This window comes from Jaculus jaculus, chromosome 9 (genome assembly GCF_020740685.1).
Source record: "Jaculus jaculus isolate mJacJac1 chromosome 9, mJacJac1.mat.Y.cur, whole genome shotgun sequence".
Lineage (NCBI taxonomy): Eukaryota > Metazoa > Chordata > Mammalia > Rodentia > Dipodidae > Jaculus > Jaculus jaculus.
Genome location: NC_059110.1, coordinates 113,007,320 through 113,078,519, shown reverse-complemented (window position 1 = coordinate 113,078,519; position 71,200 = coordinate 113,007,320). Strand labels below are relative to the sequence as shown.

Genomic DNA, 71,200 nt, shown 5'->3' with positions numbered 1-71,200 from the left:
ACATCTTTAAAGTACAAAAGGAAAAAAATCTTTAAGACTTATCATAATTTTAGGGCTGGAGAGATGGCTCAATGTTTAAGGCAATTGTCTGCGAAGCCAAAGGACTCAGGTTCGATTCCCCAGTGCCCAGGTAAAGCCCAGATGCACAAGGTGGTACATGCACCTGGAATTTGTTTGCATCGGTTAGAGTCCCTGATGAATTCATTCTCTTTATCTGCCTCCTGTGGTGGTTTAATTCAAGTGTCCCCCATAAACTTAGGTGTTCTGAATGCTAGGTTCCCAGCTAATGATGGCAATTTGGGAATTAAAGCCTCCTGAAGGAAGTGTATTGTTGGGGGAGGGCTTATGGGTGTTATAGCCAGCTTCCTCTTGCCAGTGTTTGGCACACTCTCCTGTGGCTGTCGTACATCTGATGTTGGCCAGGAGGTGATGTCCACCCTCTGCTCATACCATCGTTTTCTCTGGCCATCATGGAGCTTCCCCTCAAGTCTGTAAGCCAAGATAAACCTTTTGTTTCCCACAAGCTGCTCTTCATTAGGTGTTTTCTGCCAGCAATGCAAACCTAACTGCCACCCTTCCTCTCTCTGTTTGTGTCTCTGTCTCTCAAATAAATTAAAAAAATTAAATTAACTTTAAATAAACATCATAATTTTTAAATCCATATAAATAGACTACATGATTTATGAGTTAGTTTAGTATCAAGAAAAAAGAGCTGGGTGTAATATACATATCCATATCCATGTATGTATGTGTATATATATATATATATATATATATATATGTTTTTGTATATGTGTGTGTGTGTGTGTGTGTGTGTGTGTGTATGGACGTCTTTTTTTACACTGTACCATTCAAGTAAATTTAAAACCTGAAGGCAATAACAAATCCAAAAAGATGATTTAGTTTCCCCTGACATTTAGATATTAAACCATTTAAGAGAGATTTTTATAGATAGATGAAAGATAGATAGATGATAGATGAACGTATCATATATCTACATATATTACTAAAATATGTAATATATATTTCTTTTTTTTTTTAATTTTTATTAACATTTTCCATGATTATAAAATATATCCCATGGTAATTCCCTCCCTCCCCACCCCCACACTTTCCCGTTTGAAATTCCATTCTCAATCATATTACCTCCCCATTACAATCATTGTAATTACATATATACAATATCAACCTATTAAGTATCCTCCTCCCTTCCTTTCTCCACCCTTTATGTCTCCTTTTCAACTTACTGGCCTCTGCTACTAAGTATTTTCATTCTCACACAGAAGCCCAGTCATCTGTAGCTAGGATCCCCATATGAGGGAGAACATGTGGCGCTTGGCTTTCTGGGCCTGGGTTACCTCACTTAGTATAATACTTTCCAGGTCCATCCATTTTTCTGCAAATTTCATAACTTCGTTTTTCTTTACCGCTGAGTAGAACTCCATTGTATAAATGTACCACATCTTCATTATCCACTCATCTGTTGAGGGACATCTAGGCTGGTTCCATTTCCCAGCTATTATAAATTGAGCAGCAATAAACATGGTTGAGCATGTACTTCTAAGGAAATGAGATGAGTCCTTTGGATATATGCCTAGGAGTGCTATAGCTGGGTCATATGGTAGATCAATCTCTAGCTGCTTTAGGAACCTCCACACTGTTTTCCACAATGGCTGGACCAGATTGCATTCCCACCAGCAGTGCAGAAGGGTTCCTTTTTTTCCACATCCCCGCCAACATTTATGATCATTTGTTTTCATGATGGTGGCCAATCTGACAGGAGTGAGATGGAATCTCAATGTAGTTTTAATCTGCATTTCCCTGATGACTAGTGACGTAGAACATTTTTTTAGGTGCTTATATGCCATTCGTATTTCTTCCTTTGAGAACTCTCTATTTAGCTCCTTAGCCCATTTTTTGATTGGCCTGTTTGATTCCTTATTAGTTAACTTTTTGAGTTCTTTGTATATCCTAGATATTAATCCTTTATCAGATATATAGCTGGCGAAGATTTTTTCCCATTCTGTAGGTTGCCTCTTTGCTTTTTTCACTGTGTCCTTTGCGGTGCAAAATCTTTGTAATTTCATTAGGTCCCAGTGGTTAATCTGTGGTTTTATTGCCTGAGCAATTGGGGTTGTATTTAGAAAGTCTTTGCCAAGACCAATATGTTGGAGGGTTTCCCCTACTTTTTCCTCTAGCAGTTTCAAAGTTTCCAGTCTGATGTTAAGGTCTTTAATCCATTTGGACTTAATTCTTGTGCATGGCGAGAGAGAAGAATCTATTTTCATCCTTCTGCAGATATTTATCCAGTTTTCAAAACACCATTTGCTGAAGAGGCTGTCTCTTCTCCAATGAGTATTTTTGGCATTTTTATCGAATATCAGGTGGCTATAGCTACTTGGGCTTACATCTGGGTCCTCTATTCTGTTCCACTGATCTACATGTCTGTTTTTGTGCCAGTACCATGCTGTTTTTGTTACTATGGCTCTGTAGTATAGGTTAAAATCAGGTATGGTGATACCACCAGCCTCTTTTTTGTTGCTCAGTATTATTTTAGATATTCGAGGTTTTTTATGATTCCAAATGAATTTTTGGATTGTTTTTTCTATTTCCATGAAGAAAGCCTTTGGAATTTTGATAGGGATTGCATTAAATGTGTAGATTGCTTTAGGTAAGATTGCCATTTTCATGATATTGATTCTTCCAAGCCAGGAACAAGGGATGTTTCTCCACTTTCTAGTGTCTTCTGCAATTTCTCGCTTGAGACACAAATTAATAAAATCAGAGATGAACAAGGTAACATCACAACAGATTCCAGAGAAATTCAAAAAATTATAGGGACATACTATAAAAGCATATACTCCACAAAGTATGAAAATCTGAAAGAAATGGATGATTTCCTTGATCTATATGACCTACCTAAATTAAATCAAAATGAGATTAATCACTTAAATAGACCTATAACAAACATGGAGATCCGAGCAGTTATCAATAATCTCCCAACTAAAAAAAGCCCAGGCCCGGATGGATTCACTGCTGAATTTTACCAGACTTTTAAGGAAGAGCTAACACCATTGCTTCTTAAGCTTTTCCAGGAAATAGAAAAAGAAGGAATCCTACCAAACTCCTTCTATGAGGCCAGCATCACCCTGATACCAAAACCAGGCAAAGATAGAACAAAAAAAGAAAATTACAGACCAATCTCCCTCATGAACATAGATGCAAAAATTCTCAACAAAATATTGGCAAACAGAATACAAGAGTATATCAAAAAGATCATTCACCCTGACCAAGTAGGCTTTATCCCAGAGATGCAGGGATGGTTCAACGTACGCAAATCTATAAATGTAATACATTACATAAATGGGTTGAAGGACAAAAATCACATGATCATCTCATTAGATGCAGAGAAAGCATTTGACAAAATCCAACATCCCTTCATGATAAAAGTCCTACAGAGACTGGGAATAGAAGGAACATATCTCAATATAATAAAGGCTATTTATGACAAGCCTACAGCCAACATATTAGTAAATGGGGAAAAACTGGAAGCTTTTCCACTAAAATCAGGAACAAGACAAGGGTGTCCACTGTCTCCACTTCTATTTAATATAGTTTTGGAAGTATTAGCCATAGCAATAAGGCAAGAGACACACATAAAAGGGATACAAATTGGAAAGGAAGAAATCAAGTTATCACTATTTGCAGATGACATGATTCTATACATAAAGGACCCTAAAGACTCTACTAGCAAGCTGTTAGAGCTAATCAAAACCTACAGCAATGTAGCAGGATACAAAATAAATACACAGAAATCAGTAGCCTTCATATATGCTAACAACAAACACACAGAGGATGAAATCAGAGAATCACTCCCATTCACAATTGCATCAAAAAAAATAAAATACCTTGGAATAAACCTAACTAAGGAAGTAAAGAATCTATACAATGAGAACTTTAATATATATTTCTTAATTATGGAAATAAATTCACAAATCCCACCATTTCCCTCATCATTGTTTTCTTTTATGATTGAAATCTTTTTGCTTTCAAATTAATTATAAATCTCTCGGTCTTGAATGTTTGTGTAGATTTTTTAGAATAAACCAACTCATGAAGATGACCATGCACAAGAGATACTCCCTATTTTACACTCAGGGAAACTGGCCTTAGGAGACATAAGTCATTTGTTCTAATACAACTGTTAACTAGTTGGTGAAGGATTTAAATCTTTCTCATCTTCCCCATTATCATTCTGCCCTTCCTCCTCAATTCTCCTCATGCTAATTTCTGACTCCAGATTAGATATTTTAAATATTATTTCTAAGAATGAATCCTCCACAGAATGAATACTCTGTTTTCAGAATTTTAGGCATTTTCTGGCACCTAGCAACAACTAGTTACTAACAAAACAGAACTCTTAAACCATAAAAATGAGGTCATGGCTCACTGTGCCCTCCCCCCCAAAAAAGAGCTTGCATTCCTTTTCAATCCAACCACAAAAATATCACAGTTAATTATCATTGTAACTAATATTTATTTATTCCCAGTGGTGATTATGCTATTGCAGAATGTGTGAAAATGGACCAGTATGACTAAAAAATGGCCATGTCATGAAGTCCAGTTGCATGCCCTTTGTCCGGCAAGTTCAGATCTCTTATGTCCAGCAGGGAAGGAGCCTGCACAGCAGGGAAGCATGGAAAAGACAAAAGTCATCATAGAATTTGATGGGATGCTGGAGTTGGGGTAACATCCCATGCAGTGGTGCTTGGGCATGCCAAACGTGGCAATTTGAAAAAAGAATCAACATCAGGACCAAGCTGCGAAATAGACTGGAAATGGTATGTTTAAGACAATGGCCATACTCTTTCTCGTGCTCTCTCTCCTCTCTATCTCTCTCTGCTTGCAAATAAATAAATAATATTTTAAAGGCGATAAAGCAATGTCGTATCTGCAAATCTCCTCTCTGAAACTTTGGGTTTGATACTGATGACACTGTCTCTCCATGTCAAGTGACTTAGATCCTGTCCAGGAAAGAATGAGATGCCATTCTTACACTGTGTAACTTTGACAAGCAAAGCTTCTGAGCATCTACAATTTAGATAACAAGATGACAGAAGCCCTGGTGCTGTGTCCTTCTATTACTTAACAGAAGCAGACTGACAAACACACCTCCATCCTTGACATCTGTGTCTCTGTACGCATATAAGCTAATGAACAGTAGGCCCAACTGGAAGTTAAGCAAATTCTTATTTTATTTCACTAAATGAAATGGCATTTTCAATAACTGTTGCTACATGTTGACTGTTTTGAGTGGCTCGGAGTTGGTTAAAAAAAAAAACAAACTAATAGTCTTTCTTCAGTCCTTATACTTGAAGGAGTATAACTGTCATGCATTTATTTGTATGACTTTGGTGAAAACATTTCACTAATCGTGTCTTCCAAAATAATGTGATTAACTATGGTGGGTCATAAACCTAAAGGCCTGAAGCATAGGGTTATGACTGATGAAAGAGTGCATGAGTAATAAACAAGGGAAAGCACCTCAGAGACAAAATTGGCTTGAAACTGATCAACAACCCATGAGGAATGCACTTCTAACTCCACATTTCCCACTCTACATTTATTTCCCAGATCCTCAATTTTTAGCTGTGGCTATAAAACACAAGGCTATCCTATCACTCATCAGCTCATTTCATCCTCTTCATACATTTTTATAACCATACCTCAAATGTCAGCCATCAAAATTTTTAGCCAACAAATCACAGTGCCTACTACAAAAAGATAAATATTTATTATCAAATATTCAGTGGGTTTTGAAGAATTTAATACACAGTTCTATGCCATACCTAGAAAGCAAGAAATGTGCTGATTTGATTGGCTGCCCAATACAATCACAGAAATTCATTTAAAGAAACAGTATGGGATGGAGATATGGCTCAGAAGTTAAAAGAACTTTCTTGCAAGCCTGTAGGCTTGAGTTCAATCCTTCTCCATACCCATGGATGCAAAGTGGCTCACACATCTATAATATCTATGCTCTTATTGCAATGGGAGGTGGAATCAGAAGAGTCTGGAAGCTTGTAAGCAGCAGTGGAAAGAAAGACTCTATGTAAAAAGAAAGGTAGAAGGAGAGGAGAAACACCTGGAGGTTGTCCTCTGACCTCCACATGCTCACGGTGGCATGCGTGTGCTCCTACACACATCCCACACATGCACACATATGTACATGCACAAAAACAAAAAAGTCTAAATAAGTGCAGCATAAATAAAATTATCACTTAGTTTCATCTTATTCTCCCGTGAAGAGAATTTTCCCTTTCAAGTGCTTTATTGAATTTTATTCTGTCTGAAAAAATGATCACTAAAGAATTCAACACAAAATCAAGACTCCCAACAGGCCTGCCATGGCTCAGGAACACTGTGGAAGAGGGGGCTGACAGAATGTGAGAGCCACACACTGGGTAGGAATATCTTGAGGCATGGTTCCTCCTCCCCCCCCCGAACCTCATAGGTACTGACTGAGGCCTTCATAACCCCACAGTGAAAACCATAACCCCGCTGAGGAGGGCCCCCAGGGTAACGAGAGCTGGGGTGAGCAGATATAAGAGTATAACCTGTTATACTACAATAAAATTTGAAAAAAATACAATAGAGAGCTGGAGAGATGGCTCAGCAGTTAAGAAGCTTGCCTGCAATACCTAATGACCTGGATTCAATTCCCCAGTACCCACATAAAGCCAGATGCTCAAAGTGGCGCGTGCATCTAGAGCTCCCTTGCAGTGGTTGGAGATGCTCGACCCTCCACTTGTTCTCTCTGTTCCTCCCTTCCTCCATCCCTCACCCTTTATCTGACTCTCCTTGCAAATAAATAATTAAAACATTGTAAGATACAAGTCCTGCTCCATCTTTTCACAGCGGAACACATACATGTCTACTTCTATGATCCATACTGGCTTTACAGGAATTGCTGCTTTGTCTGGGCGCCAACGAGAAACCAGGACCTTGACTCATATACTTGTCAGCCTCACACCTCATCAGGGACTGTGAATAAGAGGAAAGTGTAGTGGTGACACGCCTGTGTCCTTCAGACTTTCAACCTGTCACACGAGCAGGCCCGGGAGGATTGGCTGACAGAGGAGCCATTTTTTTCTGATGATGTAAACCCTCAGGTATTCATTTCAAGGGAGAGAGCAGACAGGTGGGAAGCAAAGCATCCTTCTTGATGCTGGAATTCTTGGCTAGCAACTGAACCTAGGGTTCTAATTCCACTGGGCTACCACAACTCCAGGAAATGACCTTGGGTCCTGGGGGCCATCAGCACATGACCAGGTATATATAGGGCCCAGAGGGTGAGGAAGCCATCACACCTGAGAACACCCAACTTCCCTCCACTCCTCAACCCCACCACAGCCCAGACGCCACCATGACCGGCTCCTGCTGCGGCTCCTTCTCCTCCCAGAGCTGCGGAGGCTGCTGCCAGCCCTGCTGCTGCCGCGACCCCTGCTGCTGCCGCCCGGTGTCCTGCCAGACCACGGTGTGCCGCCCCGTCACCTGCGTGCCCCACTGCACGCGCCCCATCTGCGAGCCCTGCCGCCGCCCCGTCTGCTGCGACCCCTGCAGCCTGCAGCAGGGCTGCTGCCGCCCCATCACCTGCTGCCCCTCCTCCTGCACCGCCGTGGTGTGCAGGCCCTGCTGCTGGACCTCCACCAGCTGCCAGCCCATCTCCGTGCAGGCGCCCTGCTGCAGGCCACCCTGCTGCCAGCCTGCTCCCTGCCGCACCATCTGCAGGTCCTCCCCCTGCAACACATGCTGCTGAGTCACCCGAAACACAGCTTTTCCAGGGGAGCAGAACTCTTCCTACTCTTGCCGGAGCAGATGAGAGATGACCACTTTGCAACCCATTTATTCTTCAATAACTAACTCAGTAGGAACTGCCTATCAAATACTCCACATAGACGCAGTCTGACAATCTTTGGAAAAAAATTCAAGCACTTGGTCATTGAATTACTGATTTTAAAAATATGTGCTGGGCATGGTGGTGTACACCTTTCATTTCAGCACTAAGAAGGCAGAGGTAGGAAGATTGCCATGAGTTCAAGGCCATCCCAAGACTACATAGTGAATTCCAGGTCAGCCTGGGCTAGGTAGACTAAGACCCTACCTCAAAAAAAAAAAAAAAAAAAAAATCAAAGGTCATCTTGAATGAAGCTTCATCACATTGACCCATAGTTTTTCTATTTCAATGTTCTTGTGTGGGACTTCTTTTCCCCAAAATGTTATTTCTATACTGTGGTTTTTCTTTCATGGTAAAAATTAAATAAATAAAACTTTATTTGTTGAAAAGCAAAATATGTCTTTTTTATGATTTCTTAATCTCAAGAAGCTCATTGGAAGAATAAATTTTGGTGTTCAGAATAAGAAGCAAGGGTCAAAGTCGCTCAGGGCCATATTTTCATCTTTGACAGAAGAGCAGTTCAGATGCAAGGTCTGTAATTTTAAAAGCAATTCAGAGCCAGACATGGTGGCACACACCTTTAATCCCAGCACTCGGGAGGCAGAGGTAGGAGGATAGCCATGAGTTTGAGGCCAACCTGAGACTACATAATGAATTCCAGGTCAGCCTGGGCCAGAGTGAGACCTTACCTTGAAAAACCACAAAAAGAGCAAGTCAAATAAATAACTCGTATGTTTTTTTCATGAGATGGGCCTTGAAGCCACTTATTTTGTGGTGATGGGAGGAAATCTATGAGGCAGGTCTGACTACGAACTTAACTTATAGATGGTCAACATACATGATAAGAAGAAAGCCCAAGTTATAATTCTATTTGCTTCCCAACATAGGAAGCTACAGAGAGATTGGCATCAAGTGGTTCCTGAAATCTCTTTACTACTGACTGCCTTTGAGTCTGCTCTGTGGCTCCCAGCAGGGCCACCATAGCTTGCAATGGAGCCACTGGTGCTAAGGAGACAGGGAGAAATGCAGCCTTGGTTGGAACCATCCTCATTATGAACTCCTCTTACATTTTATCGTGGAAACGACTTGAGAGTGCTTAGGATACTGATAATATCAATTCTTTCATGTTAGCCATAAAGACTAACCACTGTAGTTTTCATGAGAAATAATTTTTGAGTTCTTGGCATCTCATCAAGCTGAATCTTTTAAATGTGCTGGCTGTGTGTTTAGTCTTATCTATGGCTTCTTGAAGAGAAGCTTTGTGAGGGGAGGGAGTTTTGATCAATTTTGTCCAACTCTGAATTCCTACTCATCCACACAATATTTAGCACATAGAATACAGTAAAAATCATTTGTTCGATAATAAGAATCAGGGGGTCAGAAAAGAGAAAGACGACATCATCACCACCACCCCCAGCCCAGCTCTCCTCATTTTTGACTCATGCATTCTTGTCATAACACAATAAGGCACCTTATGGTACAAGTTTCTCAACAAGAGACATTATATAGAGGCTACTCATTGGTTAGAAATTCGATATCAATCATTGCAGTTTTATGTTTTAAGTATCTATACCATAGAGTTTTCTCATTAAAAAAGGTCTGATTGTTTATCATTGGATTGAAAGTTTACCATTCCAACTTCTGTGCGTTAAGCCAGGACTCTACTAGTGAGCTACTTTCCCAGGCCTATTTTTTTCCTACATATTTTTTCCTACATATCTTGGGTCATCATTTTTAAAAGGTTCTTATATGTCTGCTTTCCACTTCTCAGAATTTTATTTCTTAGAGTTCTACAGTTTTCTTATCTTACAATGTTTTCTCAGGTGGACAATTCTTTCTTTTCTCCCAAACTCAACATTAGGAATGGGTCTTGTTGGTTTCCATGGTAATCCCATGACCCGGGCAACCACAGTGGCTGCTATCGCTCTGGATGATCCTATAAGGGACAACACAAATAACATAATAAAAGGGGGGTAAATTTGAATCTTCTACCACAGGACTGGAAGAGAACACATTGCAATGAAAGGTCAGGCACAAACAAATCAAGAGACACGGGACACAATACAGTGACATAATTTTCCCACAAAGCCTCGTAGTTTGAAACAGTTGACCCTCACAGTTGGTTCTGAAAGTCCTAGCAAACTTCATAAAGCCTAGTACCCAAGGAGGTGCTAGAGAGAGAGTAGATATGTCCAAAAGGACACCTGAGGCTACTTTCCTCTGGGACCACTACCAAATATTTTGTGACATGGGGTGACAGCACCCTGGACGTGGATGGCCTCAGGTTATCTGACTTCCTCACAATATTGGTAGCTTTGTTCGAAGTGTCCCATGACTACTAAATTATGCCCAGTTGGAATAGTATGCTCTTGGGGCATGTTTTAGAACGCTCAGAATTATGAAACTATGTGGATACAATTCTTTGAATTCCTGAGGATATTGGTAGAGATAGAGTCCCTTCAGGTGACTCTGCAAGATATCTATGTCACAAATAACAATTGTTTACAAAGTAAGTCCAAGATTAAAATTCCTGGATAAAGTAGATATTACTTAATGCCTGGGAATATGGTCCTCACTATTCGTTTTCCAGTTCTTTAGGCTCATATGCAACATTGGAATTAGTATTGGCTCTAACCCTTGCTGTGTGTATGACATTGGGCAAGTCACTTACCTTGTCTGGGACAGGTAAAAGGAGAGATACAATGATACTAACCTCTATTAATTTATTATAAAGAATAAATTAGGGCTGGAGAGATTGCTTAGTGTTTAAAGTGCTTGCCTGTGAAGCCTAAGGACCTGGGTTTGATTCCCCAGGACCCATGTAAGTCAGATGCACAAGATGGCATTTGCTTCTGGAGTTTGTTTGCAGTGGTTGGAGGCCTTGGCATGCCCATTCTGTCTCTCTTTCGCTCTCAAATAAATAAATAAATAACAAAAAAGAATAACTAATAGTCATGTTTTGTTAAGCATGAAGCTTGAAACACAGTTAGAATTCAGTTGTACTAAATGAAGATCATAAGCAACAGAATTTACCTTGGCTTGGAAAGATAAGACCCCCAAAATCCAATATGCCTGGATGTAAGACAAAAGCCTATGATATGAGTTCCAAAGAGAGATGGGAAATTTATTATTCTTAGGCAAGTCATGACTTTGAAAATACCTTGATAATCACATTTTCAACTTGTTTTGTCTAGAAAGCATAGAGGTAGAAAAGGATGCTTACAGATTGGTGAATTCACTTCCCCTGTGAGTCAGCAGTCCTACAGGTGTGTCAGCTACTTGGTGCTCTCAAAACATCATCAGCAAAAGCATCATCAAATTACGGAGATAATTGGAGGCTTTTAGTTAGGGCTATTAAGTTCATATTTGAACCATAAATAGCAAAATACAATGAATTCCCATTACATAAGGAAAACAAATCACTTTTTATTTTAGGAGTGCAGAGGACTGACTAACTTGTCAATATCATTAAAGAAGGAATACACGAAAACAAGGAAATGACCTTGTGCCCTGAGGTCATCAGCACCTGGCCAGGTATATATAGGGCCCAGAGGGTGAGGAAGCCATCACACCTGAGAACACCCAGCTTCCCTCCACTCCTCAACCCCACCACAGCCCAGACGCCACCATGACCGGCTCCTGCTGCGGCTCCTTCTCCTCCCAGAGCTGCGGAGGCTGCTGCCAGCCCTGCTGCTGCCGCGACCCCTGCTGCTGCCGCCCGGTGTCCTGCCAGACCACGGTATGCCGCCCCGTCACCTGCGTGCCCCACTGCACGCGCCCCATCTGCGAGCCCTGCCGCCGCCCCGTCTGCTGCGACCCCTGCAGCCTGCAGCAGGGCTGCTGCCGCCCCATCACCTGCTGCCCCTCCTCCTGCACCGCCGTGGTGTGCAGGCCCTGCTGCTGGACCTCCACCAGCTGCCAGCCCATCTCCGTGCAGGCGCCCTGCTGCAGGCCACCCTGCTGCCAGCCTGCTCCCTGCCGCACCGTCTGCAGGTCCTCCCCCTGCAACACTTGCTGCTGAGCTGCCCCTGATCGCTAATGGCCAGTAGATCGCCAGGTCCATTCTGCTGCCATTTGGGACATGATAGCAAAATGCACTGCTTTTTTTGTTTTTGTTTTTTGAGCAGCCCTTTCTTCATCTCTTCAACTAACTGATACCTGTGTGGAAGCACTTTCTGGATCCCCTTCTGATGGAAAACACTCTCTGCCTTGAACTCCAGTCAAATGCCTCTGTTGTGTCCGTTTTCTAATAAACTCATACCCTGAGCGCAGAAATCACGATGTGATCTTTCCTTTCATAGATTATCAAATGCCAGCAATATCTCAAGAGTGCAGTCATCGTCAATCGTTCTCAGAAATAACTTAAGACTGAATCATTTTCTTATAAGCACTGGAATTGGTGTATGCATAGCTTATGAGAATGGTGGAAACGACCATCTCTTCATCACATTCCCCAAACACCAGACACACATCAGCCACCTAAGAAACCCACCAACTAGTACTCAAGGAGGCTGCACCAAGGGGACTTTTGCATTCACAGGGTGACAATTTGTCTTGTGACACCTGCTAGCACATAGTGAAAGCCTAGAATGGCAGGTGGAAGGAACCCAAGGTGACATCTAGCTGATCATTTTTGTCTTTCCTTTTAATTTTTAAAAATGCTTTTACATGTGCATGAATGCACGTGTGCATGTGTTTATGTGCACTTTCGTGCATGTGTGTGTACCAGGTTCTCTTGCCACTGCAAATGAATGCCAGTTTGGTTTTAGGAGGGAGGCTGGGGAAATGAACCTTAGCTGTCAGGCTTTGTAAGCAAGTGCCTTTAACAACTGAGCCATCGCCCCCAGACATGATCTTTGTTTTACAAGAAGAAATGCCAGGCATGCCTTTAATCCCAGCACAGGATCACTGAGTTCGAGGCCATCCTGAGACTCCATAGTAAATTCCAGGTCAGCCTGGGCTAGAGTGAGCCCTACCTTGAGAAACAAAAAAATAAGTAAATAAATAAATAAATAATAAGTAAATAAATAAATAAAAGAAGAGGAAGAGGAGGGAGAAGAAGAAGGAGAAGAAGAAAAGGAGGAAGAAGAAGAGGAAGAAGGAGAAGGAGGAGGAGAAGAAATACCAACAACCCACTAAGTAGAGCCCTCAGTGGAATGGAGGATAGGAGATAGGGTATAAGATTATAACCTTTAAATAAATAAATGAAAATAAAATGGGAGCTGGAGAGCTGTCTCAGCAATTAAGGTGCTTGTCTGCAAACCTTAAGGGCTCTGGTTCAATTCTCCAATGCACGCATCAAGCCAGATGCACAAAGTAACACTTGCGTCTGTAGTTCAATTTCAGTGACAAGAAGCCCTGGTGTGCCCTCTCTCTCTCTCTCTCTCTCTCTCTCTCTCTCTCTCTCTCTCTCTCATAAATAAAAAATATTTTTAAAAAATACGAAAATAATAAAAAGTTTAAAAAGTCTATTGAATGATGAGTTAATTACCAATAAAGATAAAATGGAATTATTCTCACAGATGTTCAGAAATGACCCCAGAGAGTAGAAGTCTCTTGGCATTAGATCTTTAGGATAGACACTTCATCTCAGTATTGTAGAACTTGTTTATGTACCTAAAGTAGTTATGTTTATTTTTCTTTTGTGCCCACACAGAACTGTAGCTTTGGGTAACGAATCTCCTTTCATGTACTTGAGATGTGCTATTTAGAATGCTATTTACAATGCCAAAGCTCATGGATGTCAAATCAGCACTGACATTCCAAGGCTGCTGATCTCTGTGCTCAGAAAATGAACCTTAATGGCATTTTCCAAGCAAATTGATCAATTACTGTCAGTTGGCTTGTTTTCATTGAACATCTACTACAAATGGGGCACCGGGCTCCCCACTCTGAGGAAACACAAAGGAATGGGAAAGAGAGCCTGCTTCAGAGATGTTCTAACGCAGTCATGGAAAAGAAGCATAAACACGGAAAAAGTCAAATAGTACTTAATGTAAGAAACAACAAAAACAGCTGGACATGGTTGCTAATGACTATAATTCCAGCTCTTGGGAGGCTAAGGCAGGAGGATTACCATGAGTCTAAGACATGTCTAGGCTACATAGTGAGAAACGCTGTCTCAAAAAACCTAAAAGGCACACACACACACACACACACACACACAACAAAAAAAAGAAAAAAAAACCCAAATAACAAAAATAGCTTAAAGTGGTTAAAGATTATAAACCTACTAGGAAATAATATGCAATTGTCCATAGCATATGATTATATTTACAAAAAGAAGTTATACAATTTGAAACCACCTTGAAAGGAAAATTTTCTTGTATATTTATGTCTCTTTATGTCTAAAATACTTGTAATGTTACACAGCAGAATCTAATAGTAGTTGATATTTATTTTTTCATTTTTAAATTTTTCTTTGTTACATAATTTTTAATGGATGATTGTTTTTGTTTTGGCTAGAATATGGCATCTAGGGGCTAGAGAGATAACCCAGTAGATAAAGCATGAAGACTGGAGGAGTTGGGGACCCCAGGCACCCATATAAAAATGTCAGGAAGGAATAGGGATCTGCCTGTAAACCCTAGATTTAGGATGTGGAGACAGGACCTCCAAGCTGGCTAGCAAGTGAGAGATCCTCCCTCGGCAAATAAGGTGGGGAGTGATGGAGGAGGGCACCCGACATCGACCTCCGTCCTCCACATGCACATATGGACCATGCTGAGGAGCATGCCTGCACACATTCACATACACACACCACACACATGTGCCAAACATAATAAGATATAACACCTAAACGCTATGGCTCAGAGAGTAAGAGTGAGTAGTAAAATTTATAAGTCATAATAGCAGAGGGGAGAACTAATTTTTTTATATTTTTATTTTATTTATTTGAGAGAGACAGAACAAAAGACAGAGAGGGAGAGTACGGATATACCAGAGCTACTGCCATTGATTCCAGGCGCACGTACCACTCTGTGCGTGTGGCTTGACGTGTGTACTAGGGAGTCAAACCCAGGCAGTCAGGCTTTACCAGCACCTGACTAGTTGGCAATGCAGACAATGGAGCTGAGTCCTCACAGCCCTTGGCATGAATGAGCCATATGTTCTCCACCTGGAAACGATGTTAGACTAGGGAGAGGTAGTAAGTTTTCTGGAGTGAATAGACCCTGGAAGAGTTTTCTGAGCAATTCTTAGACTCTTGATCATTGTGAACTTAATAAAAGCAAGAGAAAAAAAATTCTCTTTGAGATGACTGGCTGAGAAGTATTTTTCAATAGAAAAAATAAAGAGTCCAATTAACATGTTTTCTGTGTCTTCGAAAGAGAGCTTCATTGCAAAACAAACAACAACAAAAATCATGAAGGTTCCACAGCCACTTGAAAATAAAGAATGAGACAATGTTCCCTGAAAAGAATTTAGCATGTAACTTTAAAAAAATATTTTATTTATTTGACAGAGAGGAAGAGAGAAAGAGAATGGGTGTGCCAGGGCCTTCAGCCACTGCAAATGAACTCCAGATGCATGCACCACTTTGTGCATCTGGGAATTGAACCTGGCTCCTTTGGCTTTGCAGGCAAGTGCCTTAGCCACTAAGCCATCTCTCTCCAGTCCTGGAACTTATAATCTAGGATATTACTTTGGAGAAAAAAAGAAGCTCATGTCTATGAAGTAAGGCAAGAATATGAAATGAGTGTAGAAGATCATTAATGATGAGTCTGATGGACTTATCCCTCCTCTGTCTCCCCAACTATGTTGTCCGTCAGTCCATATTTCTTTTTAAGTATTGAGAATGCTTAAAATTCCATCTGGGGAACTTTAGATCCCAGGAGCCAAGTCACACTTGTGCTTTACTATAGAAAAGATGACACTGACCCAGATGCTATCTGGCTGAGAATAAGAAGGAGAAGCTGCAAAGTAGAGAGAATGTTCCCTGGACCAGTCCTGCAGAAACTTGTCCGTCACATTTTCAGCAGGGCCACAGTGTTACAAAGGTGGTCCAGCCTTCCCACAGGCTTCCCCTGAGCAGTGTGTCTTATAATAGGTTTATTAGGAAAAAGAAGAAAAACTTCCCATGACAACTCGATATGCCATGGAAGGTAAAGTAATTAAACTGTCATTTTACTTGTCTGGGCATGTTGGTATACACCTGTAATCTCAACACTTGGGAGGCTAAGGCAGGAATATTGTGAGTTCAAGGATAGCCTGGGCTTCTTAATAGTGAAAGCCTCTCATAAACAAATAACAAAGTCAGTTTTGGAGATAAAAACCAGTACTCAACCTGAGCTGGAGAAGAGAAAACGGTGCATGACAATCTTAGAGGCTTTACTCTAATTCGTATTTGGTTTATAAAAGTAAACCTTTGATTTTTCTGTATATGAAGTGCTGCTCTATCAAAGGCTTTCACGTTCTTTCATATGAAGAGATTAAACAAATGTGTCGCCCCTCTCAAAAGAAGAAATTGTCATGGAGCGATGTGTCTAACTGTTCTGTGATGTGTAAGTAGATGCTTCCAGAGAAGAATCCAGGCAGTAGTCACACGCTCTCTATGCTCAATTGTGTGTGTGTATGTGTGTGTGTGTTAGGAGATGAGGTGTATTCACGTGTGTGCATGTACGTGTGCTCAGATGTGCTCAGCCTGTGCACGTGTGTGCTGAAGTCCGAGGAGACCAACGGGCATCCTTCTTCTATCGCTCTTCCACCTCATTCCCTTGAGACACACTCTCTCACTGAACCTGAAGCTCCCATTGTGTTTTGTTTTCACTTATTTTTTACTTGACTGGCTAACCAGCAAGCCCCAGTGACCCTTCTGTCCCTGCCCCTCTCAGCCCTGGGGTGGCAGGGGTAAGCAGCCACATGGAGCATTTTAAGTGGGTACTGGGGATCAAACTCAGGTCCTCATGCTTGACCTACAAGGGTTCTTATCCACAAGCCATCTCCCCAGCCCCTGTTTAATTATTATTAATTAAAAAAAGAACTTGAGGCTCCCTTGAGACCATTCGGTCTAGTTTTATATTACTGTTACCTGCTTGAAATGAGCCTCAGCAGCTCTTTGAGATGGGACTGGAGAGCAGCCAGGAAGCTCTCATCATACTACAAAGGTGCTTCAGCACAACCCTCTCTCAGGAAGCCCAGCGCCATGTGCGGATGTGATGCATCCTTTTACTGAGCGCTGCTTGTTAACCTTGGCACTTACATCTACGTGAACCTCCAGTTGCTTCCTAAAGGGAAAAAAAAAAAAAAAAAGACAAGAGCTGAAGGAGAGGAGGAGAGATTGGTAGAGTGGGTACAAAGTCACAGCTAAATAATAAACCTGGTGTTCTATTACACAGAGAGTGACTACAGTTGACCACATGGTACTGCATAATCAGAAAGAGAAGACAGAATTGTGCATGGTTCCATCAAAAAGAAATGATTAATGTTGGAGAGGGTAAACTGTACCCTGAATTGATAGAGACACTGTGGACATAAGTGTATAAGAACCCTCACTGTACCCCCTTAAAGATGCACAATTATCTGTCAATTACAGCTGCAGTCAACTCCAGTGGCTCTGAATTCTTGAGGTTTCCCAGTGAACAGTGGGGAGGAATTCATATTTAGAGATGCAATAACAAGTATGTAATGAGATCATGACTCAACCATGATTCAAACAGAAGTCTACTCAATTAGCCAAAAGTTAAACAAGATGCATGATCAGCACCCCACCAGGTATATAAAGGGACCCGACTCTGAGGAAGCCATCACACCTGAGAACACCCAACTTCCCTCCACTCCTCAACCCCACCACAGCCCAGACGCCACCATGACCGGCTCCTGCTGCGGCTCCTTCTCCTCCCAGAGCTGCGGAGGCTGCTGCCAGCCCTGCTGCTGCCGCGACCCCTGCTGCTGCCGCCCGGTGTCCTGCCAGACCACGGTGTGCCGCCCCGTCACCTGCGTGCCCCACTGCACGCGCCCCATCTGCGAGCCCTGCCGCCGCCCCGTCTGCTGCGACCCCTGCAGCCTGCAGCAGGGCTGCTGCCGCCCCATCACCTGCTGCCCCTCCTCCTGCACCGCCGTGGTGTGCAGGCCCTGCTGCTGGACCTCCACCAGCTGCCAGCCCATCTCCGTGCAGGCGCCCTGCTGCAGGCCACCCTGCTGCCAGCCTGCTCCCTGCCGCACCGTCTGCAGGTCCTCCCCCTGCAACACGTGCTGCTGAACAGTGAGCTGACCCCCCAATGTGAAGCCATCACTCTTCTGAATAAGTCATATTCCCATTTTCCTGCCTAACCAACTTCCTGCCCTGAGCTACCAAAGCTCCAAATCAACCAGCCTGCGAATGGACACCCAGGCTCATCTACGAAGGCCTGTGCAAGCCTCATTTCCACCTTGGCTCTAAGGACTGGGAGCATATTAATTTCCTAATAAACTCTTCTTTGGCCTTGAAAACATTACTATAGTGTTATTTACACATACTTGTTGTATATTGCCATTAAATTTCAAAACAATAAAAACTGTGGGTTGCCTGCCATCAGTAAGTCACAGATTGCCTTCAAATTGAGTTAAAAATGATGCCACCCTCTTAATCCACCATAACTGAACAGGAAGGAGGGTGTGGATAAAAGAGATAAGTGAAGTAGAATGAAAAGGGAGGTGAAATTGATGTGAAACAACAGGGAAGTTCAGGAAAAGATAGCATTCCACATGATTGAAGATTCTGTTGCCTGCTTAGATTCTCAGAAGGCACATATGTCTGGACCCATAAGCATGAGCCTGTATAATCTCAGCCTCTGTAATCTCAGCGTGGCTATGGCGTTTAATGGAGGCTGGGATGGGAGAATACCAAAGCTTCCAGGCAGCTAGCAAAAGCAGTGGTGAACAATAAGAGAGATCCTGCATCTGCACAGGGAAGAAAACAAAGACCAACACCCTGAAGCTGTCTTCTGACCTCCACACACAAGCCATGGCACATAAACACCTGAATTCACAAACATGAACATATACAAATCGCAGCATAAATAAGTAGGGCTTGAGTGATGGCTTAGTGGTTAAGATGCTTCTTTTTGTAAAGCCTAAGGACCCAGGTTTGATTCCCCTGTTTCCATGTAAGCCAGATGCACAAGGTGACACATGCATCTGGGTTCATTTTGAGTGGCTAGAGGCCCTGGTGTGTCCATTTAATTGCTCTCTCTCTCTCTCTCTCTCTCTCTCTCTCTCTCTCTCTCTCTCTTTCTATGTATAGGCCTCGCTCTCTAAAATAAATAAATAAGCAAGTAAAAAATAAAGACAGAAAAACAAAGTTTAACAGCCATTTAGAAATTCACCAGGAGGCCATTACTCTTGTCAAGTGGTATACTGTAAGAGCTGAGCTACGATAATGGTGATGGAATTAAGAACCCACAATGTATATGACTGACAGAGAAACCCAGAGGCACATTCAGTTAAATGTGGGAAACAAGAAACAATTGGGAAGTAAATGTGACTTTCAACAGTTCTGTGATGAACTATTATGGTCCCAAAACCCTTAAAATAGTTTTAACAAATTTATACTTACTGTATGTTCCAAATCACTACTCCTTAACCTATTCTGTCCACTATCTCATATTAATGTTCTTGAGCTACTAAAAGAATATTTAAATAAAGTCAAGATACAAAGAGATTTGCTAATGCTAGTTGATCCTGAAAAGCAGCTACAATAAAGTCAAATGAATTGGTCTAGGAAAGATGGATGGCAATTCAACACCCAGCTCTTCTAGCCAAAAGTGGAGGCAGAAGGTCCTTTAACTTTTTCACAATGTATCTATTTCCAGACTCTATAGTATTCTACCATGAGTTGGTACTGATGGAAAACTAAAAGTTGTCCATATCACAACACCAGCATTCTAATGTAGGGCTTTGAGGCTAAGTGGCTTTACCAGGGCCACACATGAAACAGACAAATAGGCTCTTCTTTTCTATATGACCCTCTAGTACTTTCTGTATCATGGAACTAAATAAGCTGTGCTATTTACATTTAAAACAATATGTTTCGGGCTGGAGAGATGGCTTAGCAGTTAAGTGCTTGCCTGTGAAGCCTAAGGACCCCGGTTCGAGGCTTGGTTCCCCAGGTCCCACGTTAGCCAGATGGACAAGAGGCACACGCGTCTGGAGTTCGTTTGCAGAGGCTGGAAGCCCTGGTGCGCCCGTTCTCTCTCTCTCCTTCTATCTGTCTTTCTCTCTGTGTCTGTCGCTCTCAAATAAATAAATAAATAAAAATTTAAAAAAAAAAAAAGCTGGGCGTGGTGGCGCACGCCTTTAATCCCAGCACTCGGGAGGCAGAGGTAGGAGGATCGCCATGAGTTCAAGGCCACCCTGAGATGACAGAGTTAATTCCAGGTCAGCCTGGACCAGAGTGAGCCCCTACCTAGAAAACAAAAAAAAAATATATATATATATGTTTCTATACCTATCATATTGAGTGAAAAAAGATAATTTGATGAAATGTTATAGGTAATTTTAAGTATACTATTTATTGATTACATATAATCATTTTCCAACTCCATGCCTACAGTCATGGCTACCTATGACATGTCTTTATTAAAGCTGGCATGAGTCATATTCCAGGGTAATCCTGTCACCCAGTACCTCCATCTCATAAAAAGCTAACTGTGTGCTTCTAGTCATGATTGAAAGGGAAGAATAAACATAAGTCAAGTAACAACAATATGACTTTGGCTACCAATTTTTTTCATGTGTCCTCACAGAACCCTGAACATTCAGTTGAAAATCATATCATTTTTTGTGCTGGGAGGGGGGAACAGCTATCAGGGAATCATTTGATATTTTTGTTTTCTATAATTTATATTAATGTTTTTGTATTTGTACCTACTAAATCATAACTGATTATCTCTCATGTAACCTGTCTCATAAACATTGTGATCTAGAAAAGAAAGAATTTCTTAAATCCTTTTCTTTCATTGGTTCTTCTTGGTTAGCTTGTTTGTTGGGCTCTTTAACCTCAATAACCTTTTGCAGGACACACGGAGCAATGACATAAACAGAATGTAATTCTTCCACAGACAAGTACTGCCCAAATAATCCACATAAAAATTAATTGTTCACTTTCATAAATAAGCCTAAATTTCACTGGAATATTTTGTGATTCTTGTTCAACTACTGATTATGAATTTTAGTCTCTTCTTAAAATTACATCGGATGAAAACAGGTTTCATTCCATCACCCTGTTGAGTGACAAATGTTTTCTCAAATGTGAATGCCTCAAGTTCAGAAGCAATCGCAAGAACTGGAAAGACCCTGCATCTGGAGGGATCTGTGAATTCCTACGAATATGGACTTTCTCACAATTTCCACCTGATGACTGTAAAAACTACAATGATACTAACGTAAAAAAAAATGTTAAGGTAGTCTTGCATAAAGGCCAATCATTCTTCTGTGAATATTTTAGTTTGGTGAGCAAGTCCCCCGAATCACATCATTTTAAGGGCAAGAGTCACCTTGTCAGGTGCTGAAACCACAAGCATAAAGCTGAGGCTGAGTCCTGAGTGGAAATCGTAGCACTGCTTGAAAGGAAGCAGTTTACTCCGTGTACGGAGGATGAGCCTATGGGTGAATATGAGCTGAGCAATGAGGAATTGCCCATTTGAAGAGACACTGAAGTAATTTAGCATTTGAATAATCAGAGGGCCTCAGAAAAGCTGGTTTTAAGAGTAACAAGACAAAAATGCTGTCTGTCACAGAGCAACTGTGACAGGGGTATAAAAGGCCCGTGGTAGAACAGGGAGCCATCACTCAGAAACTTCTCTTCACCACACCACTCTCAACCCAGCTCCTGGTACCATGGCCTGCTGCGCTACCAGCTTCTGTGGGTTCCCCACCTGCTCCACGGGTGGCACCTGTGGCTCCAGCTGCTGCCAGCCAAGCTGCTGCCAGTCCAGCTGCTGCCAGCCAAGCTGCTCCCAGTCCAGCTGCTGCCAGCCAAGCTGCTCCCAGTCCAGCTGCTGCCAGCCAAGCTGCTGCCAGCCAAGCTGCTGCCAGCCAAGCTGCTGCCAGTCCAGCTGTGGAACTGGCTGTGGCATTGGGGGTGGCATCGGCTACAGCCAGGATGGTGGCAGCGGAGCCGTGAGCTGCCGCATCAGATGGAGCCGCCCAGACTGCCGCGTCGAGGGCACCAGCCTGCCCCCCTGCTGCGTGGCGAGCAGCACACCCCCAACCTGCTGCCAGCTGCACCATGCCCAGGCCTCCTGCTGCCGCCCGTCCTACTGTGGGCAGTCCTGCTGCCGCCCAGCCTGCTGCTGCCAGCCCACCTGCTGCCAGACCACCTGCTGTGAGCCCAGCTGTTGAAAACCTCCTTCCTATGGGAGCCTTGAGAAGATGACACTTCAATGCAACCCAGTTAGAGTCCCACCAATCTTCTGAATTTCAACATTCGTAGCCCAGACTTCAGCCTCTTGTCTCACAGCTACATGACTTCCCAGGAGGTAAATGCATTTTCAATGGAAGACCAAAAGTTTTTTGTAGGCATGAAACATCACAAGAGAAGACCCACATTGTGAAAATGGATGTGTCGTATTACTCTAAACATTACCTGAAATTTTCGTTGGGACTTGGCTTTAATAAAATAATCATCTTTTCGATGATAAAGCTATTCTGAGAAAGTTTTCTTTGGAATTTGTGAATGATCCTGGGGTGCTGGGATTTCCCAATATCTCAATATGCACTCTGGTTTCTTTGTTTTATTCTTTGAATCGTGGTCTCTAAATGTGGATTTTCTTTGTTTTCCCACTAGTCTACTGTGCTGCAACCAAAATATGTGGTTTAAAGGATATTACATGGGCTAAGGAGATGGTTCAGCGGTTAAGAGCACTTGTCACTTAAGCAAGAGGGTCTCTCAGACCACCAAGTCAACTCGCTAAAGCCCATGTAAAAAGCTGAGTATGGTTATGCACCTGTGCAATTCCAGTTCACTGGGGGAAGGACAGAGACCAGAGAGAGTCCCTGGGGATTTCTGATGGATAGCAATTCCAGGTTGTGGGAGGGAGGCCCCTTCTCCAGAAAAGTAATACACAGATGAGTGACAAAAGAAGAATGCCCAGTGTTCTCCTCTGGCTTCTCCATACATGTGCATAGGACATGCACATGTGCATACGCCACCCGTTACACACACCACACTATACCCATACCCTATACACGCACACCCCAAAAAGGACACAACAGTAATTATGAGCTATTTCCAAGGATCCTCACCTACATAAAGTGACGAGCTCAGTGTTTCAGAACTTTACCAAAAGGAAGTTTACGTCATTCAGCTGCTTGTAATGTTGCCAAGCCAATCCAGTCATCCATATGTGAGTCTGTGTATGATTCTTTCAAACATCAGAGGGATAGCATAAAATGGAAAACACTGTAGGTACATGATGGTAAAACTATAGCATAAGATATAAAATCATCCTGGTTTCGAGGCTTAGCTTGGTAAGTAACAACCCACATCTGCTTGAGCAAGGCTGTTCACTATCTGAGCAACTATTTCTCATCTGAAAGTTGAACTACATGACTTACTATGTTCCTGAAAGACCGAGACAAGTAGATTACTTAATAGGAGACATGTTTACAATGTTCACAATGCTCCAAAGGGGGAGGGAAACTCAATACTCCAATAATGTTGTATGTTTTTTAAAAACATTTTTATTGAGCTGGAGAGATGGCTTAGCAGTTAAGCACTTGCCTGTGAAGCCTAAGGACCCCGGTTCAAGGCTTGATTCCCCAGGACCCACGTGAGCCAGATGCACAAGGTGGCACATGCGTCTGGAGTTGATTTGCAGTTTCTGGAGGCCCTGGCGTGTCCATTCTCTCTCTCCCCCTTCTGCCTCTTTCTCTGTCTGTCTGTTGCTCTCAAATAAATAAATAAAAATCAACAAAAATATTTTTATTTATTTATTTTCAGGCAGAGAGAGGGACAGAGAATGGGACAGAGAGAGAATGGGTATGCTGAGGTCTCCTGCCACTGCAAACAGACTCAAGATACATGCACCACTCTGTGCATCTGGCTTTATAGGGGTACTGGAGAGTCACACTCTGGGTGTTAGATTTTGCAGACAAGCACCCTAACTACTGAGCCATCTCTCCCGCCCATGTGGCAGGAGGCCTTGGAGTGCCGTTCTCTCTTTCTGTCTGCCTCTCAAATTATATATTTTTAAATGCAGGCATGTAGAATGTGCCTGATGTGAAGCTTGGTTTAAAGGAATGTTGTATTATCACCTTGAGGATTTATGAATCACTAGAATATTATAGGAGCCATGGTGCCCTGTGATAAAGTTATCTCTATAACGTCACTCCTAAACTGACTTAGCCAGGAACACTTCTGTTCTTATTTCACTTAACATCTGGAAGCTAATGCTTCTCAACATATTGTATGCTTTTTAAAACGAGGAAAGGAAATATCAATTGATATCCTTCTACATATACCATCCTCACAGGTATTGTGAAGCAGAAAACAAGTGTGCCTTATAGGGTTGGATTTAAAGGACCATGATGTCAGCCATGAACTATCACCTTTCTTATTCCAATCTCCAGAAAGTGTTCTGAAGTAAAACAAGAATGAAATGAAGGAACAGCATATCATATTTTATCCTTAGTAATTCCCTAAAGGCAATTGAAGTCCATACACATAAAACTTGAGTTAAATTTTGTACTGTGAGAGATGTCATGTGGTAGAAAAGTTAAAAAAAAATGGAGGTGCATTATGACGTGCTCTTATCTCCATGGCTCTTATTAATAATGCACTTCAACACCTCAATTATTACATCTTTGTGCCAATGGAGATCAGTCTTTAGAGTACAGAACATAGTAATATATATGTTATAATGCCTTAGACTATTATATATTTTTCCTCCTTAAAAATTCTTTCTTTGCTTCTTTAAACATCAGTATGTTGATAACTACACCCCTGTAATCCCAACAAGAGATGGAGGTAGAATGATCAGGAGTTGAAGGCCAGCCTCAGTTCATAGTGATTTCAAGCCCAGGCTCGCCTGGACTAAATGAGACCCTGTGTCAAAAACGCCATGTGAGAGGCTGGTGACGGTGACAGAGTGCTTACCTAGCATATGTGAAGACCCGGGTTCCATCCCAACTACCACCAAAAAAAAAAAAAAAAAAAGGCAACTTGACTTTCATCAGTTTCCTCATTCAATATATATATAAATGCTCCAACCACGTGTAGTGCAGTAGTTTCTAATACCTACACTAACCTTCTGACCACACATCAACATGCTATAAAGTATGTCATGTACTCTATGATAAAAATGCTAAATATGATTTTCATATAGTTGTGAATATTCATGGGCTGGAGAGATGGCTTAGTGGGTAAGCACTTGCCTGTGAAGCCTAAGGACCCAGGTTCAAGGCTTGATTCCCCAGGACCCATGTTAGCCAGATGCACAAGGGGGCGCATGCATCTGGAGTTTGTTTGCAGTGGCTGGAGGCCCTGGCGAGCCCATTCTCTCCCTCCCTCTCTCCCTCTCTCTCTCTCTCTTCCTCTCTTTCTCTCTCTGTCTGTCACTCTCAAATAATTAAATAAAAATAAACAAAAAAATTTAAAAATAATATTAAAATTGACCTAACCTGTAGTAAAAGATTAGGTGAAGTCACAAAACAGGTAAATTTAATTATTTGACACTTGTTCTTAAAGTGTGCTCATTCTGCTTTTAAAAAATACTTTCTTGGGCAGGAGAGATGGCTTAGGGGTTAAGCGCTTGCCTGTGAAGCCTAAGGACCCCGCTTCAAGGCTCGATTCCCCAGGACCCACATTAGCCAGATGCACAAGGGGGCGCACGCATCTGGAGTTCATTTGCAGTGGCTGGAGGCCCTGGAGCACCCATTCTCTCTCTCTCTATCTGCCTCTTTATCTGTCTGTCGCTCTCAAATAAATAAAGAAAAAGTAATAAAAAATTTTTAAAAATACTTTTTTGGTGAACCTGGTACCAGCACAAGGGTGAAGGAGACAGACACAGAGAACACTCAACTCCTACCAAACCAGAGATCCAGAGACACAGAGGCTCCCAAGACCTCATCACTGAAGTAGACCTAAAACAAACCCAACATGGCTCAAGGAAATTTGCTGAAGAGGGGGCAGGAAGATTGTAAGAGCCACGAGTTGGGGCATTATGCACAGAGACATTGCCTCTTACCCATAACTGATGGCTAACCCCACAATGCACGACCCACATTCCCCAAAGAGGAGGGTCCCTGCAGAGGGGGAAGGACAAGGAGGAGGCTAACAATGGTACCAACTTCACTGTATACACTGAGTACAAAACTAATAAAATAAAAATAAATAAATAACGAAATGTTGATGACCCCAACCTTGTCCAGGTAACAATAGCCACTGTCAGCTCACAAATGCAATGGACCATTTTGTGTCTAGGAAACAGTGTTTCAAAGCACGCCTCCCCATCCTCTGACTTACACTCTTCCCCTCCCCCTTCCATAGTGCTCTCTGACCCTTGGAGAGGATGATAGAGATGCCACATTTAGTGGTGAGCACTCAATAGTAATTTATTCTCGGCACTTTAAAAAGTTCTGAGTTTCCCCAGGAGTCAAGGTCATCTGCCAAAAGAAGCTTGCCTGGCCACCAAAGATCTGCACAATATTGGGTCCATCAAAATGTTTTTCTTGAATGATGGTGAAGAGAGAGAGAAAGATAAAGAGAGTATGAGAGAGAGGCAGGGAGGGAGGGAGGGCAAGAGAAGGAAGAAAGGAAGATATTAAAACAGAAGGATTTGCTGGGAAAAGGGATTCAAAGAAAGGGGAATGGGGCAAAAGAAAGTAATGGGAGGGGATTATAACCAAAATACATTTTGCACATGTATGAAAATTGTCAACAAAGTTAAATATAGATAAAAATCTCTAGGAAAGCCTCTAATAAACCATGTTAATACATACACTCCACTCTACCTGTTGCTCCAAGAAGAGCTTATAAGAAAATGGGCAAATTCTCATGTCTACCCTCTGGTTTTCCTTTGAGTGGCTTACATGAGAACAGAGGGAACTGACAACTGATGTTAACTGTTGAGCCTGGAGTCAGATGACTGAGGCTCAGATTGCAGATTCTCCAGTCGGTGTGATCTTGGGTAAGTTATCTAAACTGGTTTGTGTCACAGTTTGTTCACCTGTATTGTAAGAGTAGCAATGGTACCCACCCCATAGGATTGCTACAAAAAACAAAAAAGGAAAGAATTGACATGTGTGATGTATTTGGAGTTGTTCAGGTGCACAATAAATGATCCAAAATGTTATTTGGAACAATCTATCCACATTTTTTTCAGATGCAAAGAAAGTATCCCCTTCCCTAACCATCCAAATCCAGCCTCGTTTCACAGCCAAAGTGAAAATGCAAAAACTGAGAGGAAGCAACTGGCAGTATTGGAGCCATGATGTTGGGCGTCAGCGTTGAGTAATATTGGCACTCCTTAAATGGGAGCATCCTGAGCGAATTATTCTTTGTGCTATGAGATCATAACAAATACAGAAGATCCAGGATCATGTTTTCGATAATTGCTAATAACTACTTCACTATAATTAAGAGCCCTAATTGAACACCAAATAAAATAAACTTTGAAAGCCTTTTCCAGAAGGTTGAACAAATAACTCAAGAACTGACCAATTATTATTCAGAGGCAAATTATATAAACACAAGCAAGGAAGAGACTTTGAAAATTAGGAAGGTGGTAGCCAGCTAAGGATTATAAAAGGCTCAAGGGGGTGGTCACAGCCAAAACCCACAACACAACACTTCTCCAAGCAAACCAGCCTCGAAACCCGCTCCTGTCACCATGGCCTGCTGCGCTACCAGCTTCTGTGGGTTCCCCAGCTGCTCCACCAGCGGGAACTGCGGCCTTAATTGCTGCCAGCCAAGCTGCTCCCAGTCTAGCTGCTGCCAGCCAACCTGTGGCCAGACCAGCTGCTGCCAGCCAACCTGTGGCCAGACCAGCTGCTGCCAGCCAACCTGTGGCCAGACCAGCTGCTGCCAGTCAATCTGTGGCCAGACCAGCTGCTGCCAGTCCAGCTGCTGTAGGACTGGTTGTGGCCAGGAGGGAGGCAGTGGAGCCGTGAGCTGCCGCACCAGATGGAGCCGCCCAGACTGCCGCGTCGAGGGCACCTGCCTGCCCCCCTGCTGCGTGGCGAGCAGCACACCCCCAACCTGCTGCCAGCTGCACCATGCCCAGGCCTCCTGCTGCCGCCCGTCCTACTGTGGGCAGTCCTGCTGCCGCCCAGCCTGCTGCTGCCAGCCCACCTGCTGCCAGCCCACCTGCTCAGAACCCACCTGCTGCCAGCCCACCTGCTCTGAGCCCACTTGCTGCCAGCCTACCTGCTCTGAGCCTACCTGCTAAGAGAGAACTTACTGATTCCTAAACAGTTAACTTTCATCTTGGTCCCCAAACTAATTACCTCTTCAGTTGCTAAACCTCTCCTCTCCTACTCCATTATCCTGCAACTTGCACTCCTTATGAAAGAAGAAGAGTATGTCAAGGTCTAATAAATTATATATATTGGTACATCAAAAGTCTCTTCTTTTTTAATTCAATGTGCAATAATAGATATTTCTTAGAAACCACGTGGAACATTCTAAACTGTTTTTTGTTAATCTCTATTGCTCTCTTCACACCTTGTTAGGAAATGTGATGAGTTCAGTGGAGGTTGAGCCCATAAAAAGATACAGTAAATGGGCCAGAGAGATTGCTGCTTAATGGTTATAGTGTTTGCCTGCAAAGCCTTGGGACTCAGGTTTAATTCCCCATTACCCACGTAAGCCAGATGAACAAGGTGGCACATGCACCTGGAATTCATTTGCAGTGGCTAGAGGCCCTGGTATGCCCATTTGCTCTCTCTAACTGCTTCTCTCTCTCTCTCTCTCTCTCTTAAATAAATAAACAAAATATTTTGTAAAATATACAGTAAAGTCAATTTCCAAGGGTCTCAGAAATGGTGCAGAGTCTATTGCCATCTCTTGTGCCCACAGTGCTTTTATAAGCAAGCAAGCGTAGATGCCAAGATTTCTGAATCAAAAACCTAAATGTGACTCGCTTCGTCAGCTACAGGGATGCTATTTCAGACACTCTTTAAACAGTGGCAACACCTGCTAGTGATTCATACTCTTCCTTTTCCAGGGAGTCGGACAGCAGAGAACAGGAGAAGCATGAGGAATACAAACTTCTCACAAAAGAAAATGGGCTATAGTGGGAAGAAGGGTTAAGGGTGAGTAGTGTGGGGTGCATATGATCAAAACGCCATATATGGGTATGAAAATAAGTGACAAGAATTAAATAAATATTTTTGAAAAATTATGTATTCTCAATCAGAAGTTTTGTACTTCAATTTTTTTCCTAGGAAGTGAGAATAATAAAAGTTTTGCTCAATATTTATGTTTTTGGTTCAAAATGGTCACAAGAAAAATACAAATATTTATCATACATGAATATGTTTGTATGTAATGGCCATATCCAATAAATTTATTTATAAATATATTTAAATATAAATAGCAATTTCAAAATTCTATTTTTTTAAGATTTTATTTTTATTTGTTCATTTGAGACAGAAGGGGAGAGAGAGAAAGAATGGGCACACCAGGTCCTCCAGCCACTGCAAACGAACTCCAAATGCATATGCCACCATGTGCAACTGGCTTACATGGGCCCTGGAGAATTTAACCTAGGTCCTTAGGCTTCACAGGCATGTGCCTTAACCACTAAGCAATCTCTCCAGCCCAAGCATTCCATTTTTTTTTTTAATTTATTTATTGGAGAGCGACAGAGACAGAGAGAAAGACAGATAGAGGGAGAGAGAGAGAATGGGCGCGCCAGGGCTTCCAGCCTCTGCAAACGAACTCCAGACACGTGCGCCCCCTTGTGCATCTGGCTAACGTGGGACCTGGGGAACCGAGCCTCGAACCGGGGTCCTTAGGCTTCACAGGCAAGTGCTTAACCGCTAAGCCATCTCTCCAGCCCTCCTTTTTTTTTTTTTTTTTTTTAAGGACAAGGATGGCTTAGATGAGCTGGAAGGTATTGATGCTATTTTTATATAAAGAGCATTAGTTTGGCTAGAATTATAATGTTTAATGCATTCAAAGGCTAATGAAAATTAGAAGACATGAACATAGGGTAACTTGTAAGCGTCAGTCAATTTCTCTGACAGACCTGACACCTCAGGAAACACCTTCGAATGACGGGACAGAAACACAGCCACGTTCCATCCCCTTCCCTCCTTGCGTCTAACCACTGGCTGCTCCAGGCATCATCTGAACAGCTTGGTGCTTCTGCAAAAATGAATAAATAAAACTACAAGTGACCCGAGTATAGTGCAAAGTCACCTTTTCCTCATCACCGTGCACTGGGGATCCTTCCCCCACTCTTCTATTCCACAGCACTGACTGAGGGCCTATGTGCCACATGGCTCTGAGGCACTATGTAGACTACCCAGGTGAATCTGACATGGACTGACCACAGCCTTACGGAGTGGCTGATCTGGTACAGCCATCATAAAAGGCAAGTCCTTGATGGTGCCTGAGAGATCATCTCATTTTACAGATGAGCTAGTCAAGGTTCAAAGGGATCAAGTGACTTTTATGAGGTCACAGTCTCTTAGTCATGGAACCCATTTTAAAAGTTTCTTCTGTTTAATATTTCTCAGTGAAGATTTCAGTCCCCAATATCATGTGACCATCCTAATCCCCTAAAGATGAGCCCATGTAGAGTTCCTTTCAGCTTAAAAGTCTATGATCATTTTCCAATTCAAAATTACTAAAACTGGAGCCAGGGACTTGGTTCAGTGGTTAAGAACACTTGCGTGCAAAATCTGCTGGACTGGAGTTCAATTCCCCAGAGCCCACATAAAGCCCGTGGCACAAAGGGGCTCGTGTGTCTGGAGTTCATCTGCAGGGGCAAGAGCCCTGGTGAGCCTGTTCTCTAGCTCTAGCTCTCTCGTAATCCTCTCTCCCTCTCTCTCTCTCTCTCTCTCTCTCTCTCTCTCTCTCTCTCTTTCTCCCTCTTTCTCTGCTTGTGAATAGATAAATTAAAATGTTTTGAAAAATTACTAAAAATGATTAAAAAACTTCCACTATATCAGACTATTATACTATATAGCTCTTAGCTATAACTATGATATACCACAGAGTTGGATAACAAAGATATTTCTTCTTTCTAAGTAACATGTCTGTTTCCTATGAACTCACAACCTACCAAAACTTGGCCATGAAACAGTAGAAAATCCGAATAGACCTATAATTAAAAACAAGATGGAATCAGTAGTCAAAACCTTTCCAACAAAGAAAATCCATGAATTAGAAAGATCCATTAGCAGAATTAACAGCAAGCCTCAAACTCTTCCAAAATGAATTTGAAGAGAAGAAAGCACTTCCAAACTCATCTGATGAAGCCAGCATCACTCTGACAGCAAAGTCAGAGAAAGGCCCTCTCAGAAAACTACAGAAAAGCCTCCCTGATGAAGATTCATATAACAATCATCTATTAACAAACAGAATTCAATAGTACATAAAAAAGGTTTAATAAAATATCATCAAGTGAAATTGATCCTAGAATGCAAGGACTGCCTAGCATCCCAAAAAAAAAAAAAAAATAGCTGTCAATGCAATACTCTACATGAACAGAATTGATAAGGAAAAAAAATTGCCATCTCAATTACTACAGAAAAAGCATTTAACAAAATTCAAGACCTCTTCATCATTAAGAGAAAAAAAAGGGGGGGGGGCTGGAGAGATGGCTCAGTGGTTAAGCACTTGCCTGTGATGCCTAAGGACCCCAGTTCAAGACTCGATTTCCCAGGACCCATGCTAGCCAGATGCACAAGGGGACTCACATGCCTGGAGTTCGTTTGCAGTGACTGGAGGCCCTGTTGGTCCCTTTCTCTCCCTACTTCTCTGTGTGTTGCTCTTAAATTAAAAAAAAAAAAAAAACATAATAAACTAGGAAAGAAAGAAATTACCTTACTATTAAAAACTGTATATTAAAAGAATACAACAAACCTCATTCAAGAGTGCATATGTTGACTTTGGCCCATTATAAAAGCAGTACCTAGAGAAATTAGGCAAATAAAAGAAGTAAAGGTCAAACTACAAACAAAAACATAGGTTACCTCTGTTCAAAGACAACATGATCAAATATAAAGACCCCCCTGAAGACTTTATACACACACACACACACACACACACACACACACACACACAACTGTTAAAACGAAACTGAACTTAGCATAGTTACAAATACAAACCAACATGCCAAAACCTCATGAATTTCTGTAACTAACACTGAACAATATAAAGGGGGAATTAACACAACAGTCACATTTTTTAAAAGTCTCAAAAAGAATAACATATTAAGGGATAAATTCAACTGAGGAGAAAGACTTCTACATTGCAAATAACAAAATACCACTGAAGCAAATTAAAATAAGTGAAAAGACAGCCCATGTTCATCGATTGGAAGATCAATATTATTAAGACAAAAAATACTACCCACATACCCGATTTATTGCAACCTATATGCAAATCTCAATAGTACTTTTGCAGAAATTTAAAAATCCATTCAAAAATTCATATGAAATCCTAAGCTTTCCCAAATAACAAACCCAACTGTTAAGAATAACAGTGATTAAGACATATGCCTAGAAGTGCTACAGCTGGATCATATGGTGAATCTACTTTTAGCTGTCTCAAGAATCTCCATACTGATTTCCACAATGGTTGTACCAGACTACATTCCCACCAACAGTGTAGAAGGGTTCCCCTTTTTCCACATCCTCACAAACATTTATTGTCATTTGTTTTCTTTTATTTATTTATTTATTTATTTGAGAGCGACAGACACAGAGAGAAAGACAGATAGAGGGAGAGAGAGAGAATGGGCGCGCCAGGGCTTCCAGCCTCTGCAAACGAACTCCAGACGCGTGCGCCCCCTTGTGCATCTGGCTAACGTGGGACCTGGGGAACCGAGCCTCGAACTGGGGTCCTTAGGCTTCACAGGCAAGCGCTTAACCACTAAGCCATCTCTCCAGCCCGTCATTTGTTTTCTTGATGGTAGCCGTTCTGACGGTAGTGAAATGGAATCTCAAAGTAGTTTTAATTTGCATTTCCCTGATGGCTAAGGATATAGAACACTTTTTGAGATGATTATATGCCATATGTATTTCTTCCTTTGAGAACTCTCTATTTAGTTCATATATCCTAATGACTCTTTTCACTAACTTAGAGATACTTGCACAACCATGTTTATTGCTGCTCTGTTCACAATAGCTAGGAAATGGAACCAGCATATATGTCCCTCAATAGATGAATGGATAATAAAGATGCCATACATTTACACAATGGGGTTGTATTCAGCAGTAAATAAAACTGAAACTATGAAATTTGCAGGGAAATGGATGGATATGGAAAGGATTATACTAAGTGAGTAAACCCAGGCACAGAAAGCCAAACATCATATGTTCTCATATGTGGATCCTAGCTACAAATGTTTAGACTTGTGTGTGAGCTAGAATCAAAAATCAGTAGCAGAGGCCACTAAGCTATAAAAAGGCTATAAGGGAGGGTGAAAGGGAAGGACTTAAGGGGATGGATTGTATATAAGTAAGTAGAAGAACAAATTACAAATTACAGGGAGGGGAATGGCCTAAGTGAGGCCAGGGGAAGAGATGGGTGGGGGGAGGGTCAACCAAAATTCAAGATATTCTGAATAAGACATATGAATGCCTACTGTTTTGGATAATGGCACATCCAGAAGCCATAGATCAATACTAAAAAATTTTCAGTGCCAGGGATGGGATACCTTCCAATGAGTTGTTAGCCAGAGAGGTGCCTGTTGCCTCCAAACCACCACAGGCTATTGCCAAGGCCCACAAGTAACAGATGGTAAGACCCTATTGCTGAAGACTTCACATGCCCGGACAACAAGGCAACAAGGTCACTAAGAAATCAAGCTGGTGCTCGGGCTGGAGAGATGGCTTAGCGGTTAAGCGCTTGCCTGTGAAGCCTAAGGACCCCGGTTCAAGGCTCAGTTCCCCAGGTCCCACGTTAGCCAGATGCACAAGGGGGCGCACACATCTGGAGTTCGTTTGCAGAGGCTGGAAGCCCTGGCGCGCCCATTCTCTCTCTCTCCCTCTATCTGTCTTTCTCTCTGTGTCTGTCACTCTCAAATAAATAAATAAATAATTTTAAAAAAAAAGAAATCAAGCTGGTGCTGAGCTGAACATCTTCTCCCTATAGCCAAGCCAACTGAAATCTGGAAAAAGCTGTACTGCATGCAGCCCTATGGGAGACAGAAGTCATCAGTGGTGAAAACAGTGGACAGTGGAAGCCTCAAGTTCAGCCACACAGGCCAAACGACAGGTGCGATAGTGGCATGTCTGCTCTGGGGGAAAACAACTGCTCTCTAATTGGAGTGGAGGCCCACTCTATGGGAGGGAATACATACGTGCTACTGAAAACCTAATCAAAAGCCTATGGCAGGGGAGGTCATGAGCCCTAGGGATATAATGCCTGCTCTTATCTGGGTAATGCATATATTATTCTCAACAAACTGCCCTGAAAGCACTACATTTAATGTTCATATTCATATATTAATGCTACTCTCACTTTTGGTTAGAGAAGCTTCCCTTTTCAGATGGTGGTGACAACTGGGATGACCCAAAAGACTACATAGTGCTGAGAAGAAGTGACAGAGGAGTACTCAGCACTGGAACATCTCTACCACACCCTCCAAGGCTCAGGGCCCAATGCGGAAGAGGTGGTGGAAAGAATGTAAGACCCAAAGGAAGGGCACTACTCCTTACAATGCAACTGCCCAGACAGAAGTTGACCTCGATATCCATGACCTCGCAGTGCCTAGCAATACCTTCACAAGACCCTCATAATAGGAGAAGAAGATGATGACATCAAAATAAAAGAAAGACTAATGGAGAGAGGGAGAGAGGGGATATGATGGAGAGTGGAGTTGTGAAGGACAAAGTGGGGGGGGGGGAATATTATCATGGTTTATTATCTGTGAGTATAGAAGTTGTCAATGAAAAAATTGATAAAAGGAATAAGAACAAAGCCTCATATACTTCCTGATTTCAAATTTATTACAGAGCCATAGTGTGGTACTGACACAAAGATGTATGGAATAGAATGCCCAGAGATAAACTCTTATATATGATCAAAAGACTTTCAAACAGGCTGGAGAGATGGCGTAGCAGTTAAGCGCTTGCCTGTGAAGCCTAAGAACCCCGGTTTGAGGCTCGATTCCCCAGGACCCACGTTAGCAAGATGCACAAGGGGGCGTACGCGTCTGGAGTTCATTTGCAGTGGCTGGAGGCACTGGCACGTCCATTCTCTCTCTCTCTGTATCTTCCTCTTTCTCTCTCTGTCTGTCACTCTCAAATAAATAAATACATAAATAAATAAATGAACAAAGAAAAAAAATTTAAAAAGACTTTCAAACAAGAGTAATAAGAAACAATGGTTCAGATGATTAACAGAAATGTTACTATTACCAACATAAATTTTATAGTATGGGTATTTTGCCACAATTAATTTTTCATTTAAGTATATATGGAATACAAGCTTAAAGCTGAATACATATATCTTATGTGTGTGTGTGTATATATATGTGTGTGTGTGTTTATATTTGCCGAAGCAGCAATAAAGGTATCTTAGAACATGCACAAAACTGATGACGTTATCTCTGGGACACTATTTTGGGGAAAGATGTGTGTGTGTGTGCACTAAGGAGGGGAGAATATTGTTGTCTCTCTTATTTGACTTATTGCAATGTGTACCCATTACAACATGCCGCTTTAATTTAACAAAGCAGAAAACCATTTCCAGTACAAGTCATGGGAGGCCTTGGTTGGTAATACCTCCATTGGTGATTGAAAGCAAGACACTTAGAGCTTTCAGGATCCTGTACTTGCACAAAGCTGATCACAGAAAGGCAGACTTTGTTTGGATGCCGATGAATCAAATGATACCTCATGATTGGATGACTCCGCATTCGTCTTCCAAGCCTGAACAAACTGTTCATGAACTCATGTCCATGACTGTGTGAAGACCGAGGAAGAAAACGCTGTTTAGGTAAACTGTGCCTACAGGTTATCAAAGGTCAGGTGTGACAGTGAACCAGGGCAGTAGATGGCCCAACTCCAGTGTGCCATGTGACCTTTCTAAAGAGTGGTGCTGTGATTGGTTTCTATGATGACCCTCCCTTAGCGCAGAGGGAAACGAACAAACACAATGACACGTAATTGAACAGGAACAGGAACAGGCAATTGAAATGCTGCTTATCATTTTCTCAATTGCACAGGTGTTGACCAATCAAAGACTGACTTTGTGACTAGCATCAAGGAAAGATGCTAAATGTTAGGTAAACATGCGACTCTGGGGGACACATATAAAAGGGCAGGTGTAGAAGGTCCAGACAAAACTCAGAGAAACTTCTCTTTACAGCACAACTTGAACCAGACTCCAGACACCATGGCCTGCTGCGCTACCAGCTTCTGTGGGTTCCCCACCTGCTCCACGGGTGGCACTTGTGGCTCCAGCTGCTGCCAGCCAAGTTGCTGCCAGTCCAGCTGCTGCCAACCAAGCTGCTCCCAGTCCAGCTGCTGCCAGCCAAGCTGCTGCCAGTCCAGCTGCTGCCAGCCAAGCTGCTCCCAGTCCAGCTGCTGCCAGCCAAGCTGCTGCCAGTCCAGCTGCTGCCAGCCAAGCTGCTCCCAGTCCAGCTGCTGCCAGCCAAGCTGCTGCCAGTCCAGCTGCTGCCAGCCAAGCTGCTGCCAGCCAAGCTGCTGCCAGTCCAGCTGCTGCCAGCCAAGCTGCTGCCAGCCAAGCTGCTGCCAGTCCAGCTGTGGAACTGGCTGTGGCATTGGTGGTGGCATCGGCTACAGCCAGGATGGTGGCAGCGGAGCCGTGAGCTGCCGCATCAGATGGAGCCGCCCAGACTGCCGCGTCGAGGGCACCTGCCTGCCCCCCTGCTGCGTGGCGAGCAGCACACCCCCAACCTGCTGCCAGCTGCACCATGCCCAGGCCTCCTGCTGCCGCCCGTCCTACTGTGGGCAGTCCTGCTGCCGCCCAGCCTGCTGCTGCCAGCCCACCTGCTGCCAGCCCACCTGCTGTGAGCCCACCTGCTGCCAGCCCACCTGTTCAGAACCCACCTGCTGTGAGCCCACCTGTTAAAAACTAGGTTGCTGGTTAGTTTAGGATGAAAGGACGACAGAAAGCCATGCGGATCTCTAAAGAAACGTTCCCTAGATGTATCTTCAGAAATAGTGACACTCTTGGTCAGGACCTCTTTGGTGAGCTGGGTTAGCTGGCTGAAAACGTCTCAATCGCCGCGCTCTGGACATACTCTTCGCTTGGCCAGTGTACGGGGATGGGCGGTTCTTCATTCTGCCGACACGTTCATTTCTTCCCTGCCTCTCGACCCCTGCGTATCTGCGGACCTGCGTTCTACTTAACTCCCCCTCCCACACCCGTTACTTTCAAATAAAGCATTTTAATGTACAACGCCAACAGAGTTATGTCCTTTTTCCACTTCCAGCTGTCTACCTGTAGCTGGTAATAGTCTTTAGACATCAACATATATGCGCAAGCAGAGAAGTTATGTATAAATTAACTTTCCTTGGGTCTCTCCTCTAATAAAATGTTTCATGCCTTGGATAATCTCCCTGCTTCCTGAAACACACGCATGCTTTATCATGATTGTGTCAAGACCTATTTGGCTCCCTGGATATGTCTCGCTTCTGAAAAGTCTCCCCACTGACTATGTTAGGGCTTTTTTCTTCATTCATTGCCAATATAAACAAACCAAATCAATTACTAAATAGATTTCAAAATTATCTCTCCATACTATTCCAGGGGAGTTTAAGCTTCATTTCTGTGATTTAGCCTGGCTCTTCATCATGGATGCCCAAAGCGCTCAAGTTCACCTGCATTTACTGAGTGCACTGGACATTCGCCTCTGCTCTAAATGAGAGCACAGCAGATAGCTGTGGCGTGTAGCTGGCGGATCCTGCTGTCAGCTCAGACAGATGTATGAGCATCGCAAGCCACATCATCATATTTCATAACTCACAACTCCATTGAAGACTGTCTCTGCTAAGAAGTTAACACAAACCTAGAACAAAAGGAAAGAGCTTTCACCGTTTCAGGTTTAATTCTTCTTTAAGCACGTGACTGCAATATACAAAGTATTAGGCACAAATACAGATAAACCCAACTAAGCGTATTTCCCTAGTTATGACAAGTTCCCAGCACTCACCTCTCATTCCATTGGCAATGATAGTGGATCAAACTCCAGATGATGCATTCCAGAGAGGATCAAAACAGCTGGCTGTGCAGTTTTCTACAGATGATGATGCCTCGATGTTTCTCCTTGGGCCTCTGTTCAACTATGGAGTTCAGATTTAAAAAAAAAAAAAAAAAAGGCCAGCATTCCCTAGTCACTTTTTTACAGCAAATGTGGGAGGTGCTACAACTTGAAAGCACGATTTACTCATGCTTCAGTGGCTCGGGCCTGGTGAGTCATGCTTTTCCTCCACCTTCTCGATGCAAACCCACTGAATCAGATTCAATAAATGTTTATGAAGGGTTCTACACAAGCAACATGTGGTGTGGGAAACTTTCCAATATACGAAGTCATTTAGTTCATCAGAAAAGCTTTCTAGCCTGGAACACAAAAGAAATGTACGTATTTCAAATGGGTTGGACTCAAAGGAACTAAAGTGACCATTTGATAGGATGCTGGCGTAAATGAGGCAGAAGCTTTAATTACATGTGACCAAAGGTTTGCCTTTAGTTTGGTCTATCCATGGTGTTCTAAGTTTAATGGAATCTAGTCTAACCAGGAGAGAAAAATAATGCTAAAACTAAAATATTGCCCTTGCTTCTAGAGGTAAAGAGATTGTCAAGTGGAATGACAACAATTCAAAATGGGGTGTTGACAGACCTACAATGGAAGGACTCTTTGAAGATGGGAAACCACAGCTATGTTCTAAGGAGTGTAGGGCTGATACAGACAAGTCACGCTGTCCTTATAAAACAAAGTAATTTCCAAACTGCTGCCCATAATGTGCCTTAAGTATTTCAATGTAAACCAATCAGAGGACCACTGAGTGCCAAATTTGAACAAAAAACAAGAAAAATATGTTAAGAATTTTTATAAGCAGCTGCCCGCTCGGATATATAAAAGGCCCCGAGTGGAGGTCACCTCCATCACTCAGAAGAAACTCTTCCAAGCACCTCACCCTCAGCTCCGCTCAGACGCCATGGCCTGCTGCGCTACCAGCTTCTGTGGGTTCCCCAGCTGCTCCACCGGCGGGAGTTTTGGCTCCAGCTGCTGCCAGCCCAGCTGTTGTGAGACCAGCTGCTTCCAGCCACGCTGCTGCCAGCCTGGCTGGGGCATTGGGGGTGGCTTCGGCTGTGGCCAGGAGTGTGGCAGTGGAGCCGTGAGCTGCCGCGTCAGATGGTGCCGCCCAGACTGCCGCGTCGAGGGCACCTGCCTGCCCCCCTGCTGCGTGGCGAGCAGCACACCCCCAACCTGCTGCCAGCTGCACCATGCCCAGGCCTCCTGCTGCCGCCCGTCCTACTGTGGGCAGTCCTGCTGCCGCCCAGCCTGCTGCTGCTACTGCTGTGAGCCTCGCTGCTGAGAGCCAGGTTGCTGATCTCCACTTGCCCATATCTCTGGAGTTGCTCATCTCAACCATTCCGGGACCACCTGCAAGCTCTTGAAACTTTATCTCATTCTCTTATTATGGGGGATGCTAATCCATGAGCACGACAGCTCTTAGTTCATTCCGTCATGAATACCTTAACCCTCTCCTGTGGATCCAGAAATGCTGTGAACCCACTTTCTGAACCTCAAATTCTTGTGGATATACTACCTCTGATACTCTTGCAAGATTGAAAATGCTAAAACCTTGTGGAAAGTTTTCAGAAGAACCATCCACAACTCTACCCCCTGCCTTGTGACCTATTTTCAATCCTCTGGTTACCTAAAACTTCTCCAGCAGCAAAGGCACCAGAGAATACCTGAGAGACATTCCTTGGATGCCGTTAAAGGAAGCTATTGATCCAACTTCCAGCCTGTAAGGAGCAAGCTGGACCTTTCTACATTTGAACATCGCTTTGGATCCATCCCTTGTTTCTTGGAATATAATCATCTTGCTTGTTGATTATTTCAATTCTATCTATGGCATTATGTCTTCTTATATTTCTTAATAAAGTTTTTATCCTGGGCAAAAAAAATATAGTTTGTATTTCTGCTGTGTCTCGAATAGTTTATCTGCCTATAATTTGAGAAATGCTACTTAAAGGGATTCCTTTATTTCTCTTTAGGGATTGAAGTAATTTATGCATCATTCATTCATTACATTAAAATGTATTGGTTACCTCTTGTAAAGCAGGAAATGAGAAGGGTTGAGAGAGATCGAATAGGGAATGGTATTTCTTATCCCTGTGGCCCTTACTATCCAGAAAGAAAAGAAACTATGTAAAAGTACCTATATAAAATGTAATGAGATAAATAGCCTTCTCAGAACAGTTCATTTATGTCCTCTTATGAAGGTAGATGTATGTGCGGCCAGTATGTCTCGATAGGGCAAGTTGCAACAGGGTATATCCCTATGGGATACACAGCACCAAAACTCTGCAAGGATGTGAAATGCACATGGGATCAAGAGGAGTGTTTGTAATCTAGAAATGGAGCTGAGAGGGTTGACGCAGTTGGGAGGTCAGGACTTTTGCTCTATGATCTCTTCCTTTCAAGTTAGCACATACACATGACTCTTAAAATGGGTCAATATCTCCCTGAAAAGCTGGATTTTATGTCTGGGTTAAGTCAGGAGAAGACAAAAGATAGCCTGGTTGTGAAGAGAGCAAAAAAGACCACACAAAGCGACACTGAGCACGCATGCAGAAATGGTCAAGAGGCTTTGGATTGCCATTTTGGTGCCGGAAGTCAAGTCTTGGGGTTGCTGACTGCTAAATCAGTGAGCCAGAAATAGGTAGTAAAGAAGGAAGAGATGCTGCACTGGGGGAGCAGCAGGGGTTACCTGCATCAAGAAAGCGCCACAGGGAACAGAGCTTCAGACAGACTTTGAAGGCCACTCCAGGTGGAAAGAAAAGGATGAGCAAGAAGAGTCCAACCTCTGCACTTTCTAGAAGGGCTGGGTACAAAGCAACAGCAACAGCCGGTGCTGGTGAGGATGCAGCCTCTCACCCACTGCTGATGGGCACACAAGATGGTACCATCACTTGGAAACGGCTTGATACTTTACTACAAAACTGAACATTCTCTTACCATGCAATTGAGCCATTGTGCTCCTGTGTATTTACCTAAATGATCTGAAAATGTACAGCTACATAAAGGCCCTATGCATTATTATTTCTTTGAAGCAATCAAAATATTAACTTTAATAGGTGAATGGATAAACAGACAATGGGACATGGATTTAGTAAAATCAGTTATAATGCATATTGCTAACTGAAGAAAACTAGTGTGAAGCGGATACCTATTCTGTGAATCAACCACATGACATTCTGTGATGACAATAAAAAGTTAAGCAAAATGCCATGCCTACTGCCCTGTAGGTATCCATGGTCCAACATGAGAATATGAGCTTGTGAGTTTTTTAATAAAAAAATAAGTTATAGAAGTAGAGAAGCTTAGGACTGTCCAGTAGCACCTAACACACACACACACACACACACACACAATAGGTTAGGTTTCTGAGAAAGCCTTCCTCTTTAGATTAAATGAATATGCACCAGTGGTTCTCCCTCTTCTGCTTCACCCCACTTCTTCTTGCCTGAAACATGCATGGGGTTAGAACTACAGAATCCATGAATGAAGGAGGCATTGATCCTCATATAGACAGATCTGTATCAGGGCATGCCCGCAGCCAGCCTACCATTTAAAAAAAAAAAAAAAAAAAAAAAAAAAAAAAAAAAAAACAAAAAAACCACAAGCTCTATTTGATCAAGCCAATAGTGGTTGTGATCTCCAAACCTGGCTGCCTAGAGCATCCCTAACTGTTATCTGATATAATCGACTGCAGTAAGCTCTCAAAAAAATCACAACTTCTGAAAAATAATAGCTGAGAAGATTTTCAGTGTATAAATAATCAAATAAAGGTAAAAGGACCTAAATTTCAAATTCCACAGCAAAGAAGGAAGCATTTCTTTCTTTGTTCTATTATTTGTGTGGGGGTTTTGGGGCGTATATATGCATATGTTATACATGGCCCTGAGCATGAAAGGAGGTCCAAGGACAATCTAGAGGTGGAAGTCCTCTCCTTCCACTTTGAGGCCAGATCTCTCTGGTTTTTGTTGTTGTTGCTGTTATTGCTGATGATGTTTTTGCTGCTGCTGTTGTTTTGTTTTGCTTTTTCCCCTCCACTGGGAAGGTCAAACTAGCTGACCCCAGAGCTTGGGAGTTCTCCCAACCTGACCTAGGTTGTCCTAGGGGCATTAGGATTAAAGATGCTCTTCCAGCTTTATGTGGATGCTGGAAATCCAAACTCTGGTTGGCAGGCTTGTCCCTAACCACTGAACAAACCTGCCAGACCCCAGAGCATTTCTTTAATGGAAAATTATTGGTCATGGGAAGGCCAGTGGGGAAAAAAAAAAGTTATGGGGAACGTAAAAAAGTATCACAGGATGTGAGGAAGAATGTAAAGGTAGAGAAAAGAACAAACCATGAGAATACACAGTGAAAAAGTCTAGAAGACAAAAGGCAACAAAGAGAAGGGATAATGAGAAAGACATGCAGGAAGGTGTGACCTGGGAATCAATCGGCCTGGCCTTGTTCACTCCGCATCCTGTGCCATAGGTAGTGCTTAGCATCAGTACTTCATGCCAACGTCATTTCATGTGACACATCAATCTTGTGAACCAGATACAATTATCCTGGTCTGCAAATGGGGAAACTAAATCTGAAAAAGAGGTTTTGGTTGGTTTTTTTTTGTTTGTTTGTTTGTTTTAAAGAGGTCAAATGTCTTGCTTTTATCCCATAGCTCATGGGGGGAAAAAAATGTGAGTCCAACATTGACCCCAAAATTCATGAAGAGGGAATTAGAGAGCTAGAGGGAAAGCATGTCAAAGGTTCCAAGATTTGAAAATGGCTACTCTGGGCGTTATGGGCTTCAGAGTCACTGACTGGCTGCTGCTAGCTGTTAGGCTGTAGTCTCATGACTCTACATCCCCCCTTCTACACTCAGCTTTGTGAGGCCCGGGATGGCACACTGCAAACCACATCGCTGCTTCGCTAGGCTCTTTCCAAGCCAGCCAGCACTGCTCCTCGGAATCAGAATTCTGAGTCCACGGGGACCAGTCACCAAGCTCAGAAAACCAGAAATCTCAAAGAAGAGACACAGTGGTTAGCTGTTTGGGATCCTTCCTCCAAATTTATATATATGCTTAATACCTTCTGACCCTTCCCTATAGTTGCTACCTCTGTGATAACTTAGTGTTCCATCTACTTCCTAATAATTAAGCTATTAATGCCTTTAACAATTTTCACATGTGTACCTAATGTGTTTTGATCATGATCCCCTTCCATCAGTCTGTCTTGTCTTCCTTCCGGGTACCCCTTCCACTGAACCCCTTCCTCCCTCCAACCAGTCCCTCTACTACTTTGATGTCTTCCTTTTTGGCCTTCCTTCATCTTAGATCTAGTTAATAATTATTTATATTAAATTCCCTTTGTCAAAACAACTGCTTTTTTTTCTTCATAGTGTATCCTAGATAATATAAAAGTTGGTACCAAGAATGGATCTAGAAAGTAGTGCTTCAAAAACTGAATAGGGTGGTTGCTTTGCTAAAGTCCTTGAACTTGAACTCATCATTAAACTTGTTATCAACAGGAATGGGGATGCAATCGCATAATTTCTGCTTTGGTAGGTGGTGGGGAGGTGTGTGGTTTGTTGTTTCTTGAGGCAGAAGTCCGCTATGTAGCCCAGGCTGTCCTGAACTCTCTACTTCTACCTCAAGAGAGTTGGGATTATACTGTGCACCACCACACCCAGCTTGGCTGAATTTTGATGAAGTGCCTACTGAAGCAAACAGCTAGGGAATCCAAGTTGCTGCTGTCCTCAGCTCATTTGGAAATCAAGAAGATGACAAGGGATGTGGACGAGAATGTCTTCTGATGGTGCCACAGCATAGAAAGAATATCACAAACTCAAGACCTTTGCACCTCAAGTCAAGTCAGAATCAAAGATCAACAAAAGATTTAATAAAAGCTCTAACATATTCTACTTCCTGTTTCCACAGGGCTGATACTGCCCAAAACTGAATGCCACATGTAATTGTATGCGTTGCATGTTTAGCATGTTAGTTAAATAATTCTGCAAAGGTACTCTGCAAAGGTTCTTTAAACCTCTCTGCTTTGTCGTTAGGATTCACTTTTTCATGTTTCCCACATGGCTCCTCCATTTGTCAAACCTGGATGGCCAGTCAAGTCCTTTGTACACTTCACACCTTTCTAGCTTCGCCCTTGGTGGCATCTCTCTAATTTATTTTCTGCTCTCAGCTGTACCTTCTAAAGGTTTGTACTGTGATCTGTTATTTATTAAATAAAGGCTTGTTTGATAGAGTAATCCTTTTTCAATTGCACCAATATATCATTTGGAAATATCTTTAAGCCAGAAATGTTTCTTCTCAACAAATTGCTCTCAAGGAATTCTCCAAGAGGCCCAGTATGTGGGCTGTGATGGTTCCTATTGATTGTCAATTTGACAGGACTTAGAATTACCTATGAGGGATTATCTATGTTAGATTTGCCTTTGAGTCTGCCTGTAAGGTATCATCTTGATTATATTAATTGAGATGGACAGACTCACCTTAACTGAATACTAGACCATTCAGGGGCCAGGCTCCTAACTGTATAAAAAGGAGAGAGCCTGCTGAGCACCGGCATTTATCCCGCTCTGCCTCCTCACTGGGAACTGAATGTGACCAGCTGCTGCTGCTGTCCCTTTCCTGCCATGATGGACTGTGACCCGGAACTGGGAGCTGAAATAAACCCCTGCTCCCTTACACTGGTCTGAATCGGGTATTTTATCTCAGCAGTGAGAAGATAACTGACACACTGTCCAAGGCAGACACAGTGCGGCTGGGGCTGACGTCAGAAGACACTGGGCCATTGCTCTCAGCCTACCTGCATCATTTAGATGTGCTCTAAATACAGGAATCTCATCCTTCATGTTGCATTTCCACTTTATGTCACATTTACACATTTAATCACAAGAAAATCAAAATGTGTGATCATTCTGTCCCTTCCAGGAAGTAAGCCGTCCTGCCCAAAAGTAAGCCAGAAGTAGTCTGTCAGAAGGAAAGTATTTCCAGCAGAGGGTATGGATTTTTCACTAAAGCCCTATTGTAAGAAGGGTCCTGGGAAGGCCCAAAAGTGTGTCGGTGGGTTGGCCAGTCAGCTACCAGTGGATTTCTGGTACTATACTTCCTGTGAGCCAGAAACCAACATGTTAGGTAACTTCTCACACGACTGTGGCATGATCACGTTATGTAACTATGTGCTGCCTGCTGGACAACTTGGCTAGGGGGCATGTGAAGGGGAACACCCCACACAGCATGCAATGCAGAATCTGGGATAAAAGTATGGCCACTGTCACTGCTGCTTCCAGAATCTCCTTTCAATTTGCAATCTCACCTCCTCGGCACCCCTCACTGAGGAGCGTGGACACAACACCTATAGGTCTGCTCTTACTTTTACTGGCGCTCACCAGAGGCTATATACACAGCAACCGTATTTCCAGAACATGTAAGCATCCCCGGACCTGTTGGCTTGTGAGGCTCAAATGAAGTAGCAGCCTGCACTATTACTAAGATTTTTAGTTAGTGCTACCTGTTGCTGTTGCCACCATTAAAAATGAGCAGCCATGGGCTGGAGAGATGGCTTAGCGGTTAAGCGCTTGCCTGTGAAGCCTAAGGACCCCGGTTCGAGGCTCGGTTCCCCAGGTCCCACGTTAGCCAGATGCACAAGGGGGCGCACGTGTCTGGAGTTCGTTTGCAGGGGCTGGAAGCCCTGGCGCGCCCATTCTCTCCCTCTTCCTCTGTCTTTCTCTCTGTCTGTCGCTCTCAAATAAATAAATAAAAAATGACCAAGAAAATATTAAAAAATAAATAAATAAATAAATAAATAAATAAATAAAATGAGCAGCCTTTTGAGCTATCATAAGATGCACTGGACTATCACACTCAGGGTAGTAAATACAGACAACAAAATATACAAAACACATCAAGAGTTGTGCTTTGTTTCAAGCCAAGGTTACTTAAAGGTACGGCAATTTTTCTTTCATCTTGCAGAATATATCCCAACATGGCCCAGACAATTGAACTGTAAGAAACTGAAGGAGTATGGTTCTCATTTTCACATAGGTCTTTCCTTTCATACTAGAGCTCATGTATGTTTTGCTAGTACATCTCAAGTCCTTGGTACTTCCTGTTCATCAGATGTAATTGGAAGGACGTCACCCAAGAAACAGGCTGATACAGGTGGAAAGTCAAGATGGTTAGGATCTCAACCGTGTGGAGTTGGCCTATTCCTGAGGCAATGCTAGGAGTGTTTGTGTTGCAGTCAGCTTCTTACTGCTGGGATGAACAGCCAACCAGACACAGTTTATAGGAGGACAGGGTTTATTTCAAGCTTACAGATCTCAGGGCAGTTCCATCAATGGTGGAAGAAGCTGGTTGCCTTTCATACATCCAAGCAGAGAGAAACCACCAAATTGCCAGCAAACACCAAAAGCAGCAAAAAAGAACCAGCTGAGCTCAAAATGCTCTCTCCACACCTTTGGGCTTGAAGTCAGATCTGCTGCTCCCCTACCCCACAAGTAAACCTTAGGGCTGTACTCTAAGATCCACTCCCAGTGACGTGGCCCCTTATAGAAGTGATCTGCCTGCTAGGAACTCAAGTATGAAGTTTAATCAAAGATGACAAGGTCTGTGGGGCCCAATATTCAATCTATCACAGTTACTGTTGCCCACACCAGGTCAAAACTATGTCCTGACATGGAAATAAGGGTGTTTTTCTCACATCAGTAGCTGTGCACCAGATGCCAGGGGGCTGTATTAATTTGCTCTATTAAACATGCAATATCTTCAACATAAATTCTAATTGGGGTCACCACCTGAATGAGCTTAAAATAATGATATGCAATTATTCTCAAAGATTTGTCCACTTTCTCAGAACAAACAAGTAAGCTGAATGGGGAGAAGGTAAGTGCCACCATCCGGTTTGTTACAAGCCCCTGATGACAGCAGTTGTCTTCAAGATTCCCGCGTGGATGCAGGGTTATTTTGGCTTAATTGTCCTTGTATCAAGGGAAACATCTAGGGGGTTCTAGTTGGAACTTCTTACCATATGGGTTTTACTCTTCCAGTCAGATTGCTGACATGGGAGTTCTGACCGTTTATTTTGTGGCTAGGGAAATAGTTCAGTGGGTAAGATCATTTCTTATGCAAGTATGAGGATCTGAGTTTGATGTCCCGCACCCATGTAAAATTCCAGGCAATGTCCTCTACACACCTGTAACCCCAGCATTTGGGGTAAGGGAAAAAAACATGAAGATTGCTGGGGCTCCCTGGTCAAGCCAATATAGTGAAAAGTGAGGAGCTCCAGGCTCAGCGAGAGGCCCTGTCTGAAGGAAATAAGGCAGAAGAGGGTAGAGGAGGGCACCTGACATCCCCCTCTGTTATTTGCACACACACACACACACACACACACACACACACACACACACACAAATATGAGGATTTCAATGTACAAACCAAGGAAGCAGTTTGGAGACCTACCAGAACTGTTATGTTTTCAAGTGAGGACTAAGATTCTACCATTACCTGGCCACCAAAAACCACCACTTTCCTTGGTAGCCCAGTGGCATTTCTATGACGAGGAACAGGGACAAATGGCAATGCCTTGTCTAGTAAGTACTAGCCTGGCAGAATCTCAGCACCCTTGGAATCCAAGCACATGAATATATTATGCTACATGATAACGGGATGCGTCAGGTGTGATGAAAGATACTAATGAGCTGAAATCTGGATAGAAAGAGTATTCTGGATTTTCTACCCTGGCCTAAGATGAAGCTGACCTATGTTGAAGCTGATGAGACATCAGCCCTGAAGAACCGTGCTGGACGGACCTCATCTGAGTGGTCCGTCACTCCACACATTGTGTCCATCACTCTTCACATTGTGTGGACTACAAGTACAGATCCACAGTGGTTTTCATAGGGAGTCACTGGTGGCTAAAGTAAACAGACACTTGTAAGCAGGGTTCAAACACTGTGGACAAGGAGGCCTACAGATCTATGGAACAGTTTGCAAATGGCTATTGTTCATAAAGGACCTAGAGCATGAAGATGCATTTATTGTACAACTTAAAGTTTTTTAATTTAATTTACATGAGAGAGAGAGACCACCAAGGCCTCTGGCTGCTGCAAACAAACATCATACACTTGTTCTACCCTTGGCATCCATTCCTGGGCTTACATGGGCATTGGGGAATAGAACCAGGCTGGCAGGCTCTGTAAGCAGATTCCTTTAACTGTTTAGCCATCTTTCTAAACACTTGGATTTGTTTCTTTTTATAGTACTAATGACTGAAGCCATGGATTTATGCCGATTAAGCAGGCACTCTGCCAAGGAGTTATATCTTTTTTATCTAAACTTTTTATTTTGAGGCTGGCCTTGAACTCACTCTGTAGCTTAGTAAGGCCTTGAATTTGCAATTCTTCTGTCTCAGCCTCCCAAGTAGCTGGAATCACAGAATTGCACTATCAGAACCAGCTCTGAGGTGAATGTTTATAGTCCTAATGGAAGTGAACGAAATGGCATGTTCTATTTATGCTGAAACATTTTGCACAGCCATTTCAGTGCTTGCTCAATGGACTGTGTACAAAGCAGCTATGTTGGCAGTGGTGGGGCTACACATGGGTCCCACAACATAGGTGTCCCTGCTTCAGCACTGACCTGGATACCTCTGCTGGTGAGTACCTAATCTACCAAAAGCACTTTCAGCAATGAGCTGATTTGACACCCCATTCCCTGGGTGGCCCAGCTACACCACTGATCGTTAACTGATTGCACTCAATCCCTTCCATCATAGAAGGAAAGAGCTCAGACTTCTTTGGAAGAGGCACTCTGGATGTGGATATGCATCGCCTGCCCACCATTCCTGGGCTTCAAGGATTTTTTTTTTTTCTCTATCATGGTTATTTTGCATAGTGTCTATTCTGATCAAATATTTTGCTTTATGGCAAAAGAAATGCAAAGATAGGTCTTTCACTGCAGAAGTAACTAGTCTGAATATATGAATGATTATCCAAAACCTTCTAGGATAGCAAAGAGGTCCGACTGTCACCTGAAGATTGGTACAGAGCTTTCAAAAGAATGATTTTTCTTTGCAAGGGGGCAGAATGTGTCGTGAATCTGGGACCTATGCATGAGATGGTGTGCTTCCACTGCCAGAGTGAAGAATGGAGATGAGTGATGCCTCTGTGAAACCTAACGCTTCAAGAATTCTTTCCATGCTTCTTGACCCACAATTATTTTATCTTTATTTTGTTGACATTTTTCTTTTAAAAATTTTTTCATTTAAAAAATTACGTAATTACTTTCCACCACCCTTCTTTGTCCCCCCATAACCCCCACTGACCCCCCATCCTTTTCCCAACTAGTCCCTCTTCTATGTTGACGTCATCATTTTTTGCCTCCACCATAATCCATGACAACATGTGGATTGGCTCAAGATTATGTAGGTTTTGTGCAGGTAACGACAGCTGCTGGGAATGACCACTTCGCATCTGGAAGACAGCACTGCAAAACACTTCTCCCCATTCTTTGGCTCTTGCATTCTTTCTGTCACCTCTCCCACAATGGTCCCTGAGCCTTGGAGAGTGTGACAGAGATGTCTCACTTAGTGCCCAACACTCAACTGTCTTTTCTTCTCAGCACTTTGAGGAGTTTTGAGTCTCCTCAGTGGACATGGCCTTTTTTTTTTTTTTTTTTTTTTTTTTGAGGTAGGGTCTCACTCTGGTCCAGGCTAACCTGGAATTCACTATGTAGTCTCAGGGTGGCCTCGAACTCACAGAGATCCTCCTACCTCTGCCTCCCAAGTGCTGAGATTAACGGCATGAGCCACCATGCCCAGCATGTCACTGCCATCTTAAAACAGAAACTTTTCTAACCAAAAGTGAGAGTCACATTAATATATGTTGGCCCCTACAATTTTGAGCTCTGATTATTTACATATCTAAGCTGCTATGGGAAAAGATGCTTTCCCCAGAAGGTAGAACAGTGAATTAGAAGCAGAGACCACCACCTAGCTATTCTGACCTCCTTCTATCACTGAAACACAAGGAGAGAGGGGATCATGCTGCTAGCATTTTCCCCCCCTTATGTTGGCTGGAATAAAATGTCCCCACATCCACATGTGTTTTGAATATTTGGTCCTCAGCTGGTAGCAATTTTGGAGGTGGAGAATTGCCAGAGGAGGCGTATTGCTAGGGGAGGGCTTAGAGGTGTTATAGCCCACGTCTGCTTGCCAGTATAGCTTAGCTCCCATTCTTACTGCTTCCTGCCAGCTGTTGGCAAGATGTGATGTGCAGCCTCTGCTCTATCATCCTTTCCCCGCCATGATGAAGCTTCCCCTGCAGACTGTGAGCGGAAACAAACCCTTTCCTCCCCTGAACTGCTTTGGGTCAGATGTTTTGCCCCAGCAATGGGACGGTAGCTACTACAATCATTAATCCCAAGATGATGTCTAGATTGCTGTCACACAATTGGGTGGTGGGGCAGGGGAGAGAACAAAATCTGGAAGCCAGGGTGTTAAATGGATACTTGGGAAACAAACATTCATAATAAACTAACACCAGGGCTGGAAAGATGGCTTAGTAGTTGTTGAAGTCAGGTTTGCATCGCTGACAGAAATCATCTGACTAAGAGCAGCTTTTGGGAAAAGGGGTTGATTTTGGCTTATAGACTCCAGGGAAGCTCCATGACGGCAGGGGAAAACGATGGCATGAGCAGAGGGTGAAGATCACTTCCTGGTCAACATCATGTACACAACAGGAACAGAAGAATATGCCAAACACTGGCAAGGGGACACTGGCTATAATACCCATAAGCTCTCCCGCAACAATATACTGCCTCCAGGAAGACTTAATTCCCAAATCTCCATCAGCTCGGAACCTAGCATTCAGAACACCTAAGTTCCTGGGGATGGGGGTGCACCTGAATCAAACCACCACAGTGGTTAAGGTGCTTGCCTGAAAAGTCTAAGGACCCAGGTTTGACTCCTCAGAACCCACGTAAGCCAGACATACATGTGTGCACAAGGTGGCACGTGCATCTGGAGTTCAATTGCAGTGGCTAGAGGCCCTGGTGTACCAAGTCTCTCTCTCTCTCTCTCTCTCTCTCTCTCATAAAAAATAAACTAGTACCAAGGAAGAAAAAGTCTATTGTAGATTTAGACTCTTGATGAATTAAAGTTTAAGTTACCCAACCACCATGTTAAGAGCTCAACCAAAATAAAAAAAAGAACCTCAACCAGATAAACTACTAACTATAGGTAATGAAAACATTAAATGGGTGTTGGAAGAAAGCAATTATAAATACTACCTATATCCTTATAATGAGAGAAACTATAGCTATTGCCCCCTTGAATATTTTTCTTCTCCTTCCTCCTTCCTTCATTCAGTATGATGTGTTATACCACAGGCTAAATTTGTTTTAATGACATAATTTACTTAGCACTTACATCAGTCTCGTGGGATATATTCTGTGATCTTGATTTTGTAAGTGAGGAAGTAAAATTTAGATTAAATCCAACTCTGACCCCCAAACTCAGGAAGAGGCAATACAGTTAAAGACCTGCGCATGGAGGCTGAGTCAGAAGGACCGCTGCTAGTTTGAGGCCAGCCTTGGCTACAGTGTGAGACGGTGAGACCGTGTCTCAGAGAAAGAGAGGAGGAGAGGGAGGGGGGAGGATGAAGGAGGGAGGGGAAGAAAAAGAGGAACCAGACAGTGTGGAGGATTTGACATCTCTAATGATGGCTGTCTTGGAAGCTGTGTGTTTCAAAATAAGCCTGTCTTTGTGCCTATTGCTAAGTTACGGTTTCTCGGGTTCAGTCCTGTCCCTTCTGTTCTGAGCTCCCAGATGCCCTTGGTTCTGCCCAGCAAACTCAGCCGTTGTCCACTCTCCCAATAGCTCTGCTGCACCTGACCAGCAGGGGGCAAGAGAGGAAAAGGGCACAGTTGGAAGGCCGGCCAGGCTTCTGAAGCTTTCTGCTTAACCTTGTACCAGTGAGTGCCAGGACCGCCACCCTGAGAAGGTGGCTTCACTCTAGCAGGTTCAGATCCTCTTGTGGTGACTTCTGAATTCAATTTTCCGTTTTCTTGGTCCCAGTCACACCTCCATTCTGCCCTAAATTCACCAGACCAACCATCCAGCAATGCCTCTCCAAATTCTTGTTTCTGCTCTTCAAAGTGTTATTTTCTTCTCTCTTCCCTTTAAAATGAAGGCTTTACACAATTCCTAAATGTATGATATGTTAAAGTCCTCATTTAATCCTTCAGGTTATATGGCTAACAACTTAATTAAAAATTGTTCATTTACAATTAATTTAACCCAGAGATGGGGGTGGTGGCACATGCTGTTAATATCAGCACCAGGGTAACTGAGGTAGGAGTATTCCCACGAGTGTGAGGCCAAGCTGAGAACAGAGTGAGTGTCAGGTTAGCTTGGATGAGAGTTTCAAATTAATTAACTGATTAACTGAATGACTGATTGATTAAATCTAAATAATTTGTGTGGCTCATGCCTCCTGCATGGTCCCTGTGATGCTCTTTTGCCTTTGAAAATTCAGAATATTTAATGAACTATTTATTTAAACTTCTCACTTACTCCCTTAGGTTAACCATTGTTGTTGATTATTGGGAAGCTGTAAGTGTCTCTGAGTTTTGTAGATGATAAATAGAGGGTCACATTTTGGGCCACAGAGACTCTGGCTAAGAAACTATAAGATCATCAGCACCAGTGAGTTCTGGAGTAATGAAAGTTCTACCTTTTCTTTTTTAAAAATTATTTTTATTTATTTTTAGAAAGGAAGAGACAGAGAGAATGGGTGAGGAAGAGGCAGAGAGAGAGAGAGAGAGAGAAAATGGGCACACCAGGGCCTCCACTCACTGCAAACTAACTCCTGATGCATGCGCCACCTTGTGCATCTGGCTTATAGGGGTCCTGGGGAATCGAACCTAGGTCCTTAGGCTTTGCAGGCAAGTGCCTTCACTGCTAAGCCATTTCTCCAGCCCGATGTCCCACCTTTTCTAGCACAAACTTCTGATGGGAATTAGGACATGCCAGAGGGACCTTTTACTGATGACTGGCGACACCCAAACCATGATGTTCATGTCACAACCCTGCTTTCCCATCCAGATGATAAAATTCCAGTAAGCAAAATTGGTTTTAAAAGCCTAAGGACACAAAGATTTTTTTAAGTTTTTTTGTTTGTTTTTATTTATTTATTTGAGAGTGACAGACAGAGAAAGGCAGATAGAGAGAGAATGGACGCACCAGGGCCTCCAGCCACTGCAAATAAACTCCAGACACATGCACCTCCTTGTGCATCTAGCTAATGTGGGTCCTGGGGAATCAAGCCTCGAACCAGGGTCCTTAGGCTTCATAGGCAAGCACTTAACTGCTAAGCCATCTCTCCAGCCCCACAAAGATGTTTTGAAAGGAGAGTTAAGCAAACTTGTTCTCGTCAGGTTGAGAGAGACTAGTCCAAAGAAACACATATTACTCCATACAGGACCTGTTCAGTCCTAAGCTTATACTTCCCTCTTTTTCCTTCTGGGTTACAAACACCAGACATAGGAACAGGATTGATACTGTACATGACCCTAAAACCTAAAAAAAAAAAAAAATTTTTTTAATGGTGGCTTTAAATGGACTAATGTTAAAAAGTAAGACTTTTGTTTTACAAATCTTTAACACAGTGTTTATTTTTGTTGAACAGATAAGTCAAGTCTTCCTCTGCTGTCCCCCATCACCCCCCTCCCCCCACAACTAATAGGAAGACCAGAGGAACCTTGGTCCGAACAGGGTCAGAATAAAGGACTGTGTGTGTGTCATCTATAAGAGAGCATTCACTTGTTCAAAAACCAAGAGCTACTCCACACCTGAGGGGAAACATCTTAGATGAGTAACATTACTGTGGGGTGAGAAATGAGTCCTTCAGGATTTCCAAGGCAGCTGGAGTCATGGAAGGTGAGGAAGTTCGCGAAAAGTTAAAACGGACGGAGCTGAGAGCAGTGGTTGCAAATTGCTCAGAAGCAGAAAGCATTCGGAGAGGGGCGGTCAGGGAAGAGCCGACTGAGAGAGCACTGAGAGGGGCTGGAAGTAGAACTTAGAGTGACCCGGAGCTGAGACTGGGAGGAGGGAGGCCGAAGTCCAGTTCAGGGTATTAGCATGCGCTGAGCGAAACAACTAATTTGTGCTGCATTTCCAATCCGCAGGATGTGGAATGATGAAAGCGGTCCAAAGTCACAATTGAAAATGCCAAATCTACTCCCCCGCTGACTGTGACTTTATATGAACCTCGGAGATTCTCTGAGGTCTGTCTTCCTCTTCTTTTCTTTTTTCTTTCTTGTGTGTGTGTGTGTGTGTGTGTGTGTGTGTGTGTGTGTGTGTGTGTGCGCGCGCGCACGCTAAGGCAGGAGAATTACCAATTCAAGGTCAACCGGGCTTCATAGCAAGAGTGTGCTCCTGCTAAAAACAGTAACGATTCACGGCTCTCTTACTATTTGTGGTTGTTTCTTTTTTTCCTCTCTCCATATTCTTTCCTTTCTGCTCTCTTCCTTCTTCATAGTTGACCAAGAGGCCCCCGTTCCTCTCAGGAACACTGGCCAAATGGGGGTTACAAACTGTTTGACCATGTCCTGTCCTCCAACTAAACTTTCTACTTCTGTTGAAATGCTATCTCTGCACGTAAAGCACGGGAATCAGTGAAAAACACAGACTAGGAAAGACTGCAATAATCAGGACGTCAGTCACCTCGGGGGTCAGCTGGTGCTTTGTGAGGACGGTGTGTGCACACCATCCGTGCATGCGCACACACTCATGTGCGTGAATGCACACACAGATGGGCCACAGTGCATGTGTCGGGACCAGAGGGCGACTTTGCTTGTTGAGCTTCACCCTTTACCTTGTTTGAGGCAGAGTCTCTGGTTCACCACTGTGTTCACTGGGCAGTGAGCTTCCAGAGGATCCCCCATCTCTGCCTCCCATCTCCCATAGGCTGGATTCCAGACGCCTGTGCGGCAACATCTGGCTTCGACGTGGGCTCTGGGGCTCCGACCTCGGGTGCTCACACTTGTGCGTCAAGCGCTTCACCCGCTGAGCCATCTCTCTCCCCAGCCCTAAAGTTGTTTTTGATCTTATAGCAAGTGAGGCTTCCAGTCGCTTATAGTCCTGATGCTGCGAGCATCCCTTACAGAAAAATGAACAGTCACACCCGGTCCACTGGATGTGGTGTACAAATAATTTCCCTATTCTTTCTCTTTATTCAAATCTATCATTAGAAGCAGAAAATCCTTTGAACTATTGAGAGGATGACATTAGCCAAATGGGAAACAGCAGAGCCAACAAGGAAGCCAATCACTCTTGGGGACGTCTTACTCAATATGAGTGATTGCTTCTTCTTTATCTATTGACTATTAAGCATTTAACTGTTCTATACTCTTAAAACCAAAAGCAAGGGGATGGGGCGATGGCTTATGTTGGTAAAATGTTTGTTCCCCCACATGCACACACACAAGAACCAGAGTTCAGATCCTCCAGCACCCTCACAAATATTGCGTGAATGTGGCAGTCAGTCTCTGATCCCAGTGCTTAGGAAGTGAAGCGAAGGTAACCCCTGACCAAACTTCCCAGCTAGACTGGCCAAATGAATGAGCTCTGGGTCCAAGTGAGAGAACCTGACTCAGTAAAAAGGGAGTGCTAGAGGAAGACACCTGACATTGATCCCCGGCCTCCACATGCACATGCCCACACACGTACGTATGAATACCCCTACATACATAGTCGCTCAAAAAGATCAAAACGGGGCTGGGAGCTTGAGAAATGACTTAGCAGGTAAGGCGCTTGTCTGCAGAACCTAAGGAACCAGGTTTGATTCCCCAGGACCCAAGTAAGCCAGATGCACAAGCCAGATGTGCATGCTTCTGGCTGGAGTTCCTTTGCAGTGGCTAGAGGCCTTGGAGCACCATTCTCTCTCTCCTCTCTCTTTTTCTCTCACTCTCTGACTTTTTCTCCATATCTCAAATAAATAAGCAAATAAAAAGTTTAAAATTTTATGTAAAACAGCAGGGCTAGGGGGAGGCTCAGTTGGTGAAACACTGGCTCCACACACCTCAAGTAAATATCAGGTGAGAATGGTGGCTTGCCTGTAATCTTGACAAGCAGAGATAGGGGATCATGCAGACAAGTGAGCTAGCTGTGCTAGCTAAACTGGTGAAGTTTGGGTTCAGAGAGGAACCCTGTCTCAATAAATAAGGTAGAGAATGATTGAGGAAGATGTTCAACATCATCCAACCTGTGGCCTCCACACATACACAAACACATACACACATACCCATATATGCACATCCCTCCCACACATATGTGTGCTCACACATGCAACCATACACCACACACACACATCAAAACGTTCACTCAGACATGGTGGCACAGGCCTGTAATCCCAGGATTTGAGGGACTAAAACAGGAGAGTTACCAGTTCAAGGTCAACCTGGGCTTCATGGCAAGAGTATGCTCTGGCTAAAGCCAGTAACAATTCACGGCACTCTTACTATTTGTGAGATTTTTTTTCCTCACTCCATGTACTTTCCTTTCTGCTCTCTTCTTTCTTCATAGGTGACCAAGAGGCCCCAGTTTCCCTCAGGAACATTGGCCAAATGGGGGATACAAACTGTTTGATCATGTCCTATTTTCTAACTAAAATTTCTGATTATATTTAAATACTATCTCTGCACATAAAGCACGGGAATCAGTGAAAAACACAGACTAAGAAAGACTGCAATAATCAGGACGATCGTCACCTCAGGGGTCAGCTAGTGCTTTGCAAACACAGTGACCTCACACAAGCACTGCGGCTCCCTGTGGGTTCCACAGGGCTCCCACAGAGCGCAGAAAAGGGGTACCAGTCCCTCTCGAGGTGCCAGGGATCCTGCTGACATTAAAAGTTATGGTGAGAGCCAGACATGGTGACACATCCCTTTAAATCTAACACTGGGGAGGCTGAGGTTGGAGGATCACCATGAAGTTGAGACCAGCCTGGGCTACAGAGTGAGTTTCGGGTCAATCTGCACTAGAGTGAGACTCTGGTTCAATAAAAGAGTTATGATGAAGGCTATGGCAAAAGACCTTAAGCTAAAATCTGCAGTTTACCACAAGTCACTTCCTGAGGGGAAAAGAAGAACATCTGTAAATGGCAGAAAGAAAGAGCTTATTTAATAAAAACTGCCACACCTACAAGAACAATTTCCTGAGCACTTGCTATCTGCATTCACTGCGCTGACCGTGTTTTGTGTTATTTAATTTATTCCTCTAACACTCTGCTCATGAGCTAGTAACATGACTCATATTTACAAATGACAGGATTCATTCCCTGTTTTTAAGAAGACGTTTCCTTGGTTGTCAATGGTCCAGTGCCCCCTTCTGGGAGTGAACAGTCAGCATCGACCTCTAGTCTCTCAGGGTGGCTTTGAGGACGTCAATGACTGCTTCCTAAGGACAGTTTGTTCTTTCCACGGCTGGCATCAACTGCTGCCACTCTTCCACCTCCTCCTTTGCCCTGTACTTGAGTCCTGTGTCCTCCGCAAACCCCTGCCAAAGATAGGAACATTCCGGAGAATGTGCCTGTGTCTAGCTTGTCCTTGTATACCCTAGATCTCCTAGCACAGTACCAGGCAAAGGGCAGGTGCTCAGCCCTGACAGGCTGAGACAAACCAAATTATATATTTTCTTGAAAAGCATAATGACATTGTAGATTAATATAAAGCGGTTAGCAACACAGATTCTGAAGTCAGACAGTCTTGGTTCAGTCTCAGCTCCATTAGCTACCAGTTAGTGAAGTAACTTGATGAACCAGCCTATGCCTCAGTTTCCTTTATCCATAAAATAGAGGACAACTTTAATGATAGCTTTAAAAAGTTATTGTATAGTTAAATGACATAACACATGTATACAACTTAGAACCATATTTTTACATTAAAAGTTTTGTGTGACTCCACTCTTATAATATAGCCAACTGTTTAGTAAACTTACAACTAAAAATATATTGAAGTTATAATGTCAGCTAACATTTGAACATACGACATTTAAGTCCCTTGAGTTTACTACAGAATAATTGTAAGCTTCCATATCTCAGCATTAGATTTCACAGAGTAAATGCCCAGTGATTTGTTTTCTCCAGGGCCAGGTGTGCATTAGAAACTCAAAATTTATTGAAGGTCCATTGTTCCAGGCACATTGAGTTTAGTTAGCACATATATTTCTGTATTATTTAACTGATTATAATTATCTGTTACTATCTGTATTCTATAACCTACAATAATTCACTTATCTGAAAGTCTGGGGTTCTTAAGAAAAGTTGATGCAATTTCCAGACAGAAGAAGCTGGCTTAACAGCAATGTGTAAGAATATTGCATGTGCCATGCATGTAAACATTATGAGATGGGTTCTGGCATGTTGCAATGAGATCATATATGCATACGAAAGTGGGAGAAACAGTCGCATCTTTTAGGTCATATACACCTACATAACTATAAGAAATATCAGCTGCCTCAGATAGAAAATTCCACTACTTCCACTGGCTAAAAATACAACTTGAGGGTAATTTTCAGTGTGAAATAATAAAGTAGCAAGACTCATGTCAAACATGACTGTAACGACACATTAGGGGGAAAAATGTTATTCAACTAGGGGGCGGAGGAGTCCATCCTTTAACCCAGGCCCAAAGTCCTTTGCATGCATGTAGACATCCTTCAGTGAATGGCATGTGATCTAAGGAATATCAAGACCAAATGGGGCTGCAGAGATGGCTTGTCAGGTAAGAGCACTTCCTGTGCAAGCAAGGAGGCCCGAGAAACAGCACAAGTTTGATCCCCACGAACCACATGGATAGCTGGGTGTGGCCATGTGTGGTCTGTAACCCCAGTCCCATAGGGGAGAAGGGACCTGAGAATTGTCAGAGCTTGTGAAAAAAAAATGTCAACCTCCAGGATCACTATGCCCAAAGTCCTTTGCATGCATGTAGACATCCTTCAGTGAATGGCATGTGATCTAAGGAATATCAAGACCAAATGGGGCTGCAGAGATGGCTTGTCAGGTAAGAGCACTTCCTGTGCAAGCAAGGAGGCCCGAGAGACAGCACAAGTTTGATCCCCACGAACCACATGGATAGCTGGGTGTGGCCACGTGTGGTCTGTAACCCCAGTCCCATAGGGGAGAAGGGACCTGAGAATTGTCAGAGCTTGTGAAAAAAAAATGTCAACCTCCAGGATCACTATGAGACTCAAGAGAAAAAAAGAAAGAGACAAAAGAAAAAGAAAAGAGATAAAAGAACCACCTCAAGAGTGACGACAGAACACCCCACTTAAAGTTTTGTCCCAGCCACTGTCAGCAAACACACCCTGACACAAGTGAACACAGTGATTGCTGCATGGACTTACACATATGTGTACACCGCAACACACACACACACACACACACACACACACACACACACACACACGTGCGCGCACGAATGCAAGCAAGCAAGCAAAAGAACAAAACCAAATGGTTTTACTCACACACTTTTATTAGGATGACACACTTAAAAGATTCCTATATCCTGCTTGTGTGAAGGGCCAAAGTACTCCGTCTTAAGAAAGACTGAGTCGCTGGTGAGGGGGAAGCCTGCTAACACCGCTGCTGATTCAGGAGATGCTGGCCGGGTGGCAGAGTTTACCCCAGCTCAACCCGGAAGCCCACGGAATTGCTGGGAGGTGGTTGCTGGCGAGGAAAGGGAGGGAGAAGTGTGACTAAGGCATATAAAAGTTGTCACCACGTGAAGTCTCTGCCTGGAAACTCCGTAGTCAGCGCAATACCAGTGTGTATGTCAGAGGCTCCAGCTCCCCCGCCAGCCCTGCTCCCTCTCATAGGCTTCAGACAGCTCACCCCCATGCACCCCAAACTGAACGTGCGGTCCATCCCCGCCCCCACCACGCAGGCGGCTTTTTGCTCGGTTCTCTCACCTGTGACTAGGTCACCGTGACAAGATCCTTGTCCCCTCTCTCCACACACTCTCTCCATCAGCACAGCCTGCCATATGCCACGGAAACTCCGCCGTCTCTCACCAGTTCATCCACCTCGCACCTCCCTGTCCACCCTCCCAGCGCCGCCAGCTCCAGTTCCTCGGGTCTCCATGTCAACTTTGCCAGCATCTTCCTCTGCTCTTGACTCACACCTTGCCGTGCCCAGCTTCAAAACCAGCCAACACAGAATGAATAACTTCCCATGTTCTATAGCACAGCAGGATAATGATCATTGGCAGTGAAGTGAATATGTCAAAATAGCTAACAGAGATGATTCTGAACATTATCAACACAAAGAAGTGGGGTATGTCTGAGAAGAGAGATCTGACAATGACCCCACTCTAAACATTACATATTGACTATTGAGATGACACACTGAATATCATAAATGTGTGCAATCACTATATAACCACATATATAGATAGATAGATAGATAGATAGATAGATAGATAGATAGATAGAGATAGAGATAGATAAAGATATAGGTATAGGTATAGATATAGATAAAGATATAGATAGATATAGATATAGAGATAGAGATAGAGATAGAGATAGAGATAGAGATAGAGATAGAGATAGAGATAGAGATAGAGATAGAGATAGAGATAGAGATAGATAGATATAGATATAGATATAGATATAGATATAGATATAGATATAGATATAGATATAGATATAGATAGATATAGATATAGATATAGATATAGATATAGGCATAGGTATAGGTATAGATATAGATATAGATATAGATATAGATATAGATATATAGATATATAGATATATGCGCCATCCAAATTTAAAGTCTTTAGGATAAAATGTAGATTCTAAAGCAACCTACAGAACCGATCTGGTCTGCCACCTCCTCACCTCTTTGACCTACATCCTGTCATAATCCTTCCCATCATTGTCCTCCAGCCACCCTGGCAAAGACCACCCCTGATTGCTCCAACCAGTGCAGACACATAGCCTGCTCTACCTCCTTCTCACTCCAGTGTGCAGCCCTGCTTGATTTTCTTCCAGCACGCGTCACTGTCTGAAGTTCTAATGTTTTCATTGGTTTCCTTTGTTACTGTCTGTTTTCCCCACTGTGACAAACACTATGACAACAAGGACCTTAACTGAATTGTTTGTCGATATGTATTTACCACCTGGTGTAGGTTTGGGCATTTTGATGAATGAATGAGTAAATGAAAAAAAAAATGAACAGAAATCACAATTATATGAAATTTAATTCAAAAAAGTGCTCAGTTTGTGAGTTTGATCTATTGCTGTTAGATAAGCTATCATTCACTAGCTCTGTGACTTTAAAATCAGTCACTTGATATCTTCACACTCACTCAACACCTGGGAAATGGGGCATAATAATGGCCCTCGTTTTGAGGAGTTGTGAGACATAAAGAAGTGTATGAAACACTCAGCGCCTGTCACATGATGTACACTCAGTAAGTGCTGTTTTAGGAGTAATTAATGTCCCAGGTATCTTAAAAACAAGAATACTCATTTGATTATGAAAACAGATGTAACACCCAGAGAATGGTCCCTATCTCACCCAGAGAGGTGGTGAGAATCACGGGTAACTTTTTCTCCTCCATCCCCATCAAACGTTGACATACTTTCAGGCCATTCCCTCCTTCTGACTTGAAATCACCCAAGTATCTTCCCAACCACTGTCTCCATCTTCATATCAAATCCTTGGTATTTTGAGTAAGAAAACAGAGCTCGGACGGGGGCGGCGGCTCTGTGGATAAAGCATGCTTGATGTGTAACTGTGAGAGCAGGAGCTCAGAACCCGGCTCTGCTGTGAATGCTGGGTGGACATGGCAGCTGCCTGTAATCGCTGCTCTCTGGAGGCAGACAGGAGTCCCTGGTACAAGCTGGCTAGTGAGACTGCCCGAAACAGGGCGCTCCGGACTCTGCCGCAGCAAATAAAGAGGAACACGATTGAGGAGGTATTTGTCATCAACTTCTAGCGTCCACATGTACCTATGTGTGTACACGCTCTCATACATATGTACACCACACTTGTTCTAACACACACACACACACACAGACTCTAAACTCAACTTCTTTTATGGCCCCAGATTTTTGGCAAACGGGTCCTACCTCTCCTGTTAGCCTTACAATCAGCTGCTATTGACGGTCTCCATCACTCTGACTCTGACGGGAGCAACATCCTCAGCAAGAGGGAGGAAGGGGCGAGGAGTGTGGAATGTGGAACACGCCGGTTGGCTTCAAATGTCACCCTCTCACTGACTAGTTACTCGGGCTCTCTCTGGCTCAGGTTCCTGGTCTGTGACTTGGTGAGGATAATATCATGGAATGTATCAGGAGCTTGTGTAAGAATTGCATGAGAGGGCTGGAGAGATGGTTTAGTGGTTAAACGCTTGCCTGTGAAGCCTAAGGACCCCAGTTCGAGGCTCAGTTCCCCAGGACCCACGTTAGCCAGATGCACAAGGGGGCGCACGCACCTGCGCCTGGAGTTCATTTGCAGAGGCTGGAAGCCCTGGCATGCCCATTCTCTCTCTCTCTCTCTCTCTCTCTCTCTCTCTCTCTCTCTCTCTCTGTCTCTCTGTCACTCTCAAATAAATAAATAAGAATGAACCAAAAAAAATTTAAAAAAAGAATTGCACGAGATAAACTATGGAAAGCAGTCAGCACAATGCTCAGTGTTGAGTAAGTGACGATGGTGACACCAATGAGCCTCCACTTAGAAACTATAATAATTTCCCACATGCAAATCTACTAACGTCACATATACCTCAGAAAACTTTTATTTATTTGCTTATTTTGAGAGAGAGAGAAAAAGGGAAAGAGAGAAAGATAAAGAATGGGCATACCAGGGCCTCTATCCACTGCAAATAAACTCCAGACACATGTACCACTTGGTGCATCTGACTTTCATGGGTATTGGGGAATCGAACCTGGGTCCTTAGGCTTCATAGGCAAGAACCTTAACTACCAAGCCATCGCACCAGCCCAGAAAATTTTTATTCATGCTCATTGCCTACAGGATGAAGCGCAAGATCCTCAGTGTAGAACTAAGCACATGCAAATTCTCCCCTCCATGACACTAACTCACTTCCACTTCTTTGTGCATCATTCCCTCCCAAAGTCTCCCTCAGTCCAGGCCCAGAATCTGTGCTTTAACCAATCAGTGCTCCTGACCCTCCCAGGAGTAATCCAAGGCCTTTTGCTCCTCTAATTCACTTGTAAAACTCCCCTTCCCATGCCTTTCTACCAGCTATCTAAGACACTCCCCAAACGCTCTTTTCTGACTTGCTCTCTAAAACCTGCAGGTAACACCAGTGATGCCTATCTTCCACACTTTCACAGTACAACCTAGGAATCCCTAAGACACAATCCCAAAGTGAGCTACTTCTAAAGCTTTTGACACTTCAATATTTTCCTGATGGAAACAATTTTTAAACACATATTGTAGCAGACAGCTTCAGGTTCACTGAGATGAACTTCCAGATCAGGCACAGTTATGGAGGAAGGGATATTTATTGAAGCTTACAGATCCAGGGGAAGTTCCATAATGGCAGAAGAAGCTGGCCTGCCTTTACAGGCCCAAACAGAGAAAAAGAGAAGCACAAGCCTAAAGCCAAAAGCCACAGCATACTTCAGGAACTCCTGCTAGACACACTTTGCATATCTTTAGGTTGAAATCCGAAACCCACCACCACACCTTAAGATCCACCCAGTGACACCGCCTCCAGCCAGGTGGCTGCAGATGCAAACTACAAACAATATAGAACTGAATATATTGGGGGCCATCTATTCAAACTACCACACATACAAAATCTCTAATTTTTAAGAATTATTTTCAAAGTTTTAATAGTTTAGGTATAATTTGAGATTGTGTCTTTTTTTATCCTGGATAGTAAAGCCTGTAAAATATTGTTAAATCTTCCCATGTGTTCTAGAAATGACTGATCTATGAAGCTAAGCTATTAAAATAAAAGACCAAAAAACAGTCACAGTCAAGTAAGTATGAGGGAAATAGATCTTTAACAACTTTATTGGAAAGTCACAAAGCACTAGTGTAGTAAAGACTCTGAGAAACTCTCCAGTGAAGAACTCAGTATATCCCACAATTACTTAAGATAATCCTTTTGCTAGCTGTTCATGGAACTCACTGTGGGAGTAACTGCACCATTTTAGAAAGCCAATATGACTAGTCTTTGAATGATATATCTAAATGTATAACATGGTTGGATGGGGTTTTAAAGAGTCCTGGGCCTTGTCACCATCGAAGCTCTTCATTGTCATATGTGTGTCCCGGTCAAGTTACCATTCAAAGCACAGATGAGGAGGTAGAGGACAAAGGACTTGCTGTAGCTCAGTAAAAAACTGCTTCTTGGGCTTAGGAGATGGCTCAGTGGGTTAGAGCACTTACTGTAAGCACGAGGGCCCAGCTGCACCTGAGACATTTGAGTTCAATTCTCCATCGGAGTTCAATTCTCTGGGACCAGAGTAAACAGCTGGGAGAGACCACAAATGTCAAAAACTCCAGTCCAGGATGGGAGGGAGAGACTGGAAAACCACTGGGCCTTGTGAAAACCACAGTTCCACATTCAGAGAGGCACAGTCACAAGAAACTACATGGATAACTGATAGAAGAAGGATGCCTGTTGTTCTCCTCCAACCTCCATGAACATGCACAGGTGCACACATCTGCACATACACTGCATACTGGATGCACACATCACCATCATGTATGCTACATACACAAATTTTAAAATACATATTTTATTTATTTATTTATTTGACAGAGAGAAAGAGGGAGAGAGAGAGAGAGAATAGGCGCACCAGGGCCTTCAGACACTGTAAACACACTCCAGATGTGTGCACCCCCTTGTGCATCTGGCTAATGTGGGTCCTGGAGAATTGAACCTGTGTCCTTTGGCTTTGCAGGCAAATGTCTTAATCACTAAGCCATCCCTCTAGCCCACTACACACAATTTAAAACAATATTTTATTTATTTGCAAGCAGAAAGAGAGAGAGAATGGCTGGGGGGAATGGGCACACCAGGGCCTCCTGTAAACTGCCAAAGAACTCCAGATGCATGTGCCTTCTTGTACATCTGGCTTTTACTATGGGTACTGGGCAACGGAACCCAAGCTGTCAGGCCTTGAAAGCAAACGCTGCTAACTGCTGAGCAATCTCTCTAGCCCCACATTTTTCTAAATTCTTCTTTTCATAGACCTCAAATCTATTCTGTATAGATTCCACCCACACAGTTTTAAGTCAGCTTCTTAGAGACACAAGGAATAAATAAATCTAAAACTTGTTCTATTTCAGTCATGGGGCCCAAACCACCTCCTAGAAATGTTGGTAGATGAGAAATACAAAAGCCTGCTTCACTCTTCATCTGAAGAGTAGACAAAAGGCAGAGGGAAGATCCACAGATACCTGTCATAGCATGCCACTCTTAGTGATGTATAATGATTGGAGAATAATACCTCAGTGCCTTTGAAGATTGAAATGAAGCTGTGCATGTGACAACTGGCCAATGGGAAGAGTCCTCCTTTGACAACAAAACAACCTGAATCTCTTTTATGAGGGGAGCAGTGTGTCTTAGGTAATAAACACTTAAGTAATTAGATGGATTTTTACAGAGGTTGCTATAAACAGAAACATGGGGAAATTTTTCATGGTAATAGGTTGACGCCCAGGAAGGTGGGTATATAAGAGCCGGGACAGCAGACAGAACCATCAGGTCATCAACTGACTTCTCCTCTCAACCTAACAAAACCCCAACTCCCAACTCCCAGCGCCATGGCTTGCTGTGTCGCCCGCTGCTGCAGCGTCCCCACGGGCCCCGCCACCACCATCTGCTCCTCCGACAAGTCCTGCCGCTGCGGGGTCTGCCTGCCCAGCACCTGCCCGCACGAAATCAGCCTCCTCCAGCCCACCTGCTGCGACCCCTGCCCCCCACCCTGCTGCCAGCCTGAAGTGTACGTGCCAACCTGCTGGCTGCTCAACTCCCGCCACCCAACTCCTGGCCTGAGTGGGATCAACCTGATGACCTATGTCCAGCCCGGCTGTGAGAGTCCCTGCGAGCCCTGCTGCTAAGCAGCGGGGTCTTTTCCCCGAGGTTCAGTGACATGGCTTCCCAGCATCTTCTATGCCGCCTGCCCTTCAGCAACTGCTGCCGTCAACAAAGCTAAGCCAACCCCAGCGCCCGCCCAGAACAGATGCCCGTGGATCTGCCCCACCTCTCAGCACTCTGCTCCTTCGGGCACAGGGGGGGGCCTCCTATCTTGTAGGCTATTGCACTGCTCTTTGAGAGATACATCACTGTGATGATTCATTAATAAACTTCATTCTGGCTTAGCAAGCATGACTTTATTTCTTTTTGTTGTTGTTGTTTAATTTCCGTGTTTCCTCTTGGGGAAAGCGGAAGGTCTGTCTCTACCCAAAGAGCGCGCTGACACGCTACCCACGACTGTCGCCAGCTCACCCGGCGCTCTTACGGTGGGACCGACTTTAAAACCGATGGTTTAAAAATATTTATTTATTTACTTACTTATTTATTACAGAGAAAGGGAGAAAAAGGAGAGAGAGAGAGTATAGGCACACCAGGGTCTCTTGCTGCTTGCAAACCAACTCCAGATGCATATGCCACTTTGTGCATCTGGCGGCACCTGGGTCCTGAGGAGTCAAAGCTAGACTGGCAGTTTCACAAGCAGGCACCTTTGAGTGCTGAGCCACCTTCCTAGCGTTTCTTTGTAATAGTTTGAACAGTGAAAACTTCAATAGATCACCTTGCTGGACATTCACAATGCCATGTTTCATGTTGCAATTTTCTTTTTGCTTCCCAAGATTTTGCAGCTATTTTTTTCTTTCCTCCTTAACTGAAAGAACCAATTGGCCTCATGTAGAAAAAAAATTTATTACCTTACTCTCCGTCAATGAAATTTCAAGCTCAAAATATATGGCTGTTTTGAAATTCCAAGTTATAAATGCAAGGCAGGTTTTCCTTAAATAAGAAGTACTGAGTTCTTCATTGGAGGGCCTCTCAGGGCCTTTAATATGGTAAAGTGCTCTGTGACTTTTCCATAAGACAATAAAGCATGTATTTCCCCAGAAATTTATTTGACGGTGGACTCCTTTGAGTTTTCTTATTCTCATAAAACAGCTTCATAGACCAGTGTCCTCTGGAGAACACTTGGAGAGTTCAGCAATAACTTATAGGGCTCTGTTGCCCAGGGGAAAACAAACACATTCAAATTGTCTCCACAACCTTAAAATGTGTTTTAATTTACTTTTTAATTGTGATATTTGAACAACTCCTTTAGAATAAGAAAACTCTTAAGCTTGTAATACCTCTAGAGACACCTTGAAAGGATCAACAGTCCCTCTTCCCGGCTGACAAGTCCATTGCATGTGTATGTAGATGTCCTTTACCTGTTTGTGTAAAATGGCAGAAACTGTATAAGCAGAAAGCTATACTACATAGAGCACAGAGGAGTCAGACGCTATAAGAGGGACGCAGATCAGTGATAGGACAGGCCAGAAGTTTAGCATGCAACAGCTTTCACTTCTGCTTAAGTGTCATCTCACCAGAACATTGTATGGTTTGAGTTCCTGATGCTGGAATTTACTATCAAAGCTCAACCAAACACTCTGGAGGCTTGCTGGAAAAAGAAGTAGGTAGATTCCTGCCCTTTTGTTGAAGGAAAAACAGGCTGGGAAAGACTAAGTTACTTCCAAAAGTTAGACTTGAAGGGCTAATTAGCAATGTCAGCACTGGGGTAATGGCCGAGTCATTCACTTTGAGCAGAAATAAGGAATGTTTGACAAACACCTTTTCAATTCTCTTGGTTAGCTGATTCAATAACCCACACCAAGGTAAAACAAACTAGCCTTGAAGTAAGTCATTATTCATTGCTGATAATAGAATAGAAACCAGGGGATCTTATTTCTTCTTCAAATTGTTCCTGAAACTCAGATCTTTCTTCTACCCTTACTGACTCCCGGAACCCAGAAGCCTGCTGACAGCCGGTCTCAGGTCATCTTGAGTGAAGACAGTGCCCCCCCCCCCCCAGGCCACCTACATAGTAAGAGTCCCTTCATCAGAACAGGCTTCCGGTCCTTTGCAGTATGCTTAAGGTGAACTGCTGTACTGTGGTGACTCAGGATTTCCATTTCCAGTGAGTCAGGGCTTGCCTCTTCAGGGTGGTTGATAAGGCCCTCAACAAGCTGATATGATCGTCCTCACCAAATCTTATCTGCTACCAACCTTGAGGTGGCATGTGTAGCTTTATGCTCCAGTGGTAACAGTGCTTCCTGCAGCGCCTTGTTTTACATCACATCTCCAACACACATGCAGTGGACATTATTCAAAGCAGTTTGTACCTTATAAAACTGTAGTGGAGATGAAAGTTATTGAGACGCATATAGGTGGCCCTTAAACAAAGACCGCTGGCCCCTGATCAGTCTCCAGGTCCGGCTTTTTGTCTGCCCTGAGATGCCTGCGGGCCCTCAGCGTGGTGTCTGGCTGTTTTCCATCAGATCCACCAATAGAGGGCGCTGGACGGAGGCTGCAAGCGGAGAGGAGGGAAGAAGGGTGGCTTAAGCTGTCTCTGTACTTACTTCCAGGAACCACCAGCATCCACCGCATATGTCTTCCTGCTTGTTTAAACCCTCGGAGGTCTCCCTGTGCGCTTCAGCAGAAAGGGGAAAGCCTTCTGGGGTTTAAAAAAAAAAAAAAGGAGAAGGGGGAGGGGGAGAAGAAGAAGGGAAGAAGGATAAGGGAAGAGGAAAGAAGGAGGAGAGGAGAGCGAGGGGAGGAGAAGGGGAAGAAAAAGAGGAGGAGGAAGGAGAAGAGGAGGAGGTGAAGAAGAAAACCAAGTGTTTTCAGCAAATGGTATCCCGACCCTGTTCTCCCATGGAAAGGCACGTTCTATTTCTTGACCATCAATTTCAGAGTTTGTTATAGTTGCAAAAAAAAAAAAGGAAGTAAAAAGAGGATAAATCATAAGGCTATATAATCACCAACTTTTCTTTAGATTTACAGAGCCTGGGACATGCAGTGACCTGCAGATATCAGAACCCTATGCCTGCATCAGAGAAGCAGCCTCCCTGAAAATTTTAACTCCGCTGGCGCCTATCTACCTGACACACCTCTCCCACAGCTCCTTATGAAAAGACTGCTCCAGCAACCTTAGGAAATAGCCTTTTACTAGGACAAGGATCTCCATCTTCTAACTTGCCAGCTAGTTAACAATAATGCTCTTCCCTCACTGTCATGCTACAGCGGATAAAAAGCAACTCGTACATGTTTTTGCTTAATTGAGAGAGAGAAAGAGAGAGAGAGAGAGAGAGAGAGAGAGAGAGAGAGAGAGAGAGAGAATTGATTTACCAGGGCCTCAGCAACTGTAACCAAACTCCAGACACTTGTGCCACCTAGTGGGCATGTGCGACCTTGTGCTTGCCTCCCCTTGGTGCGACTGGCTTATCTGAGACCCAGAGAGAGATTCAACATGGATCCTGAGGTTTTGCAGGCAAGAGCCTTAACAGCTAAGCCATCTTGCCAGCCTTCCCACATGTTTTGACTCCACAGATTTATTAGAGATTGGTCACTTCTTCTTAAAAATTATATATTTATTTATTTATTTATTTATTCATTGAGATACAGAGAAGAGTAAGTAGATAGAGAGAATGGGTGTGCCGGGGCCTTCAGCCTCTGTAAACAAACTCCAGATGCATGCGCCACCTTGTGTATCTGGCTTTCGTGGGTCCTGGGGAATCGAACCTGGGTCCTTTGGTTTTGCAGGCAAATGCCTTAACCACTAAATCATCTCTCCAGAACGACCATTTCTTAATTTTCAGGAAAAATCACCCAGTTCTTTAAGCTCAGCAGGATCACTTGTGGCTTTCTTTCCCTTTAACTTTTTAGTTGGCATAGAAAGGATATAAACATCATTACTATTCATTCTGAAATTTTCAAAAACAGGTAGTTGTAGTTGACTTTTCCCACGTTCTCCCTCCCTCCCGTCCCGTTCTCATGTCGCACGTGGACTTTTGCTGTCCCTCTTCAAACTCATCTCTGCGCTTTCTCAGAGCTACTAGTCTGTCTTTAGAGGGTCTCACCCACATGTCCCCCCGTACACAGACACTTACAGCTATGACACACCGTCTGATAGGACCCACATATCAGAGGGAACATGTAGCTTTGGTCATCTTGAGCTTGGTTCATGTCACTTAAAATCCATTCACTTTCCTGCAAATTTCACAAGTTTATTTTTTTGTGTGTTACTAAGTAGAATTCCACTGTGTATTTCTATATTCATTTTCCATCCATCTGTTGATAGGCATCTAGGCCGAGACCAGTTCTTAGAGGTCATAGAACAGCAACAAACATGGATGGGTAAGTGTCTCTGTAGTCAAGTATGGAGTCCTTAGGGTAGATATGCCCGGGAAAGATAGCTGGGTCCTATGGGTGCTCTAATTTTTTTGAGATAACTACACACTGACTTCCATAATAGCTGTATTTCCCACTCCCTCCAGCAGTGACTCAAGGTTAGCAGGTTCACTTGTAAATAGAAAGTTTTAATTTTTTTTAACTTATTTATTTGAGAGCAACAGACAGAGAGAGAAAGAGGCAGGGGGGGGAGAGAGAGAGAAAGAGAGAGAGAGAGGAGAGTGGGCATGCCAGGGCTTCTAGCCACAGCAAACGAACTCCAGACGCGTGCGCCCCCTTGTGCATCTGGCTAACGTGGGTCCTGGGGAACTGAGCCTCGAACCAGGGTCCTTAGGCTTCACAGGCAAGCACTTAGCCGCTAAGCCATCTCTCCAGCCCATAGGTAGAAAGTTTAAATGGTAGATGAGAAAAAA

At 43.3% G+C, this 71,200-nt stretch overlaps 8 protein-coding genes across 8 annotated transcripts; all 8 read left to right on the top strand.

The window, feature by feature from the left end:
* Positions 1-7,426: 7,426 nt before the first annotated feature.
* Positions 7,427-7,819, top strand: LOC101601612 (keratin-associated protein 2-1-like). Its single transcript, XM_004655418.2, has one exon. The coding sequence runs from the start codon at positions 7,427-7,429 to the stop codon at positions 7,817-7,819; it is 393 nt and encodes a 130-aa protein (XP_004655475.2).
* Positions 7,820-11,585: 3,766 nt separating this feature from the next.
* Positions 11,586-11,978, top strand: LOC123453205 (keratin-associated protein 2-1-like). Its single transcript, XM_004655417.2, has one exon. It carries the CDS (start codon positions 11,586-11,588, stop codon positions 11,976-11,978), a length of 393 nt encoding a protein of 130 aa, XP_004655474.2.
* A 5,784-nt stretch (positions 11,979-17,762) lies between these two features.
* Positions 17,763-18,155, top strand: LOC101602101 (keratin-associated protein 2-1-like). Its single transcript, XM_004655419.2, has one exon. The coding sequence runs from the start codon at positions 17,763-17,765 to the stop codon at positions 18,153-18,155; it is 393 nt and encodes a 130-aa protein (XP_004655476.2).
* A 3,617-nt stretch (positions 18,156-21,772) lies between these two features.
* Positions 21,773-22,276, top strand: LOC101602395 (keratin-associated protein 1-3-like). The gene has a single exon (XM_012948113.2). The coding sequence runs from the start codon at positions 21,773-21,775 to the stop codon at positions 22,274-22,276; it is 504 nt and encodes a 167-aa protein (XP_012803567.2).
* Positions 22,277-27,765: 5,489 nt separating this feature from the next.
* LOC105943828 (keratin, high-sulfur matrix protein, B2A-like) lies at positions 27,766-28,323 on the top strand. Its single transcript, XM_045159552.1, has one exon. It carries the CDS (start codon positions 27,766-27,768, stop codon positions 28,321-28,323), a length of 558 nt encoding a protein of 185 aa, XP_045015487.1.
* Positions 28,324-36,452: 8,129 nt separating this feature from the next.
* Positions 36,453-37,151, top strand: LOC123463549 (keratin-associated protein 1-3-like). The gene is made up of 2 exons (XM_045159551.1): positions 36,453-36,769; positions 36,821-37,151. The coding sequence occupies exons 1-2, from the start codon at positions 36,453-36,455 to the stop codon at positions 37,149-37,151; spliced, it is 648 nt and encodes a 215-aa protein (XP_045015486.1).
* Positions 37,152-39,241: 2,090 nt separating this feature from the next.
* On the top strand, positions 39,242-39,622 carry LOC101606852 (keratin-associated protein 9-3). Its single transcript, XM_012948114.1, has one exon. The coding sequence runs from the start codon at positions 39,242-39,244 to the stop codon at positions 39,620-39,622; it is 381 nt and encodes a 126-aa protein (XP_012803568.1).
* A 26,514-nt stretch (positions 39,623-66,136) lies between these two features.
* LOC101602689 (keratin-associated protein 3-1) lies at positions 66,137-66,433 on the top strand. Its single transcript, XM_004655421.1, has one exon. It carries the CDS (start codon positions 66,137-66,139, stop codon positions 66,431-66,433), a length of 297 nt encoding a protein of 98 aa, XP_004655478.1.
* Positions 66,434-71,200: the final 4,767 nt, after the last annotated feature.

Bases quoted from the DNA above. Each gene is read 5' to 3' on its own strand.
- LOC101601612 (XM_004655418.2), top strand. From the start codon at position 7,427: ATGACCGGCTCCTGCTGCGGCTCCTTCTCCTCCCAGAGCTGCGGAGGC.
- LOC123453205 (XM_004655417.2), top strand. From the start codon at position 11,586: ATGACCGGCTCCTGCTGCGGCTCCTTCTCCTCCCAGAGCTGCGGAGGC.
- LOC101602101 (XM_004655419.2), top strand. From the start codon at position 17,763: ATGACCGGCTCCTGCTGCGGCTCCTTCTCCTCCCAGAGCTGCGGAGGC.
- LOC101602395 (XM_012948113.2), top strand. From the start codon at position 21,773: ATGGCCTGCTGCGCTACCAGCTTCTGTGGGTTCCCCACCTGCTCCACG.
- LOC105943828 (XM_045159552.1), top strand. From the start codon at position 27,766: ATGGCCTGCTGCGCTACCAGCTTCTGTGGGTTCCCCAGCTGCTCCACC.
- LOC123463549 (XM_045159551.1), top strand. From the start codon at position 36,453: ATGGCCTGCTGCGCTACCAGCTTCTGTGGGTTCCCCACCTGCTCCACG. The intron at 36,770-36,820 runs GTCCAGCTGCTG...CTGCCAGTCCAG, and splicing joins TGCCAGCCAAGCTGCTGCCA to CTGTGGAACTGGCTGTGGCA.
- LOC101606852 (XM_012948114.1), top strand. From the start codon at position 39,242: ATGGCCTGCTGCGCTACCAGCTTCTGTGGGTTCCCCAGCTGCTCCACC.
- LOC101602689 (XM_004655421.1), top strand. From the start codon at position 66,137: ATGGCTTGCTGTGTCGCCCGCTGCTGCAGCGTCCCCACGGGCCCCGCC.